We start from the raw sequence: 72,089 nt of genomic DNA on the forward strand, positions 1-72,089 counted from the left end.
CTAGATGGAGCGTTCTTAAATGAGAACTGGGAGTAGGAACTACAAACGAAAACTCTGACCGACCTATACACAGGTCACACCTATCACGTGGGTTGGTTAGATGTTCTATAATCCACAATGGGGGCTACTAGTGTGGAGGATCAACAACAAAGAGTTTGTGAGGTCATCCATAGGGTCATTGAGTTAGAGAGACAGAACAAGGGGATCAACATGCCTTCAACGGGTCTCATGAGATTCTTGGATAGAGGGAAGGCTAAACAACCGACCTTATCACAAATGGAAACTCCCTCGGTACGTCCGATGGATCCTCCATATGTTGTTTCTCTAGGAGTCTCAGTGCAATCTGAGTCCACAAGTGATAGCTTTACCTTTCCAAGTCTAGCTCATCTTTCTCTTGATGACACCACGGCTACCATGCCTACCCCAATGATGGGCATGCCGAGAAACACGCCATGGACCTCATTTGTTAGTAAGGCACTGCTACATGGTAGCTCAATGCATGCAACAGTACCTACAAGCGTGTACCAATCGTATGCACCTATGGGTCATCGCACTCATGTAGTCCCTACCCCTCCCATTGTTTCAACTACCTATGCTCCACAATCACAACACCCAAGTTCTTATTTCCATGGGACTATACCGGCTAGCATTAGCATGTCACATCCGACGTCTGCTATGCCTAGGGCCACACATATGAACTTTGGGCCACCACATGGCACAACATCGTACCCAACGTGGAACCCAAGGGCTTCCTATGCGCCAAGCCCAATGCCAATACCTACTCCACATGTAGTCTGTGGAGCACCTTGACCCACGGTGCCTGCTCACTTAGGTGACTTGGCAACATTTGCTCAAGCTATTAGTCGATCTATTGCTGAGAATATGCGTAAGACGCCTGATAGAGAGCCTAGAAGTAAGGCAATACAAATAGCCAAGCTCACACAAAATGTTAGTGGAGATGGGGATGTGAGAAAGCATATCGAAGTGTTTGAACAAATATGTGATTCTCTAGGAGAACACAATGACCTACATAAGAGCAATGCTTTAAACCTAACCTTAAGTGGGAAGGCAGGGGATTGGTATAGAACCCTAAGGGTGGAAGAAAAAACGATTTACCCTACTCTTAGGAGACTGTTCTTGAAAGAATACATACGAGAGGGAGTGCTTTGGGGTGTAGCCTCTCAGCTCCAGAAAGCCCAATGAAGGGAAGGAGAGTCGGTGAGAGACTTTATAAATCGCTTGAAGCATTTGAATTCCCGTTGTAATCCAAATGAGCAGTTCAACAATAACCAATTGCTTGATAGATTCATTAGGGGGTTACGACATGAGGATATCTACAATGGCCTAGTCATTAGAGGTATCACCACTTGGGAAGCAGTCACCACCAATGCGATCCAATTGGAGGATAATTTAATGATTCAAGGAGAAAGAGTGTATGTTGAGCCTAAATCTATTAGCTCGCAAGCATCAAGGCATCAACCAATGACCCTAAAGCCTATTGCTAAGGAGCCAAAGATATCTGAGATGACTTTAGCAGATCTCACCAAGGCTATTCAAGAGAGTCTTAGGGATAATCGTGCTCCACAAAACAATCATATGTATCCAAGAAGGGAGCAACAATGGTGTTCAGTATGCTATGGACCGCATAGTACCAGTGAATGTCCTACTTTTAGAGAAAAATTCAATGGGAACTGCAATGCCTGTGGGAGGTATGGTCATCAAGCTAAGAATTGCATAGTATTTAAGCACGCGATGGCCAATAGACCAACCTTAGCATGGACAGACACACCTCGAGTGCCTGCATTGATGCCGGCCCCACCTCTTGAACAAACAACACAACACATGGTCCCTAGGGCCCAAAATGTTGTTCAAACAACACCCTTACCACCTCCAGTGCTAGGACTGCAACCACCACATCCGAGAACCAAGTGGATTGTGAGTCATCTATTGCTTGTTTGGAAGGCTGTGAGGAAGATCTAGATCCTAATATTTTCTATGGGATGGATGTGCTTGAAGAAAGTCCACAATACTACATGGAGGACTATTGGGGACAAGTCAAACCTGTATATCAAGTAGCTGCTCTTGCGGCAAGAGGCCAAAATATCAATTACACTGCTAAGAGACCACCTCTTCAATGCTATGAGTGTGGAGGTCCACATCGTGTAGCCGAGTGTCCTATTAGGCTACAAAAGAATGCCACACTAATGCAAACAGTCAAGCGAGCACGTCTACAATGCCAATACTCATGTGTAATCGATGTGGCATAGATCATTTGATTGCCCAATGTCCAAGTAATCCAAATGCACCGAAGATCACGCCATTAAACTTGATTGAAGTTATTGAGGAGCCATCACAAAGTACACGTGGTACCAGTAAACGTACTCACATGATTGATGCTCCAAAAACATAATTATATTCTTGAGGAAAGAGACACGGCATCAATTGCCCAGTCTCAGAAAAAGAAGAAAACACGAAGGAAGAGATCGCAAAAAACCAGTGAAGTCAGACCCCAGTTCAAAGACCAACATAGGGACTGGTGACGACCCCGTATATATGAATGACGCTGAAGAGGATTCTGATTCAGGAGAAACCATGGAGACCAAAACAACCACTAAGATAGAAACCAACAAGGAAGACCTTCATGAGCCACAATGGCCAGGATCTAAGAAGAAGATAGGAACTTATCCAAACCCTACAGAGGAGATCGAGCGAGTCAAACAATTAAGGAGTTTGGTAGAAGACACCCAACGGGATCTAGAACCAGCACCTAGGCAGATCCAGATTACAGACACCGTGTTCCCTACACAACAACAACCTCACCAAGTCCATAGACCCTTAGCCATACCTAGTGTCATCCAAGAAGAAAGTGACTTAAAGTCATGGGAAAGTGGGCGTACTCACTTCTTGATGGAAAGAATGTTTACAGAGGGACTACATGATCCCATCAAAGAAATGGAGATCCCATCTTCCCTATGTCAAGGGACTCAAGGCCAAAAGGTTCCGTTAAACATTGCCAAATTGATGGATTTCATGTCTTCAGAAGTTAGAACCACCATCATGTCCAAACTATATAAAGACCCTGAGCTAGTCTCGGCTCTTCGAGCCTTCCTCAATGGAGAACTGAAGTTTGGGCTACCACAATTTGCACAGATGGATGGAGCTGGGGAGAGAACCTTGTTATAGAAGTATTTGTTAACAAGTTGGGACAATAGTTTGAGGGTGATGAATCCAATGCGATCATACCAATCACTACTAAGGGATTAATTGTGAAGGGAATCCTTGATGGTGGCGTTGGGGTTAGCATTGTGACTAAAAATTGCTGGGAAACTATGGGAAGACCTCACCTTGCGACCACAACCATAGTAGTGAAGAGGGCCAATGGGTCTATTGTTAAACCTATTGGGATGCTAGAAGATCTCAAGATCAAGGTCTTTGGACATAAAATAAGGATTACCTTCATTGTTATGGATTTCTCCAAACACACTATGGCATCGAAGATGATCTTAGAACGTCCTTTCATGAGGGAAGCAAAAATGGTGCATGACTGGTCTAAAAACCATGTCTACTTGCAGTTCCAAGATTCTATCATTCGACTGGATCTTGTTACTGGTCAAGCGCATCCTCTAGGAAACAGGTTTATAATTGATCATAGATCTGACACAACAGTTCACTCGGCCCCATTGTAGTATTGTTACACGTGTAAAGCGGACACAAATGTTGGGGAAGATTCTCCTTATATGGATGTACTACCTGGGATGACTGAGTCGGACAATGTGGATTGGGTCCATCTAGCAGCAACCATGGACACTTGGGGGAATAGGGAGACGACCTGGGTAACACCTGAGGGGGATGAAATGCCACCACTCGTACCCTTAAATATGCTAGAAGCAATGCATATAGCTTTTGATGAAAGTTTGATTGGCATTGGAACCAGTAGCGCCTCACAAGACTATAGCCCACACGATTTGGGGTCAGAATCATCAATTGAAATTGACTCTGAGGACGAAGAATCTGAGTTAAATCTTAGTGCAAATGTGGGGATAAACCATTCAGGGCCCAATGGCACCCTAGATGACAATCTATCCAAGGGAGCAGAAGACACAAGTAGTGATTCATCTAGTGACTCTTCACTAGAGATCTGTTGTAATCAAAAATTAAACAAGAAGAGTAAGAAATATAAGAGGCGACGATATCGAGCAAATGTGCGTGCTAAAATAAATGAAAAGAAATCTATCGTAGAATGGCTTAATTATATAGGGGCATGTGATGCTCATCAAAAGTTGGTAGATAACTAGGGTGAATACCTTCAAAGAGTTATGTGGTGTATTCCACAACCCATTGACATCGCACAACTAGAGGCTACAGAGAAGCCAAAGTTGAGCCGTACCGTAAGGAGACGACAAAATCGAGAGCTAGCTCAACAACAAAAGGAATCGAAAGTGAAATCACAGTCCACAGAACAACAAGAACCAACAAACTTACACCCTGCACCTGAACATTTCAAATCCTATACCACAAAGAAACGTAAGGTTGTGTATACAAAGGCTCAAAGAAAACCTATCGATGGGAGCAATGGAGTCTATGACGGTCGAGCGATAGTTAAGAAAATAGAGTTAGCAGACCCAGGAGAAGAGTCTAAACCTGTTTTCATTGCCCAAGATCTGAACAAGACTGAGGAGTGTGTACTTAAAGAACTTCTCAAGGAATTCAGGGATATATTTCTTGGACTTATCATGATATGAAAGGTTTTCCACCTTCCGTGGTGCAACACACAATCCCCATGAATAGCATGGCTAAACCAGTTCAGCAACGACCCTACCCAATGAATCCTAAATATGCAAAAAAATTTCAAGAAGAGATTGAAAAGCTTGTGGAATGCCGATTCATATACCCTATTGAGCACTCAGAATGGGTGTCTCCAATAGTGATTGTGCCAAAAAAGAATGGGAAACTCAGAGTGTGCGTGGATCTCAAGAAGGTCAATGCTGCCACTAGGAGGGACCATTACCCCTTGCCATATTCAGAACATGTGCTTGAAAGAGTTGCAGAGAAGGAAGCTTATAGCTTTTTAGATGGGTACTCTGGCTACAATCACATCACAATTGCGCTGGAGGACCAAGCTAAAACAGCCTTTATAACCGAATTTGGAGTGTTTGCATTTCGTGTTATGGCTTTTGGCTTAACATATGCCCCTGCTACCTTTCAAAGATTAATAAACACTGCTTTTAGAGAATATTTGAGGGAGTTTTGTGAAGCTTTCTTAGATGACCTTTGTGTTTATTCCTCTTGGAAAGAACATCTGTCATGCTTACGAAAAGTGTTTGAGAAGTGTAGATTGTATCGCATCTCCTTAAACCCTTTAAAATGTCAATTTTGGGTTAAACATGGAGTCATTTTAGGGCATATAGTGTCCAAAAATGGGATTTCCACAGATGAGAGAAAAATTAAAGCTATTGCTGAATTGCCATCACCTACAAACTATAAAGGAGTTCAAAGGTTCATGGGCCATGTTGGTTATTACCGACGGTTTATTTTAAACTTTGCCGAGATAGCTCGTCCTTTGTACAAGCTTCTTATTGAGTTCCAATGGACTGTGGAGTGTGACCATGCTTATGAGTCATTGAAAAAGACCTTGACTAGCGCTCCTATTCTACGAGTGCCCGATTGGAATGTAATTTTCCATGTGCATATTGATGCATTGAACTTTGCTATTGGGTGTGTTCTAGCTCAACCAGGAGAGCATAAACTAGACTACCCCATTAGCTTTGCAAGTCATCAATTGAATGATGCCGAGAGAAACTACACCACTACAGAGCGAGAAGGTTTAGGTATGATTTACGCAGTGAAGAAATTTCGCTACTAGCTTCTGGCCAACAAGTTTGTGTTCTATGTTGATCATCAAGCCTTGTTGTATCTAGTAAATAAACCTTGTTCCACGGGAAGAATTACATGATGGTTGTTAATTCTCCTTGAGTTTGATTTTACCATTGTGGTGAGACCTGGTAAAAGACATGTAATGGCGGATCATTTGTCTCGCATACCCAATGGTGAAGCCCCTACTGGAGTCGATGATGATTTATCCGATACTTCTCTGTTCCTAGTCGAAACCATACCTGAATGGAGTGAGAAGATTATGAACTTTCTAGTTAATGGTTTTCCACCCAAAGAGCTTCGTAAAGACATAGCTCGAAAACTATTAAAAGAATGTGAACCTTACTCTCTCATTGCAGGAACTCTCTATAGGCTAGGGAAGGATAATATTCTTAGAAGTTGTGCCCGTGAGGATGAGTATTTATACATACTGCAAGAAGCCCACATGGGTATAGCCGGAGGACATTTCTCGGGGGAACTAATAGCTAGAAAGGTGTTGCAATCAGGTTATAGGTGGCCAACCTTATTTAAGGATGCGTCACTTTTTGCAAAAGGATGTGATGAATGACAACGTTACAAGATCACACAACGAAAGGATAGGATGCCCTTACACCCTATTAAAGTGACTCAACCATTTGAAAAATGGGGTTTGGACTTTGTAGGCCCAATTAGTCCGGCAGCTCGTAGCACTCAATCTAGATATATTATCGTTGCCACTCACTATGTGACAAAGTGGGCGGAAGCCAAGGCAACACGTAAAGCCAAGTTTCTCTTTGAGAACATTATTACAAGATTTGGTTGTCCATAAGTCCACACCTTATTATCCACAAGCAAATGGCCAAGCTAAGAGCACCAATAAGACCTTAATCTCTATCTTAACCAAAACAGTGGAAGCTCATCGCACAGATTGGGATTTAAAGCTTACATTAGCCTATGGGCTTATCGTACTGCGTACAAAGTTGCCATTAACTGCACACCATTCAAGACGGTGTATGGCCAAGAAGCGGTTATGCCATGGGAGTTTGTCGTTCCTAGTCTTCGAGTAGCTTCTCAAGAAGGTTGGGATGGTAACCCCTTAGTTGAGCGATTATATATCCTTGAAAGGCTAGATGACGAGAGGCAATTAGCTGTGCAAAATGCACTTGTGGAGAAAGATAGGAGGAAGAAATGGTTTGACCGTCATCTAAAGAACAAAGATATCAATGTTGGTGATAAAGTCCTTATGTATGTAGTGCGTAACGAAAAGAAAAAGTTGAAATATGCGGGAAAAGGACCATATAGAGTATGTGAGATCACCCACAAGAAACCATTCGTGTGGAGACTCTTGATGGAGTTGAAACCATTGGATTCCTCAATGGGAGCAATTTAAAAGATACTATGATCCTTTCAGCCAAGAGGAGCTACGTGCCATCCATATGAAAAAGGCAGCCAAGGCACAAACAAAATTGAAGAAGATACAAGCTCAAGCTAAGGCTAAGGAGCGACAACAACGCATAAGACGAAAACAAGAGGCTAACCTTGGAGTCACACATGCATTCCACGTTGAAACCGATGAGGATTGGTTGGACTCTGACACACCTCTACGATACCCTATTGAGCTAAGCAGCACCTATGGAAAAGTTCTATATAACGCCTTATTGGACACGGGTGCTAAATATAATCTGCTATTATATGGGGTGTGGTGTCAGTTAGGGAAGCCACCTCTATCTGAGAGTATTATCCAAGTCAAGGGTGTCAACAAGGAAAAAACTTCAGTTTTTGGAATCTGACACACTTTTGTCAGTTATGACAATGGGGTTGTAGCTCAAGACTTTTTGGTCATGCCTGTTGGAACTATGGAGGGTAATATAAATCTAGGATGCACATGGATGATAGCCACCAAATGCACTATTGATTGGGGGACAGGGGGTGTCACAACACAAAAGCCAACTCTTAGTCCTGCCACGCAAGCCATAGTCCCTGAGATATTGCCTCTTAAGGAAATAAAACCCAAAACATTGCATGTCCAAGAGGTTGAACCATATGTCCCCATAGCCCAACTCTCCAGAGCTTGAACTGATGTAATTGAAATAAAGCTTGAGACACACAAGACCCATCCCAATATAACAAAGAAAACATACAAGTGGGTCCCTAAAGCTTCTTTAGCAACCATAGCCAGTGCTAAAAGAGAGGAGCCTGGTAAGAGACGTCCCATTCACCCCAAGAAATATAAAGAAATGTTGCATTGGATTCCTAAAAAACTATTGGAATCCCAAGGCTACTATGAAGGAAATGATCAAATTTGGGTGCCAAAACGTAAATTGTGCTCTTACTTGTCACCGGGCCCATGTGAGCTCAATCCTGTGCTCCAAAACGAATCAACGATCGCGGAAAGAAAAAAATCACAAAATGCTACACACCCGCTCCAGAGCTAGTTTGGGTACCGAAGAAAGAACAATTTGTTCCACCTAGCTCAAGAAGGGGGGAGTTTCATGAAGCTTCTAGCTCCTCATGTAATGCATCCATAGAGGTAAAAGCTTCTCCACAGCCTCCACCTACAATAGTGGACCTCCCAGTATTCAAGAATCACCTGATGAACCACTTCAAATTCGATCCTGGGAGAGTACCTTACCACCCTTACAACTCGACGAGGCACCTAAGGTAATAGAAAAATACTGGCAAAAATCCTCACCTATCACCAACTGGAACAATTGGTTTCAAAGGGTGACGAGCACATTTCAAATGGTATGATCTACCCAAGGAAGGGGGGAGTGTTTGTTGACAGTAATCATTCACTCACTTCCCTCTCAACCTTCCTCCGTGACCTCTCAATCTCCCAATCTTAGGGCATGCACATAAAAAGCCTTATACTCACAAAAAACAAAAAAATAAAGAGCAAGAGCAATTAGGAAACAAGTATGCACAATAAAATTCAAAACATTGACTAAGACCTACACATTCGCATCCGGTACACGTAAACAAAAACCTATGCCATAAAACACCTTTGATCCTCATCACTTGAGTGATGAAGGGCATGTAGAATTAGTACGATAGGAGTGTTTCTGTTTTAGAGTTGAGTGATTAGCAAAGTTTCTTTTTTCCCACTGATGTGCCTCCTAGAGGTATTCTTTGTGTTTCCTAGTGTGTACAGGAACGTGTTGCTGTGGTTAGGATTTGGACCTTCATGGAATCTTTCTCTCGTTCACACTTCAAATCAACCGCGACCATCAACACAAACAGGTGTTTCTTATCCATTAGCATTGCCCCTTATCTTTTTGCATCCATGTTTGTCTGCTTTAATTGTGATTGGTAGCATAATATTCAACACATTTGCTTAGTATCAAACATTAAATTCAATGTAATTTTTTGTCATAATCACTTGTTTAGGTTTAAAAATCAAGCAGTCCAACTAAGCTAGTTTGACCAAGCCAGAAGTTATGGATTTTCTCTTAATACCATGGGGAATTCCTTCCTAATAATCAATGGTTACTTAGGTTCTTAATCCGATTTAGGCAGCATTGTGAGAAATTTACTAGGGCTTTCTAGTGGGCTTAGTCCCTATTGACCTTTAGCTTAAGTATCATAAAGGGAGTTTACTAGTGTGATGAGCCTGAGGAGGGTAACAATGTTATATGACCCCCCAAAGTTACAAAATTAAAATTTTGAAAACGAACAAACAAAAAATCAAAGTGCCACAATGTAAAATCTTAAGCTAGAAGAGAAATCTCAGCTTGATTTGGTACTTCACTCACATGTATCGCCTATGGTACTAGAGCCCTAGAGGTTCCCTGTGTGGGCGCTTTTCCTTGAAAAGCAAAAAACCCAAGGCATACAAAATAAGCACACACATCAAATTGAATCACTGTGAAAAGACTTTGGGGGGTCAAAGAAAAGGTAATCAGTCAGGCAATGATTTCATGAGAAATTCCTTTTATTGTAGCTTAACTACAAGGTCTTCTAGGTATAGCCTCTAGTCAGCCCTTGAACATGAAATACTTGGCTCTCACGATTAAAGAACTTAATTGACCAGAGAAAATTAAGAAGCTTACCCATGGTATTAATAGTCGATCTCTAGTGCCTTTCAACCGTTAAATTAGCGACCCCAGACTTTTTTAATTTTTTATCTTTACAACTATTTATGCGTTTGATTATATTGCAATTTAATGTTTATTGCTGACAAATGGTTTAAAATTCTGTTACCAATCAAATTGTCTGCCTACAACTGCATATGCTTTTTAATTGCTTATGAGAATGCAATTACTGTGCCAATGTTGTTTGATTTTGCAGTAACTGAAGGAGGCTAAGGACATTCATCTCAAAAGCTCTTCCACCTCGACGAACGAGCTTCAACTCAATAGCTTCCGAGGACGGAATCTACATCAGGAAGGGGGGCATGTTAACCATCATGCACATTCCTATCACCTACGACGGACATTGTAATATTTATTTGGTAGAGTCAGGTACCGGGCTTGTCGATCCAATAGGAAAAGGGTAAGAGTGATTGCCGATGAGAGGCGCACTCTAACTGGAACATTCAAGGGATTAGTTGACTAAGCATGGGCGCCCAAGTGTGAATGGGGCGAGCTCATATAAAAGTCAACTAAACCTAAAATTCACTCATTCTCTCATTTGTGCAATTGAAGAGTGGTCTTGCTCCATCTCCATCTTCTTCTTCTTCATCTCCTTGTGTGTGTGTGTGTGTGTGTGTGTGTGTGTGTGTGTGTGTGTGTGTGTGTGTATACGTGAGAGAGAGAGAGAGAGAGTGGGTGTGATCGAGCATTGCGGCGGCACGACGACGGCCAGGCGGCTGAGCGCGGCATAGCGGCGTCTCCCTCTTCCTCGCGGCGAGGAATCCTCCACGACAAGAAGCATAGAGCGGTGAGTGACACACCAACGCCATCTTTGAGCTTACTAGTTTAGGCTTGTTGTGTTCTTGGAGCCATTTGTGGCTTGCACACAGTGTATCGGCAAGTTCCTTGCATTGACACGTGCAACACACGCGCACAGCAACGTACTCCGCGTAGTCAGTCATATCCTCCTGCCGTGTGCTCTCGCTCACCAACTCATGTCACTCCACCACCGACTCCGGTAAGCAATCCCTGGGTTACCCCACCATCATCTCTGCCTCGTATTGTTTGGCAACTCTTTCCCGAAGGGGACACAGTTGGGCAAGGGGCTATGGCGCAACCAGTGACGGGTGGTCATATTAAGTATAGTCGCTTTTGAGGTTGATCAAAGGAAGATCATGATGCACATTTGCGGCAATTTAATAAGGTGTATGGATTGAATCATCTTGGTGCAGTGGTTCCTCTCCAGCAACAATCTGTGTTTGAGTCCACAGTTTCAGGGAAAGCTATAAATGGTTGTCAAAGTATCCTGATGATCACTTTGAAACTTATATCAAAGGTTCCAGAGTGTTCTTGCATCGATTCAGAACAAAAAAGACAGTCCCTCAACATTTGGAAAAGCTTCGGTTGCGTCAAAAGTTGTTACTAATGGAGGATTATGCTACGAAGTTTTGGATGCTCTTGCAGCGGGTACCTCAGGCACACCAGCCAGTAACCGAGGTGTTGAATGATTATTTTCTACGAGAGCTGAATAAAGATCTCATAACTGATATGCCAACAGCGGATAAGGTAACCACTCCACTGGATAATGTGATTGCACGAGCTGTTGTGGCAGGAGAAGCATTAGAAGATACTGAGTCGCCACGCAAATCAAAGAAAAGAATCGCAAGAAATCTCAACGTAAATCTCAGGGCAGTGGCAGTGGTAGTTCGGAGTCAGAGAGTACAGGCTCAGAACCTTCAAATTTAGGCAACAGTGGTTTGGTGTAAGAATCGAAGGACGCACCTCGGAAAAAATCCCAGCGTCAAGGGAAAGGTGTTTCATCTGGATCTGCAGAATCTTCTACAATGGTAAAGAGTCTGAAGGAGCTATGGTGTACTCAGTGCCGGAATCCTAGACATGCCGCTCAAGATTGCGCTATGAATAAGAAATGGTGTGAGATTTGCACTGCAAATACCCATAATACAGTGGAATGTTATTACAATGGTCGTGGCCATAGGAGTCGGGACTCTTCTACATGGCCAATAGTTAGTACAAGAGCCTGCGGTGGCACTGGCTCACCTCATGCATTGGAGGCACCTTTTCTAGGACCAGCTGGGGGACGAGGTCAGGAGGGGTCGCGACCGCGGACGAGTTGGCCGAGATCCGAATCGACCCAAGACGTGCCTTTTCTGTTTGGGAGAGCGGCATTGCCAATCGGAGTGTTCAGAATCCTTGGAATATGATCGGAAGAAACACAAACGTGCTGCCAAAAAGTAGCCTAGTGTAGCTATGGTTCAGATTGAGGGATTGGAGGAGTCTGTCCCGGTGGTTTTGTTGATTACCCGTTCTGGAAAAAATGTGGTACCATTAGCAAGTGTCAAGCTTCCGAATTAGTCAACTCAAGAGGATGTACAAAAAAAGACTATAATATGGATGCCACAGTCAGTGCCACTGTTGCAATCACTAGGATCTTTGGCGAGCTCTTTGGAGAAGAAAGAGGAAAAAGCCAAAAACAGGGCAAGTACCATGGAAGAGGATAATTGGGATTCTGTTTGGAAGGAGGCACTAGAATCACCATTACAGGTTCGATTGCGATCTTTATTGAAACTAGTTCCAATTTTTCATAAATCTTTGTTGAGTTAGGATTTTAAAAAAATAAAAGAGATGGAAGTCGATGTTGCGACGGCGATTGAGGAAGTGCGGGATGATTCAGTCTCGTTGCCTGCTACTAGGATTAGGGATACACGCATCTCGGAGCTTTCAGTACGATATGATGAAACGTATATCGACAAAGTCTTATTAGATGGAGGTGTGGGGTTAATATTATTACTCAAGCAGCTTGTGAGTGCTTTGGTCTTGGTGATTAGGAACCTACTCCCTTTGTAGTTTGCATGGCGGATCAGAGAAGAGTACAGCCAATAGGATTGCTAAGAGGAATTGTGATGGATGAGCCTAGTCTGTCCTTTGCTATTTCGTTAGTGGCGTTAAATATTGAAGATTACAATCAGAATTATCATATTATATTGGGGAGACCATGGCTATGCCAAGCCAAGGTAAAGCATAATTGGGAGGCAAATATGCTGACAGTAAAAAAGGGTCGCAGGAAAGTTCGGGTGATGTTGGGAACCTGCAGGCAACCAGTTCAAGCAGCATAGCCTCTAATAGCGAAAATAGTGAATATGGTGGAAGGATTAGAAGAGGATGAAGAGGAGCGATTCTTGAAGGCTAATCCGTATTTAGTTTCTCTTTATCTTGTAGATATTTCTATGATTTTGGAGGGGAATTCATGTTATATCCTTGAAAGGTGGAATGGAGCGTGTGACGTCATGTTTAGGATACATTCTACAATTCACTGAAAGGTCCTCATTTTTCATGCCCTTTGACCTAACGTTCTCCTTCGAAGCTTCAAAAATGGTGTTTTGTTTGTTTTTTTATGGAGGGGCTCATACTCTCACAAGACCTCTACGTGCATATGATACACATCTCTTAGATTCCTCGTAAAGGCTCATTGCGGAGAAGCTTTGAGCCTCACCTGAGACATGACTACTCGAAACTGCCAACAGCTTGAGGTGAGGGCAATGGACAAAAGAACTTTTAAGATTTGTGCTCGACATTACGCATAAGGAAATGTGGGAAAAAATGAGTTCAGAGAGTTTTCAAAAACTCAAAAGATCAAGATATTCAATATTGAATTCTTAGCCGATGTCGTAGATCTGAATGGTGCTCTCATTATTGGATTACATTTTGGGTTCTTTTTATAGAGATACTATGTAATGAAGGAGATATTCAATTTTATAAAAAAAACCATATTAAAAAGCAAAAAATAAATTTCCCATTATCTCTTTTTACACGACAAAGCATTTCTTACAAAGCCCAAATTTGAGTCTGGATGTTTTAGCTAAAAGCAAAGGGAATGCCTTTCTCTAAATGCATCCACATATGTTTGCACCTTGAAGGCCTATAGTGTTGCATACCCAGGGGTTGTTAGAGAAATATTTTGTTACAACAATTAAATTGAAGAGTGTGTGTGTGTGTGTGGATGCGTGCATGCATGATGCGATGTGCATGCGAGAAGGGAAGAGGGAGAGAGTAGACACTATGTGGGTGGAGTAGGGCTTTGGTGAGCTACTCCTTATTGTTGTGTATATGTGCATCAAATAAGGTGGTCACTGGGCGGGCGCCCATGGCTTGGGCGGTCGGGCAAGGCACAGACGCTTATACCACAAAGCCTCCCACTTAAAGGCAAATGTGTCGATAAGTGGGTCCTACTAGCTAAACTACTAGTATGTATAAGAAAACAGGTGAGAGACTCTCTCAACCTACACCCACTGGCTCGCTCATTTGATCTACATGCAACCGTATATCGGCTCTCATGGTAGGCGAGCATGTGTACCCATGCTAGAGCCTGCATGTAAATCCCGCAGACTACTCTGTATGGTCTGCAAAACTCCACTATGCATCATGCTAGTGTCAGTCATTGCACGACTGACAATATCTGCTGCAAATGCTCCCACTGCAGCTGCTAGGTTGGGCCTCGACACTAACAAGTCAAACATGAGACACCCAAACGCTGATGAAATCTGCGCAAACCTGGGTGTACTCGCCTCCCCTGTGTTATGTGTATACTCTCCATCATCAGGACTAGCTATCACAAATGGATGTGTCGACTCTGACTCCTAGAGGACCATCTCCTCCTCATCCATAAGGACTCGATCTGTCCTAATATCACCTCATCAGCCTCTAGCATGAGCATATAAAAAAACTCCATATCTGTCATCTTGGCATGTGTCTCTAGGGAGCAGACCCGCTCTACCTTTATCTCCACACACTCAAACAACGCTTGTTGCATCTCACTGGAGAAATCCCACGGTTGCATGGTCGTCCAACAGTGCCACACACACACACACACACACACACACACACACACACACACACACACACACACACACACACAGAGTCATGATATGGGTGGTGTGGTGGGTTAGTGGCCATTCAAATTGTGGATTTCTGCCACTATTCGTGATTGGGAGCTTGTTAAAGTCCTCTGCATGCAAGGGAATGGTGGGCTCTACATGACAAGGGGTTGGCAGGCGTTGCAGTGCGAGTTGGAGTGGGTAGTCATCCCTGCATGTAGTACACCTACATATTATTGACATTGTCGCATACTAGGCCATTGTACTGGTGTCGTAGGCCTAAGATTGAAGTGGTTACTGGCAACTATCGCTCGGCTTGCACTCATGTCCTCAATTAATTACTCTAATAGACCAAGCCTTTGGTAGCATGCTTGTGAAGATGAGGAGGATATTCGACATGCTGATTTGTGCTGCCCGTTTAGTACGTGGCTAGCCCCAAGTATATGAAAGCACATCCGTCAATCATTTTGTGACTTGTGAAGGTTAGATGCGGTTGGTTCCCATGACAAGCTACTCTTCTTTCAAGTTTAGTCTCATATTCAAGCTCCCTCTACAATCCTTGATTTTCCCTTTGTCATAAGGACATGATCGAGATTCTTCAAGATCTCTTTGAGTTTCTCCTATGATGCTAAAATTCTTGTCTGCCTCTTTTTTCCTTTTTCCTCAAATTCTTCTTGTCTACTTATCTTGTGTTGCTTCTTCTTCTTATTATTTTCTTAGGCATCTTTCCCATGTTATGTTCCTTGGCTTGGTGCTAGGTTAACGAGACTCAGCTATGGGTTGGCATCCACCAAAATTTTTCTTTTTTCCTCTCGATCCTCTTCATCACAATGTTTCATGGGTTCGTCTCCTATGTTGGGCAAAAACATGAGGAATGTGTGTGTGTGTGTGTGTGTGTGTGTGTGTGTGTGTGTGTGTGTGTGTGTGTGTGTGTGTGTGTGTGTGTGTGTGTGTGTGTGTGTAAAGTTAGGATTCGTGATCAAGCTTCCTTTTTATATCTCTGATTCATCCTATGATGCTAAACGTCGTATTCGTCTTCTATTTCATTGTTATATGCATATTAAAAATCTATCACTTACCATGCCATGATCATCTCAAGCTCTCCGACACTCACATTCTCTTCACATCCCTAAAGAATTCATCTCGGTTAGTATAAACTAAAATACTTTTCAAAAATTGTAAAGATTTGCAAGAAATTTGCAAATCAAGGAGGAACAAAACAATAAAATTAAATAAAACTAAATGGAGTTGTATAATTGTACTTATCTTTGGTACTTGATTGCAAAGATCCACATTTTCAAAAAGTGAATCATGCACCTGACTGGGATATCGAGTTTAGGACTTCTATGATTGCCTGCTAGCAAGAACATAGCCAAGGCTCTGATACCATTGCTACAAAGGGGGACGCGATGTCCCTCCAAAATATACAAATAGTGCACAATCAACAACATGATCCACAAATCCACGTACGTGGATAATTGAATATGCATAGAATCCATAGCAAGTTTAATACGAGCGAGGTAGAGTGCAAGAGAAAGAGAGAAAGCACGTGCAGGTGCACCTCCTAGAGCGGAGTGCTACATCGACACGGCGAGAGAGTAGAGAGAAGAGGAGAAGAATAAACACAAGCACTGAGTGCAATCTCCCCCCCCCCCCCCCCCCGTGCAAGAGTGACCATTTTCCTCTTGCACGTATTTACTTTATAGATTTCTTGAATGGTAAAAGTGAGTACAAACTGGCCGGCGGTCATAAATGGCCAAAGCTCATAAGAGCACTTGAATAGTAAATTCTACATATAATATATATCCATTCAGATAGGCCTAGCTCAGTCAAGCCTTTTCCATGTGTCAGTTGTAGTAAATACCAAAATATCAATTCCATTACAGAAACACTCGAGCTTACTTGCCCGTCTCTCACACGCCGTTTGTGTGTGTGTGTGTGTGTGTGTGTGTGTGTGTGTGTGTGTGTGTGTGTGTGTGTGTGTGTGTGTGTGTGTGTGTGTGTGTGTGTGTGTGTGTGTGTGTGTGTGTGTGCCCACACTGAGAGCATACACGTCCACTCTTGTTGCCATGACCAAGAGAGTTCTCAAGCTCGCTCTCTTTCTCGTGCAAATCATGTTGTTTGTATCTTCTCTCTCTCTCTCTCTCTCTCTCTCTCTCTCTCTCTCTCTCTCTCTCTCTCTCTCTCTCTCTCTCTCTCTCTCGTGTGTGTGTGTGTATGCGAACACGTCCTTACACACACTCCAAAAAAAAAAGGCTCTTCTATGCTCCCTCTATGGAAAATATGTGTGTGTGTGTGAGTGTACACACATATGCACACCATTCACTTCCACTTTTCTTTACCTTGCAGAAGCCTTGCTTCAATCCAATGACAGAACACACACAATGATGCCCCTTGTTCAATTGCCTTGGAGAAGCTTCAAAACCCCCATGCTTTGCTTTCTTTTGGAAAACTCTAGCGCTATCAAATTGCCTTGCCTTTGCCTCATCAAGGTTTGATTTGCTTCAAAGCTTCAACTCCTCCAATCTGCTAAGCTCTCCAAGGCTCACCTTCATGTAAAGCCCGTAGTGGGACTGCCAGGAATGATCCTCCAAACCTCCCTTTATATAGCTCCCTGGGCCTCATTCCCTATCCACACTCCCCGCCGGCCCCTTGGGCCTGGTCCTTCAACCACCGGGCTATGCCTTTGGCATGACATTACTCCACCCTTGGAGAAGCGTTTTTGTCCTCGAAAACAAGAGTGGTGATACACTAATATGTGCCACAGTGGCATCCTTCATAGATCCATCTGTTCTATGAGAGGTTCAATGAAATCATGAATAACATCCGAATTTTCGACATTGTTGTCCCTGTGAAACCATCTTGGTGTAGCTGTCTCATATACAACATAGCGTATAATTTTAGAACTCACTTGAGTATGCTAAATGAGTTATCACAACTAAGATGTACCCAAAAGAGTACCCCTTTCACTATCCATGAAAGTAACTTGCTGATGTAACTCACCAGCCAAGTTTAAGTCCTTGACTTGTTATCTTATCGTATCAATAAACAACCCCACCATTAGTGGTCAAAGTTGAGAATCTTAATTATAGTTGAAGAGACTAAACCTAGTCGCAAACTTACTATAACATACAGTAGGCAAATTCCAACTAGAGTAACAAATGCATACTAATTGGATCGTGTGGTGCTAAGGTACGCACTTTGCATATCCTTTAGCACAAGATTACGCTTTGTAATCTACCTAATCTGCCTATTTCTGTGGACACCGACAGTAGCAATTGCTAAGAAAATGACAATGTCATGAATAACCATCTTGGTTAACTTGAAAGATCTACAAGCACCCAACCGAGCCATGACCTCTTTTGATAATTGGTAGACACAAAGTAATCTCATAGAGATACTGCACATAGAGTGCAAAATGCTTCATAAGCAACTAATGTGATGAATATGCATGCCGCTCCAAATCAGCCTTTGCTAAACACTAGGGCCCATAACACTAGTGTGCATGCATTTAGTAAAAAACAGATCCGAACCTGTATATCCATGATCATCCTTGCCAAAACTGATGGCAGATGTGATGCTCCTAGTACACATTAAAGAGGAATGTAAATAGTTCTAAAAGGAAACCAAATACTTTCTGTTGCAATCATTTGCAAGCCTTGCTGAAATGTTTGAACCATAATAGAAGGTGAAACATTAATCACTTCTAGGTACAAACAATGAAACCTTTTCATTAACAACTCATAGCTTTGCTATATGCATAAACAGTAGCACTTGTACGTTTAACAACTCATTCTAAGTATCCTTTAATGTTGTCTTGTACGTTTAACAAGTCAATCTAAGTATCTAACAATTGTTGGCCACTAAAATTGCTCCTGATACGTCGTGCTGAAAATGGTCTAGCAAACACATTTGACCAGCACCTAGGGACATCGTCGCGACACATAATTGAAGTAGTGGTGCCAGAAACTCATATTCTCCACATGTGGAATATGTCTTAGGTAAGGATGTCTGGAAAAAACATCCTTCAAGTACGAGATGTACTTGGGTGTGGAGGTAACTGTAAACACGCATGCGATGTGCGTGAGAGAGACCCTCATTATCCATGCTCCACACTGGCTAAACCGAACTCCTTGAGTTCCTAGACCATGTTATATCCCATGTGACAATGTGCCATATCAAACCCTACAAGTGGGTCCATAACTGTGGAATGTAGAAATTTATTGTGGACACTAAAGCCCAAATTTATTAGCTCTTATGTGACCTTGTCATCTCGTTGAAGAGCAAAAATGGAGGAAAACATAGAAGTTTATTCATCCAACTGGAAAAAGTCAAGCAAAACATATGCAAAAATGGAAAGAAACCAAATCATATGCATATTGGAGGTTGAACATAGTGTTCACTTACCTGTAGTCAAAGACACTTGCCTAAATTTCCCGCCTGCAAAGGCCTGGGAGTACTAATTTGAAAATTAGTAAAATGCAAGTAATATTACACATGTAACCTTGGGTGTTGCCGTTGCAATCCAAACCCCTCGGTTAAAATTGACATTGCCAAACTGCTTGGTTAGAATTTTGTATGGAAACTGCTCAACTAGCAGAGCCAACAGTATCTTAATTCAACTTTGGAGGTTGAAATTATCCACAAGCCCTTGGCAACTTATGGACTTCTTTCCTTGAAAGTGCAAGTGTGAAGATTCCAAGAATTGACCATCACACTTAATAAGTGATTTAGTAATCACGAGCTGGGTCTTACCCCAAAATTGGACTCATATAGACACTCTTAGTGCTATATATAAAATAGGAGATCCATTGAAGTTGGAATTGAGGAAACCCCTTATTCTAATGTGTCGTATGTCCCTTGCAGATACTCCAATGCAGTCTATATGTGTGTCATAGCTTATCCTATAAACGTACAACAGTGTACGTGTACCACATCCTCATAGAGAGAGGTACCATAAGTCACATCTTGATCCACTTACCTTGTATGTGATCGTGACTGTACCAGGGTGACTTTAAATACGGCACTTTGCTTGTGAATAAATATACACAATATTTTAATATATCAATCACTTACCTTGTCCTTGACATAGTAGTTAGTGTTATAGCGGAAGTGTATGCAATGATGGGTGTCGTACATCCATCATACTAGTATGTCATCCATCATCGATGATAGTCTCAACCATGTGAGCCACTAGTATGCGTGCCTTGCACGATTACACTGACAGGATACATCACAGTGCGCCTTTGCGTAAACTATGAGCTTATATCCACATAGTGCCAAAAATGTGTGCCATGATCATTGATCTAAAGTCAATCGATAATACCTTGGCACAAAAGAGAAGCCGTGCTTCACAGGAAGACATGCAAAGCACTTTGCTTTGTACAGTGGCTACTTATGGAGTCTACCCAAGCACTTTGCCTTGCAGAGCAGAGATATTGGTTGCAAAGTGAAAAGTAAAAAATAGACAATTTAACAAACATAACTTGTGGCCAGGTTTCTGGTAGTGCGCTCGAATCCGGCTCATAGCCATATATACGAGCAATGTGAGAGCTGTCGGATGTCCTACACATGCCTTGGCTTGGTTTAATCCGATCTCTAATGAGAAAACATGCAGATAAGTTGTAAAGACTTCCAACTTTGTATGCTGATAGCATCTTTCGAACGTCGAAAACTCCTATGCAGTATATCTTCGAGTGAAGCCTTGCTTCCTAGAAGTCAATCAGTAAGATGAGACATAACTGATATTGAATGCTCATAGCAAATAGGTACGTTTTTTGATACACATGTGTCCAAGTAGAGAAGAATCGATCTTGTCAAAATTTTATTAGAGAATCGGCCTTGCCGAATCATGCAGCGTATTGAGAATCATGAGATTGCCCAATACTGATAGAGATAGCATCTGTAGCTTGACTATCAAGAGTCAACTACTGCCAAACACTACCGAGTGCCCTTGGTATCAAAAGTCATAGCATCTCGTATGTGTGGTGGTCGCATTGGGTTCAGCTCATAGCGGTGGATGTCAATGTGTTTACCACTACTTCATATAGTTATGTTGCATGCTCACTGGCAAGCTACAACACCTAGAAGGGATTATGCATCCAATGCATGGAGGCGTGCTCCCAAAAACCTTTTTTCTTGGAAGCCTAAAATTTTTCCCCCTCTGCTTGATATCTATAAGAGGACATACTAAAAGAGACATTAAGCAATGAGAGCTATGGCCCAATTGATTTACAGCCTTGCTGCAGCTCCTCGTAAGCGCTGATTTCCTCAAAGGCAATGCATCATAGCATGTAGAAACCCAATTTCACAAACCTCCATCATACTCAGATGTATAATTCATATCAGGTTCTCAAGTATCCCTGCATGGAGCCTTGCTCCTTAATCTATACTAATGACATGCCCTACATGTATCCAAACCGGGTTAAAGGGACATTACCAAACTTGGAAATCTAAAAAATGTATTGCAGATATAGCCGTGCTATCTTCATTAAGTTCCTCTAGTGTTTGCATATGAATAAAACAAACCATTCCTAAACTTGTTCTAGTCTTGTTGTCTACACGAGCCGTGCTTGTTGGCAACTTCATACAAGTTCATACTCTATAGACATCGTGGATAGCTTCATACCGAATTATATTCCATAATCTAAACATGATTGATTTACCTTGCTTATGCGGAGTTGTACTTCGAGCTGATGACTCGTGCAATATCGATGCATCCATATATTGTGGATTTGTCTTGCCAATATTTGTGGATTTGTCTTGCCAATATTTGTGCATGTTGAACTAGGCCGGAGCCGACGACCCCTGTTGAATCTGTGGACTCATGCTTTTTATGGAAACTCACATCCAATCTTGCATGTCATCGATGATATGGCGAATCTCCCAAGCTGATGGTTGAATGTGCCAACTCAGTTGCAAATCACGTGGGCTACCGCCCTTGTTCGAGGATGAAGTCAAGAAGCCCGTGGGCATTGGCCCTTATTGGAAAAAGGTCCTTTGCCCTAAGGCCAAAGGTCTTTGGGCGCTTAAATGTGAAAAAAAACGCCTTCAAGAGATGGCGATGGTGCAGCAGAACAGTGCGAGGGCGAGGGAGAGATTATCCATCGATGTGAAGCGGCCCAACATTTGTAGTGACGTGAATCCCCTGGCTCAGCGGCGTGCACCCTTCAAGCCCGCCCTTGCGGCAATTGATGCAGGTCAAAAATCGTCCCCCTCCCACCACAAGCGGTCTTGCACGCGAGCTTTCCCCGTCCTCCTTCTCTATCGCCTGTCAAGGACTACTGCACACGGACTTGCTTCCTTAGTGCATAAGCATGCAAAAGTGGTTGGCTCCACGCCCCCCTTGCCCAAAATAGACCTTCTCTGATACAAATGTAAAGCCTCTAGTGGGACTGCCTGGAATGATCCTCCCAACCTCCCTTTATATACACCCCTGGGCCTCATTCCCTATCCACACTCGCAGCCGGTCCCTTGGGCCTGGTCCTTGACCACCGAGCTATGTCCTTGGCATGACACTTCAAGCTTTTTCAGAACTTCTCTTCCTACATATCCACACCCATTTCCTGCAGAGATTCCTTGAAGCCTCTCAAGATGCTCTCTTCTTTGAGAGAGGCTGCACACGTAGGTACGTCGAGATCCGAGATCTCGTCCGATCTGCTCCGATCAAGCCTCAATCCATGTTGAATATGTTGCCGCCAAGCTCAAGCTGCCATAGCTGAGCTCCTGGCTTCTGTGTCTAACCGAGAAGCCGTCGCGCACACCGATCACTACCATCATGCTCTGATACTAGTTGAAGAGTGCGTGTGCGCAGTGCGGTGTGCATGCGACAAAGGAAGAGGGAGAGAGTAGACAATGTGTGGGTGAAGTAGGGCTCTGGTGAGCTACTACTTATTGTTGTGTATACGTACAACAAATAAAGTGGTCAGTGGGCGGGGGCCCATGGCCTGGGCGATCAGGCAAGGCACAGACGCCTGTATCCCAACACAAAAAATGAAATATCGAAATAGAAAGGTATTTCCACATTGTCGTGGGAATGGCACATTCTCATATAGTATAAAAAGGTATCCTTAGTACTGACAATGCAGTGACAGAACGCACACAAAATTCCATATTGATGTGAAAATGACACGTTCTCATATATCTACTGACATAATATGGTGGAGTACATAACCCTTTACACGTGTCTCTCTCTGCGAGATGAAGGCTAAACGCCAAGTGAGATGAAGGGGAGCGGAAGAGAGAGAGAGAGAGGCCACCAAAGGCGGTCGGCAGTACTCGTATCATAAAAATTTGGGAGGACTATGCAAACTCTCTCATAGAAGGAAACTTGCAAGTTTTCAAAATTTTCGAACCATAAGTGGAGAATAATTTCACATAACAAATGGTTAGGATCATATAAATTCTAACCCTTTTTATAGCTCTTTTGTGAGTTTAACTTGCACGTTTTCAATTTTCTCCAAACATAATTGGAGAATAATTTCACAAAACAAATGATTAGGATCATATAAATTCTAACCCTTTTTATAGTTCTTTTGTGAGGTACATGAATCAAATTTAAGATATTCCGATTGCAACTAGTAGACCTAGTAACAATTAACAAGTGATAATATCACAAGGCCTAAGTGATAATATCACAAGGCCTGCCAATGAAAAGGGCACATTAGTTCTCCATCAATATTAGCTACCTTTATAAAAGAAAATTCCAAGCCAGTTTTCTCTCTCATCCTCGATGGACAATAAACTAGAGATGGACAATAAACTAGAGACTACTCAGATGATAAAGCAACACATCGGCTTGTGTTTGGATGAATCATTTTCCATGAGAAAAATCATATTTGTTTAATGTTCTCTATTGGGGTTTGTAGAGTTTCATATCAAGTATCATGTTGGGAGCATGTATAATTCAATGTGTTGCACTAGGATTCGTTAAAAAACCAAGTCTTTTGCAAAAGAATGGTGATGAGCTTTTTAGCTTTGTTTTGCAAGTTCGTGCATGGGTAGACCATATTAACCAATTGATGTCTCTCATTCACAGGTTGCCTTACTCAACCTACTAGATTTCCATCTTTAAAAAATTCCTTGTGTGTAGGTCACTTTCCAATGAGAAGCTCTAGCAAGATCACCCCAAATGAGGTGTCCCCTTTGAAAGTGCACTAAAGCTTTCGTAGTGATGTGGAGTGTGGAGGCACATAGTGACCTCCCGTGCCAATGTGCTCACATTCAAGTGAGTTTCCAATGCACTTATTGGTCCTGCCATGCCAAAATCAAGATTTTTGTCTCAAGGTTATCTTCCGACACATTGGCACAAGGGTTCACCGGGAGAGGTCCAAAAATCCTATGGTTCTAAGAGCCCCGTACCACCATACTGATGCCTTTGTATTGCAAACATCCTTGCTTAAAAGTGAGACCACATCTAGAAAGATTTGCCATTGCTCAGGGAAATGTATGTCTCGAGTTATAACTGAGACAGAAACAAATTATATCCCCCCTCCCCTCTCTCCCAAATGGAACAAGTAATGGTATAAAGTGGCTATGCTATTCCCTCTGAAAGACTCCTGAATCAGATTCAATTATTTCCCTTGTATTAAGGAAGGTATTGCCAACATCACCGGTTTTCATAACTTGTAAGCAACTCGAAAGGCAACATTGTTCACACTACAATTAATTGATCTCCCGAAGAACTTTGTCATATCATGTTCAAAGTAGCCAAAAGGCAAGTTGGAGACCGCAGGCACATGAGGTCACTTTTTACATTGTGGAAGTGTCAATGGCGAGGTGGGACCCAACACGAAGGATTCATTGGAAAGCAAAGAATTTTCAACACAGCAACTATCATTAAAATCAAGAAGATAATAAACTTATTCAAAAAAGAGCTTACAATTGCCTTGCACTGCCTTGAGTGTGCAAATTGAGTTAAGCATAAGCAACAAGCTCACATTGCTTCTAGAATATAGAAAAGAAAAGTTGTTCGTAGAAGAGATGTGATAGCTCGACGGGAAGGAAAAATATTCTTTTCAGTTTCACATCCTCCCCAACAAAATCATGAATAATGAGTGTTACATATGTAGATGGCAATTACATAATTTGCCCTTTGAAGGGCCATTTGAAGGCCTAATGCTATTTTGAAATAATAATAAAAACTGAGTAGCCCCTTCCTTTCTCTTCGAAGATCCCAATTAGTTGTGCATGAGTGTAGCCAAGTTGTAAGAATAACATCAGACAGACAAACAGGCGCTTTCAGGACACTAGATCAGATATGATTCCATGGGACCACAAGTATTCATAGGTTGCAGCAGTATCAACATCAAGTTGGAAAAGCGGATTGCCTATCTGCAAGCAAAACATCAAGAACAACTTAGGAACCAGCTAAAAGTAAGCATAATTCAACTCCTAAAAGAGCTCACTAAATGCATTTTTTTGGAGGTCCTCACCGCTATTCCCTTTAGGTTAAACTTGTACCCATCAAAGCCTTTGTATCCCAGCACGACCGATGCAAGTTGGGGAACATAATGACCTCCATTTCAACAGGAGCCTCAAAAAGTGAGTACAAAGAAATTGCTGCTTACAGAAAATTGGTTGGCCAGAATGTGATTCACCTACATAACTCTCGCCAGTGATATAAAAATCAGTGTTCTTGTACTGTGGGAAGAGCTCGAGCCACCCAAGAAGAAATGCTAATGAGTCTTGAGCTGCTTGCAGAAGTAATCAGCTTATAAGCGATTTAGATGGCTTGAATGAAAAGTTAAACATAATCGAGGCCCAAAATGATGGAAAAAACACCAGTTTCTTTATCTCCAAAAGATGAATAATATGTGCTTGTATTTGAGTAGGACCATCCAACTCCAGCAAGGGATTCCAAAAATATGATATTTGCAACTGTTAGAATAGCTCATGAGAGGTGGCCAATGATTATCACATACCAATTATTGACTTGTTCTTATTCTAATTGAAAGCCAATTACCTTTGTTCCAAGAATAGTAATTTATTCGCAGACCTCTTCCATCAGATGGAGGGAAGAAAGGTCCTAGTTCTGTGAATGCGCCCCCTCCAATGGAGGAACATCCTAGACCTGAAATGAACACGTTTCGTGAGCTGATGAAAATATTGTTAATGTCAGAGTTCCAAACATTAATCTTGTGAGATTTGGCGAAAGTGATGTACAGATTGGCACGAACGTGACTGTGGGAACTAACAGAGCAATAGGCATAGGGGCAACTTAGGGGAAATGTGCTTCAAAAACACAATTTGGCTTTGTTGGGTAGAGGAAAAGGCGCACTGCAGGGAGCTGAAGGTAGTGGGTGGAGCTCAGGCTAAGGGTACGCCGTTCTAGACTTATTTTCAAGAACGTCATGGAGTCTAGACCTGAGATAAGAGGGAAATTGCAAGAGCCTATTGCAAGGGGGCCTGTACAAGTCTGCAGCAGCTCTATGAGGCAGCACAAGGGCATCACAGTGGCGCAAACGACAAAGGAGAACGAAACATGAGGAAGGCAATAAAGGAGAATGGGCTGGAAGATTTGAATGCACATAGGGCTCGTGCTCGACATAGGAGATATTGGGCAGCGGACTATGGCATAGGGTTGCAAACCGAGTAGATGTCGTGGACCAGTACAACATGTGGGTGCAGAGGTGTGGGGAGGACAACGTGGAGCTCGAGGATGGCAGTACCAAGGGCAAGTTGCAACGCATGGCTAGACAAAGCATATGGACACCGGGCAAGATTTGGCACAGACAGTAGATTAGGCTGGACTGCCGAGGCGAAGTCATTGGCAATAGATTGTCTCCCTGGGACTCTCCAGCGCCATCATTTGGGTCGTTTTTGCCATCCCACACAGCTCCCCAAATTCACGGTGGCTCATGTATATCTCCTACCTTTGCTTGCCACAGGTGGAATCTCTCTCTCTCTCCGTGCGATTGTGCGACCTCTATTTCCCACAACATGAAGATGCGCATGCCCTCAGTACAGACCGCTAGCCAGCGTAGCACCTCTCTAGACATGCTCTTACACCCTCCCCTTATATGTGCAACCTACTCCCACTATTGCCTTCGAACCTGCCTTGAAAGCCGGTCATGCCCCTCTCTATGATTGCAACAATCTGCCTTGTTGAACCGCTGGAGACAAACGAGAGAGAGAGAGAGAGAGAGAGAGAGAGAGAGAGAGAGAGAGAGAGAGAGAGAGAGGAGAGAGAGAGAGAGAGAGAGAGAGAGAGAGAGAGAGAGAGAGACTGCGGATTACCTCTGAAATGATCCCCTAAAGAGAAAGTCAGAGAAGGGTATATCCTTGCACCAGTCCATCTCCTCTTCTGCTCCTTTCATCTCCTGTAGCTAAATGCCCCACCTGCGCCGCAAAAGAAACACTTTCCTCACTCTTGCGTGCTTCCATGCAGCTTCCAAAGCCACTTGCTCTGGAGTCTACACACCTGTACCTGCCAGGTACTGCCATAACCAAGTTGCTCTTGCCTGTCGTAACCAAGGTTGTCACGCCAACTACAAGCTAATGGGGGGTACCCCTATAATGAAGGCCCCCAAAAAGTTGTATCCCACGTACCTCCCTCCACGGAGTAATCACCCCACTTCCAATCTTTAACGCTTGCATTCAATGTACATCTGCTTACAAGCGGAGTCTCTGATTTTCAATAGTGTGTCATTGCTATCATTTCCATAACCACTGACCTCCTACTCTTAGAAATGAGTACCAGTCATGCAAATGAGTGCCCACTATCTTATTTCAACCAATTAGCATTTTAAGCCTAGCAAAAAATGTTTGAAAAATATAACTTAATTTTTTTTAAATTTTAGTCAGGAAAAAGAGAATGCATCTCTATAGCCTTTTCCCTTTGGGCAGGCCAAAAAAAAACTCTCTCTCTCTCTCTCTCTCTCTCTCTCTCTCTCTCGGAAGAAGGTGCAAATAAGTATGTGGAAATGTCACAAGGACTGTTCATTTGTGTGGATTTTCATACACCTACATGAGCATGCCCATCCCCCCATACATGTGCATCATACATTGTAACTCCTCCCTGTAAACCGTGGCAACTACTCCTAACCCTCTACTAGTATTCCCACGAGCTTCTTTCCTTGCCAATGACTCCTATCATTCATGAGTTTAAGAGTATAAAACAACAGCTTACCCTCTAAAAATCTTCTTACAAGCACCTATATCCGATCTGAATAAGACATTACAATTCCATACTACAAACCTTCGGAAGATCCCATCAGTGCTGCACCGACATGACCTCCCTCTACTGTTCGGGAAGAGTACCAGGTAGTTTTGCCGATGTCCTTGCGGCTCCGAGCAAAACAGATCGCATCGCACAATTACAAGCTGCCCTCAACATGGTCATGGATGAAAACCGCGACCTCAAAGCGCGCCTTAGCACGCTCGAGGCACGATTTGACTCCATGATCGGCCTCACAACAGACAAGGTGAAGGAAGTCGAAGAAAAAGTCACTCAAGTTCACACGACCGCACTCGCCAAAGTGCAAACCTGTGTGAAAACAGAAATGCGGGAACATCAGCTTCAAGAAGAGAATGCCCTCAAGCTTCGTATCGGAGGGTTGCCCCAAGCTTGGGATGAGTGCCATCAAGATTTCTGCAAGTTAATTGATCTCCTCAACGAAACTCTTACACCGGGCCATGTCGACTACGACGCAGTAGAATGTATCGTCAACAAGTTCAACACCAAGCGCACACCTAGTGGACATGCTATTCTTGAGTTCAAAGACAAAGAGGAGCAGCTCCGACTACTCCAGCAATCACGTCTCCTTCGAGACACCGGGTTTTGGATCGCCGAAGAACTCACCCCAACACAAGTCAAGCACAAAAGTAAAGAGCTGAAAAAAGTGCGTGAAGCACGAGCCAAAGGCAAGTGGGCAGTATACCGCGGGGGGAAGGCCATCATCCAGGAGTTTCGAACTCCTAAACCGGTCCTTACCCCATAGGAATCCCCTTAGGCTTTTCTTTTTCTTTTGATGGACCCTCTGTCCCTAACTGATATGTATCGATTTGCTCTCACTTAGAAGAAGCAGTTTGTAATGTTTTGATTTTGGTCCCATGGGTCATATCTAACCTCCGAGGACGATAATTGAATCTATCTATCTATCTATCTATCTCTCTCTCTCTCTCTCTCTCTCTCTCTCTCTCTCTCTCTCTCATCTTCTTCACACAACCACAAATTAGTAAACACAAATTACTAAACACAAGACAAAGAGAAGAAGATGAGAGAGAGAGAGAGAGAGAGAGAGAGAGAGAGAGAGAGAGAGAGAGAGAGAGAGAGAGAGAGTACGTGCAAATTACTAAACACAAGACAAAGAGAAGAAGATGAGAGACAGAGAGAGTATGTGCAATAAAGGGAGAGAGAGAGGCCGCTGAAGGTTGGACACACTAGTTCTTAGGTTGGATTCACACTAAAGCGGCGGCAATCACTCTCCAAAAGAGGCATTTCCAGGCGGAGGAGCTTTGGAATGCACTCTTCCACCGCCCATCCATTCACACAAGGGTGGAAAAAAAACAGTAGTTTCCCTGCTACCACCTGTTGTAAACATTGGAGCCTGGCGGAATAAATAGTAAAAGATCGGGTTTTAAAAGGTTTGAAACTTATTAAAATAAAAAAGTGGAAGAGTGAAGTGCCAAATCGGGTAGCTATCAGATGACATGGAGTATGGAAGTCATATTGTCGGGGAAGGGCGGGGGGGGGGGTGTTCGGAAGGAATTGCTGGAGTTTTTTTCATGCATTGGCAAAAAAAAAAAAAGATTGCCACTGCTCACTGTGAACAGGGCATCCAACGTTCACGCTTTTGATTGGTTGACAGCACGCACGCAACTCCTGCCACTGCCCACTGTGAACCGAGCCTTATAAGAGTGAGTCAAATTAACAAGGCTGGATTCAGACGATGCAACGGCAATCTTGGCACAGGGGCGTGAAAACGCCGTGGCTTCCACTAGTTAGTTGTAAGCAACGTATCTCTTCCTCCGGGCCCACTGTAGCTCTTTCGACCCCCCCCCCCGGAAGACTGCACGCCTCTCTCAACATGTGCCTCTTTTTCACTTTGCCTCCTCCAAGGTCGTTTAGAAGCGGCGGCAAGCTTGGAGTTCAATTTTCTTCCTCCAAGCTCGTGTGAACCCAACCTAATGAAGCCAAGGACAGATTTAGACATGCTAGGCCTAGTTTCTTATCCTTTTGTAATTTTAAGGCTGTTTAAATAAAATGTATAGAGTTGTCTCGAACAGGCGCTGCTCGTCTCTGCTTCAGGTTTTCTCTGTATCGCAGCGTCGCGCCTAAAAAGGTCAGGATCTCAATATCTCTCTCTCTCTCTCTCTCTCTCTCTCTCTCTCTCTCACACACACACACACACACACACACACAGACGCACGCGCGCGCGCGCGCGACCTTGGGTCAATCTGTGCAGAGATGATTTTAAAGCCGCTACGAAAGGGCAGGAAATCAGGAGTTGAGAATTTTAAAAGAAGGGCGAGGAACAGCTAGCTTGCTATTGCCCTTTTGATGGTTTTCCTGGGACTTTGTTTTGTCAAAAATTCGCGAGAGATCTTCAAGCTCAAGTTTTTCAAGCTTTTGAATGACGCAGAGTCAACAAGTTATCGGAGATAACTGCTTATTTGCTAACTTCATTCCTCAATGTCACAGTAGTTGTAAGTTCATCATTTCGCTACATAAAACAGGAATTATTGGTAGCATACAAATCTGAGAGAGAGAGAGAGAGAGAGAGAGAGAGAGAGATCTTTTGTAGTGCATTGCAGGCGCTAAGTAAATTTTTCTCAGTTACCAACTTGATGTTGGCCGAATGGAACCTACGTTTGCTGACACTTTGCAAGAGGTAGGCGATCTGGTCCATTCCTTTGCCAAAGAGCTGTTTGGAAGATCGATGATACATAGGAAACGTACCTTCCACGTCCATTTGAGCCTTTTTGATGCTAGCAGTAGTGCTTACAAATGATGTTTTCTTGTCCAAGGATGAGCGTTCTCTGGGGATAATAGAGTCCAATGAGGTTACAAGAGATGCCACAAGACCGCCCAGAGTGCAATGGAAGAACACAAATGAGGGTACCCATCAAGCACTTAGCGGTAGTTCAAGCTCTTCCAATGGATCGACGAGTCATCAAGATGAGCTTGCATCAACAAGCACAGCATTGGATGATCTTTCTCGAGAGCCTCCAACAGGTTCAGTATTGTACAAGGATGGTGTGGGCAGTAAAGAAACAGATACTAGAGCACGCAAGCCCTTATCTCGGGCACGAATCTGCCTTGAGGACTCATTGTCAGAATTGAAGATTCTGGTGGGACATATTCAAGCTGCTTCTTATGTTTTTCATGACTTGCATCTCTTCACGTCTTCTTACCCTCGAGAAAAGAAGAAATTTCCATCACCTTTTATTTTACGATGGCCTAGCACTGGCAAAGAACGGTCATGGCCCCACATGAGCGATTGGCAACATCGCTATCTGTATGATAGCCCACATGAAGACCTTGTGATGTGGCCGGAATTCCCTCCAATCACTAAATCAGAACCTCCTGATAAATTTCATGATACGAGTAACATTATGAAGCAAACATATGAAACCACTTCCAGTGCAAGGCAGAATGAAACACGCATGGAGCCTCCTGATTTCCAGACTTTCAACCAGGACCAGCCCTCAGAGCAAGGCATAAACCAAGCAAGCAGAAAAAGCCATTCCAGCAAAGTGGAGCCAGCTACAGTTGCGACAGACGGTGTGCGGAAGAGTATTCGAAAGCAAATACGTGATGCAGATGCTCCAGAAGATGTATATGTTGAAAGAGATTCACAGCCAGCCAATGCCAGCTACTCTGAAATAGTGCAAGAAGATTGGCCCAGTGCTTCTCAGCGGCTATCAGCTGTGCCGGTTGTGGATTCAATGCAAGCTCCGATAGGTATGAGGAAGAGCACGATGATGACCAAGCCGAGCCTCTCTCGGCAAGCTTCAGCTCGAGCTTCACGAACCGTCGCATTTATGGCTCAGCCAGAGTATTCAAGCACTTCTGATGATGCCGCATCATCTCATTTACAGATACAGCCACAAGCACCCCCAGCCATGCAAAGTGTTCTTGTAAGGCCTTCTATGGCTTCTCAACCAAGATCATCCCAAACAGATCTCTCTTTGGCAAGCTCTCAACTCCCCACTGGACAGGACACACCACAACAATATCAGAACAGCCCTAGCTTCGCTAGAAGCCAGAGCCAGTCTGGGTACGATCAATCTGCCAACTTGGGTGAGTTCACTCCAGAAAACAGAGAGGGTGACTTTGAAATTGATAAAAGACCACTGCCCAATACTGGTGACTATGATAGTGTTAATCTTGGTCAGAACTATGATGAAGATGAGGACTTGAGCAATACCATTGTGAACGATCAAAGTCAGGACTATCAACAGGAAACCAACAACCTTAACCTCCGAAAGAGCGTTTCTAACCTAAAGGGTGTTGATGTTGATTCATCCCAAGGAGGGGATACTCGAAGGCAAACCTACCAGATCACAAGCCAAGACTCTTCTCTAGATGCAAGGAAAAGTGTTCCGAAGCAAGGATCCTACATGCAACCAGATATATCCAATTCCCAGAGTGATGCCCGGAAGAGCTTTGCAACCAGAGGGGGTCAATATGCAACACCTGTAGTGCTGGAAACTAGAAAGAGTGTTGCAGTGAATAGGCAAAGTCAGGATGCTAACATAGGCCAGCCTGACATCATTAGGAAAAGCGTTGCACCTGATGCTAGAAAGAGTGTGGCACCTGGCATTAGGAAGAGCGCAGCACCTGTAAACAGGCAAAGTGAACCCGAGTCTGAAGTTAATAGGGATAATCTATCAAACCAACAAAACCAAGTCATGACACTGAAGCTGGACATGAGGAGAAGTGTGGCAGGCAGGCCAAGCTCAATACAGCAGCCACCTGCTTCGGCCAGTTTTGCTGGGGCAGCAAGGCAGTCTATGAGAGCACTCAACCCATCTACGGGAGAACTAAGAAGATCTGTCTATCAAGGACCTAGCATTGAGGACCCAACTTCACAGGAGCAGACATCAGGTCAGCTATCTGAAGAAGTATATGACCCCGACCAAGAAGGTGATTCGTTTGAGGTTACTAGCTTGGAGTCCTCCAGTTCGCGAAGCTCTGTGGAATTGCCTGAAGCAGTGCTTGACGAGCCTGCAAGTACACCTGGCCCTGCTACCCGGCTGTCTAGGAGTAACTCAACAAACTCGCAAAACCAACCCGGCATGAGCTCGATGCCTGCCAGGCCAAGTTCTTTTGAAGGCTACCAACCAACAATTCGTGCTAGTGCCACAAGGGGCAAAAGTCTGTCCTCTGTTAGCTTTAATGGCAACTCTAGAGGTCCTGATGAGCGCATGTCTATAAGGAGGCAGAGCCGATGATAACGAAATATTCTTGGATCCAGGCAACGTTTGCAAGTACTTTTTAGAGTTGGGGACACTTAGACCTTTTTCAGGGCTAGTACATTGCAAGTTGATGTCACCTATTTATATTTCCATTTTGACAGACTTGACCGGTTATGGCTAGCACAAGATTTGTATCAGCTGAGAAGAGAAGGCAAAAGTAGAGATTGAGTCCATAGGAAGAGAGTGCAGTGCTTTATACTTGTCTTAACAAAGATAATGCAATATCCGCCAATAGTGTTGTGCGTGTGGTACACTGCGGAGGCCACATTAAGCAGCTTCCCTTCTGAATTCAATGTACAAAGTATAAGTAGCTCCATGATTGGGCTGAAAGCTCAAACAACTAAGTTACTTTTAAATTTTCCTCTCTCAAAATACATGAAAAGGATTGCTTCAGAAGTATTTCCTATGTTTGTCGCTATTCACTTGCATTTGAACCAAATGAAGTAGAAAATTGCAAGCTAAAATGACATCCTTACAGAGGAACAAAATACACGTGTAAAATCCACTGGTAAAATAAAAATACTCGTTTAATCTTCTCTTTGGTTTTTCAACTGGAGGCTGGGTCGTTTCAACTTTTGTTTCAAACAAGGTGATATAGAAAGATCACCTTGTGGCATATAAACCTCTCATAACAAATCTAGATTATAAATTCGCCCTTTAAAAGGCCCAAAATTTAAATCTAAAGTGAAGGGAGAAGGTAAAAAGTTGAGAGGCCTAAAAAAATATGATTATCATAAATTTGAATCTCATATATGTTATGTTGCATGTAAATTTTAGAAAATAGTATCAATTTGTTGAAAGAAGATCAAAAATTTGAATTTTCTTTTGGAAGGAGCTTGAAAGGGAAGTGTATATTTTAAGAATATAATTTTTCAAAGATAGATTAAAGAAAATTGATGACAAAACTCTAAAAGGTGTATGGAACTTTGGATTTTTTTTTACCATACAATTGTGAGTGGTAAAGTTGTATTATCATAGAAAAGAATGTGCATTAAGCCTCAAGCATAGTTTGTTCCCTGAGGAGCCATATGTCTTGCAAACATATGTCTTTTCTTAGCCACTACTAGAGAGCTATTCAAGTTGTGTTTCGGCTTGTCGTCAGAAGCCGACAGTTAGCACTTTCTCTAAAGTCTAGAAGTGCTTGTTTCCACTCTTTAAAGTCTTTGTGTTTTTCAACTTCTCTGCTTTCCTGCATGATCTCTTCAAACTTAGATGTTGGACTCTAAAAGAGATTTTAATTCAATATATTTTTACTCACTCTGATGTGATTGCTCATGGCGGTAATGTCTCAATGGTAAGAGAACAGAAAGGTCTAAATGGAAGAGAACAAATAGTTGCATCGTGGGGGATGTACATTTAGCTCTTACACTTACATATGTTTATCCTTCTTCATATAAGAAATGGGAGCTAGTGGGGTGCGTTATAGGCCTCATCTGTGTAACCCATGCTCACATTGGTATTTTACAGTATGCCGGAAGAACTAGCAAGAGCCTTACAGATGAAGGCATATTCTTCTAAGACTATTTCTACCAACTCAACCAAAGGAATAAAAAAGGAACATTGGTAAAGGTTCCTCTACCAACCATCTAGAACTCCGTGGATTGGCCAGTTCTGAATACAACATTGAGTGAGGCATTTCTTACTCAACCCCTCTCTCTGCATGCTCTTTCTCCTCAAACCTTCCCTCGGCATGGTGCATCTTTGTCTCCACAGCCTCTACAATGTCTTCCTTCTCCTCAACACCTCTCTTTGCATGATGCATCTCTTCTTGCTCAACCCCTCCCTCTGCATGGTCGCTCTTCTCCTCAGCCCTTCCCTGTGTCTGTTCTTTCTCCTCATCTTTCTCTTGTTCCTTCTCAGGGACCTGGTCTAGTGAAGAGGAATTGGAGAGGTCCAATGGCTTAAGTCCCTCACCTGTCATTGTCATCTCCATCGCATGGTCATCCAACAAGCTGTCTTTTGCATCCAAAATTATAGGATTTGAGAAAGAGAGTAGATGCTACATAAGTGTCTCGCGGTATCATTGCAAATACTGTAAAGTGTATATATTCAATGTACACTACAAAAAAAAAAAAAAGTTTTAGATCAGTCCTTATTGCTATACAACCACCAAGTTATTGTAATGCATTGCAAATGGATACCTTTGACATGCATGGCTTTAATCAAAGCGGCTTTGCTATATGTACTGGGCATGGAGGCGACATCTCCATCCACATGAGTTTGCATCTAAGAAAGTTTTAACATCGTAGGAAACTATCTCAAGAGACCTTAAAGATCTAGTCGACGAGGAGTTGAACTCAAGACCTGTTATTCAAGAGGGAAATGGCATAACCAATATAAAACACTTGGTGATAGAAAGGTTATACCATTTTTCTCTTTTTATCGTTTAAGATTACGTTAGATTTAGATTTACGTTAGATTAGATTTAGGTTTATTTAGGTTAGATTAGATTAGATTTAGGTTTATTTTGAGTTGGATTTACGTTAAATTATTTTAGGTTTATTTACGCGCGTTAGATTTAGATTTACGTCAGATTAAATTAAATTTAGGTTTATTTTGAGTTTAAGATTAAATTAGATATAGATTTATTTCCGATGGACCATGCGGACCAACAATTCCACGACAGTTTAGCGGTGATGGTTTTTGTGACGAGGAGCACGTCGTTCCTGGAGCTCATGTGTTGCAGAGTCCCTAGGACACACCAAGGAGTGTCCCTGCTTGTGAGACTGCTCAGACTACACCGAAGGATTATACTGCCTACGCGTTTGAGAGTGGTGTCTCGGCCACTGCGTCGGAGATGCTGAGGAGTGACCCGAACACTGCATCGAGGTCACCTAGAGGCCTAGACGATGAGCATTCACCGGACAGGGTTGCTATAGTTCACGGGAGGGACATGCCAAAGGGATACGCCTACCTCATCAATCGTATGTCCAATGAGATCATTATGACCCCTGAGGGGAAGCACGTGATGGGCCGCATATGACAGTTGTGTAGATAGGTTTTCTGACACACTGTAGTTTATCATGGTCTCTTGGAGGGCTCAGGATAAAGCCTCCAAGGATTATCTTATTGTTACGCTGCATCGGGAGTTTCCAGTTCCCTCTCTGGAGAATACATTTGACGATGCTTGGATGAGGAGACGCATGCGCGACTACATGAAGCATCGAAGGTCAGATGCACAGATGCCATACCTGACTGGCTTGAAAGAGAGGAGTGGATCATGGATCGACGGGGTGGAGAGGTGAGATTATTAAACTCTTGCATTGTTACCATATACATGTGGTAGTGATGTGTGTGAACACACTAGGACCGCCGAGGCATTTTTTCCCTCTTTAGGAGGTTTTTTCCCCCGAGCATTGTATATACATCCATCACTCTAGGGCTATCTATCTTACCATTGCACACTAAGTAACACACTCTCTATTGTGTGCCTTGAGCTTCCTTCATCTTCTCCAAGCTGTGTGCATTTCTCTACAACACTAATTCCAACAATTGGTATCAGAGCAGGTTGTGTCCTCCCGGGCTTAGTCGTAGCTGCTCCAGCACACGCCTGCTCACTTTCTCCGATTACAGTGAGTTTTGGCAAGCGTTTGCACGTCGACAAATATTCCGGGAAAGCTCGTAGAGCGCAGTCTGCTCAGATTTTTTATTCGGGCTCATTTCGGCCTCCGTTTCCACTACAGGCAGTGCTGCACAGGCTACTTTGTCATTTTGTGCAAAGTTTCTGTCAGTGCCATTTTCTGCATAACAGGTGCCTTATAGTCTTCTACGGTTTGTGCTATATATCACGTGTTGTTCCCGCTCCATTTCTCCTATTTTCGGACAGTTTTCACATCAGGTGCAACATTTACCATGGCTGACAACAACACAGATGTGTTCAAGATGTTTGCTGCTGAGGATAGGTTGGATGGGGACAATTACCCTATGTGGGCTTATATGATGTAACACGTTCTTGTGTCAAAGGGCGTCTGGAATATTGTGCAGGGCATTGATGTACGTTCTGGTTCTGAGGATGTAGGCGATGTTGAGGATGTTGCACGTCTTGCAAGGATTGCTGCTATTAGAGTTGGTTTGCCTACGGTAGAACAAGCTCATTGGGATGTAAAGGATGCGCAGGTTCATGCATTGATTGTGTTGTCTATGAAGCGCACCATTGTTCCTCACATCCGTTCAGCAAAATTTGCAAAACAGGCTTGGGACATTTTGTCTGGTCTTTATGCAAGCCGCAATGAGGCTAAAATTGCTTTGCTGCGTAAAGAGCTAAAGTCAAAGATTATGCATGAGGAAGATGATATGGACACTTTCCTTGCTAGTGTCAAGGATATCAACGAGCAACTTATTTCTACAGGTGAAGTCATTTTAGACAGTTCCCTTGTGCAGACTGTTCTTGATGCCTTACCAGATTCTACCAGACTTTTGCTAGTACTTGGAGACTTATGACCTAAGGAAATCCAGAAGTTGTCAAGTTTGATGCATTATGCACATTGCTGTTGCAAGAGTCACTTTCCAGAAAAAACAGGACTAGACAGCGTGCAGTTGAACAGGCTTTTATTGCTACTCAAAGAAAGGGTGGTAACAGCAATGCAGCCACTTCTTATGGTTCTGCTGCGAGTGGCAAAACTTTTGTTCCTAATGCTTCTGCTGGCAGCAATTCGTCTGGCAATTCTAGTGATAAGGGCAAAAAGAAGATGTGTTGCCATTATTGTAAAGCTAAGTTGAAGGCCAAAGAGTCTAAGAAGAAAGAGGGTGGTTCCACTGCAAATGCTGGTTCCACTAAAAATGCAGCCATTGTTGAGTCTTCTGTAAAAGGAGTCTGTAATGTTGATGTTGATGCAGAATGGGCTTTTAGCGCAAAGTGCACTTACAATCCTGTTGTCCATGATGCATGCTTGTCAGTTGCTGCAGATTCACATGTGTGGTATTTCGACAGTGGTGCTACAAAGCACATTACCTCACATCATGAATTGTTCACCTCTCTCGAGTCTGTCCCTCATGGGAATTCACTCACTTGTGCCAACAATGCCTCTTATCCGGTTTAAGGAGTCGAAAAGATTGTGCTTACTGCTGCTAATGGCAGTTCTTTCACACTTGTTGATGCACTTTATGTACCTGGGATCAAGAAGAATCTTTTGTCTATATCCGCACTTGCTAGACTTGGACTTATAGTCAAATTTGTGGATGACAGATGTACAGTTCATGATCTCAGTTTTGGTGATGAAATTGTTGCATCTGGCCTTTTGTGCCGTGGGCTGTAGAAGCTCACTTTGTATGACAAGTGTGGACAAAATTTTGCAAATGCAGTTGCGGATTCAAGGGCTATTTTAGATGTAAAACTTTGGCATGCACGTTTTGGTCATCTGAATTTTGCTAGTTTGCTGTGTTTGCAGTAATCTGATATGGTTGCTTCTTTGCCGCCTCTTGAAGCACATGTCAAACATGTTTGTGAAGGCTGTATTTTCGGTAAGATGCAGCGTTCTAAGTTTCCAATGGATGGTTCAGTTAGGGCCACATGCAGCTTGCAGCTTGTGCATAGTGATGTTTGTGGGCCCATGCAAACTCCGTTCTTGGGCAATTACCTGTACTTCGTGACTTTCATTGATGATTACTCCAGGCATGCATGGGTATTTCCCCTTAAAGCGAAGTCCGAAGTTTTTATGTGCTTCAAACAATTTCTGGCTATGGCTGAAAATGTCTCGAAATGTACTATGGGCACCCTCCGTTCCGATCGAGGGGGGGAGTATATGTCTCATGAATTCAATGCATTTCTGGCTAGTGGTGGGATAAAACATCAATGTACAGTGCCTTATACACCTCAGCAAAATGGTGTTGATGAGAAAAAAACAGGTCACTTACGGAAATGGCACGATGATGGTCAAAAGTCAAGCTTTGCCGCATTCTTTTTGGCTTGAGGCAAGCATGTGTGCCACTTATGTACTAAACAGGTGTCCTACAAAAGCTTTGCAGTCTATTACTCCATATGAAGCATGGCATGATAGAAAGCCTTCTATTGAGCACATGCGTGTTTTTGGTTGTTTGACATATGCTTTGGTGCCACAAACACAGCACAGAAAACTGGATAATAAGGTTCGACTTGTTGCAAAGGCTCAACTTTTTCTCCCACTTGTCGTATGACTACTGTGCGTTTTCTATGTGCATTGGCAGCTCATTTTGGTTGGGATGTACATCAATCAGACATTGTTACTGCTTTCTTGAATGGTGACATATTTGAGGAAGTTTATGTAACGCAGCCTCGCGGTTTTGTCATAAAAGGACAAGAGGACAAAGTGTGCAGATGTAAGAAGGCTTTGTATGGGTTGAAGCAATCTCCTCGTGCTTGGTATGAGAAAGCTGACACTCATTTGGTCAAACAAGGCTTTCGTAACAGTCCAACAGAAAGCACATTGTATGTAAACCATGAAGGTGATGTACTTCTCATTGTGGTTCTTTATGTCGATGATTTGTTGATCACTGGAGCAAATGAGAGACATATTGCTGAATTTAAGGCTGATTTGAATGCCACTTTCAAGATGAAAGATTTGGGGCTGTTGCATCATTACTTGGGTATACAGTTTAAGCAGTGTGATGGTGGTATTGCCTTGTGTCAGAAAAGTTACATAGAGACATTGCTATGTAAGTTTGGACTGGAGGATTGCAAACCTATTGCCACTCCCATGGAAATAGGTTTGAAGTTGAGTCTACATGATGCTGGCGATTCTGCTGATGTCACTCTTTACCAAACTGTTGTTGCCATTGCCTCATTTATGTATGCAACACGAGGCCAGATATTAAGTTTGCAGTCTTAGAGGTCACCAGATTTATGCATAGCGTAGGGTCTAAGCATTGGCAGGCTGTCAAGAGGATTTTCCGCTACCTAAGTGGTACTTTACATCTTGGCTTGTTTTATCCCAAGGGGGGATCATTGCCGCCAAACTTACGTGCTTTTTCGGACTTAGATTGGGCTGGTTGTTTTGACACGCGAGTGTCCACAAGTTGTTTTTTTGTTTCATGCTTGGCAGTTCATGTATATCATGGTTGAGCAAGAAGCAACCTACTGTGGCCACTTTGAGTTGTGAGGCTGAGTACCGGGCAATCTTCACAGCTACGATTGAGTGTGTATGGCTCAGACGCCTTAGACAGGAGACTGCCAACTATTTACATTGACAGTCTGAGCGCATTGGCAGTTGCGAGGAACCCAGTTTTTCATGCTCGCACAAAGCACATTGAGGTGCATTACCACTATGTCAGGGAGAGGCTCTCGGCAGGAGAGATCAGCTTGGCTTATGTGCCAACACAGGACAACCTCGCAAATCTTTTCACAAAGGCATTGTCTCGTGAGAAGCTTGAAGCTTTCCGCAAAGCTTTGGGCTTACTCCCCTTTGTGGATCGATCATGTCCTCAGGGCATGGCACTTCCCTTTACTCATGTGCCAGCTCTCATTCACCGCATCACTCCACGGGGGATTTTTTACCATATACATGTGGTAGTGATGTGTGTGAACACACTAGGACCGTCGGGGCATTTTTTCCCTCTTTAGGAGGTTTTTTCCCCCGAGCATTGTATATACGCCCATCACTCTAGGGTTATCTATCTTTCCATTGCACAATAAGTAACACACTCTCTATTGTGTGCCTTGAGCTTCCTTCGTCTTCTCCAAGCTGTGAGCATTTCTCTGCAACCCTAATTCCAACATGCATTGAAGTATTTGTATATGTGAAGCCCATTCACATCTACACAGCTAGTAGCCCCATTGGTATGTCTTTTACCCTTCAATGGAGTGAATCACCACAAGTTCAATTAGGGTTAGATTTAAGATTAGATTTTGGATTGAGTTTTTATATTAGAGTCTATATTCAAGATTACTGTATAAAAATTAGAGTTAGACGAACGGTGAAAAGATCTACTGTGAAAAGATGTTAAGATGATGTGAAATGCTACAGCTAGAGAAGAGGCAAAGGGGTTTTGTCCACTACATGCACTATCATGTAGACGTGGGTGTGTAGATTTCTTGTACCCACAAATATAGGCATTGACCAATAAAGACGAGATGATAACCCGTTGGTTCTGATCTCCATGCACCTCTAGACCGAGGTGTGCGGGGATTGGACATGACTAGAGAATGTGAGGTAGTTTACAGTGTGAACAAAGAGAGAGAGAGAGAGAGAGAGAGATAAAAGACGAAGAATGCCAATAGAAGATTAAATTTGTTGTGCAGGTTATAAGGTTTTTACCCTCATTATGAGTAGTGACGAGGATGTGGGGCCATCCAACCGAAACACCTATCTCTCAACGAGGATCTTATATCCTTGTAATCAATGCAAGCATGCTGTGTGACGGACAAGACACGTTTCTTTGCAGCACGTTCTCGAATTTGACGAGTTTGATCCATCTATTATAGATCGAGTTGTTGCCAATTATAGCTCGTCGGACTCTGACGCTGGCCAACAGGCAACAATCTTGCAACCCAATAGACGTGTTCGCGGGCGCTTTGGTCAAGCAGCATATGTGAGACCACAAGATGTAGCCTCTAACAGCTCGGGGGGTGATCATGCAGACCACATTCCCAACGAGGAAATGTTTGAGCCCGAGATCGATGAAATGATCGAAACAATCATGGATTCAGAAAGGCTTATCTATGATGATATGAAAAGTGAAGCCAATACGCCATTGTATGATGGAGCACGTGTGTCTAGATTGAAGGCGTTGGTGGTTCTTCTCAACATGCAGACAAAGTTTGGATGGAGTGACACTAGCGTCACAGCACTTTTCACGTGATCTATTACAATTAGTTTACTGTAATAAAAAACTCTAGATGTATAATGATCTGATAGATTTTTACACAATTGTATTGTATTTTTTTCGTTGTGTAGATTGCTCAGAGAGCACATACTGCCAGCTGATAATGTGATGCCAGATTCTAGAGAGGAAGCAAGAAAAATTTTGCAAAACTTGGGGATGGATTACAATTTGATCCACGCTTGTCCTAACGACCGCATTCTTTTCAGAGGTAGACATGGAGAAGTGTCTGAAATGTGATTCCGAGAGATATCGAGTAGATCTCCACCGAACAAAAATTCCGCAAAAGGTTTTGTGACATTTTTCTTTGCTTCCTCGCATCAAGCATTTCTTCGAATGTAAGTCCATGGCCGCCCTAGCATCATGGCATGGGGAGAATAAATCTTCGGATGGTGTGCTACGGATTCCTGCAGATTGCGCAGCCTGGAAACATATAGCTGAAACATGGTCGGATTTTGCCAGGGAAGCTCAAAATTTGCGCCTAGGCCTGGCTATGGATGGCGTAAATCCATTTGGCCAAAGAGCAACATCTTACAGTGTATGACCCGTTGTCATCGTCAACTACAACATTCCCCCGTGGTTGACTACGAAGAAGGGGCACCTATGGCTAAGATTGATTGTGTCAGGGCGGTATAAAGTGAAGAATATGGATGTGTATCTTTGTCCACTATTGGAAGACTACAACAATTGTGGATTGGCATAGAAGTGGTGGATATGAGCCGACACACAGGTCGACGGAATGCTTTGATCAGAGGCATTCTAATGTGGACCATGCATAACTATCCAGGACTAACAGAATGCTCAGGTGATTTACACTTAAACTCAAACACTGTAAATCTTGGTTTTTCTCAAGCTGATCTATTATCATGTGTATACATGCAGGGCTTCAAACAAGCGGTTACAGAGCATGTCACATGTGGACCTAGACCGAATGCGTGTCGGGCGCCCTCATTGAAGAAGCAAATCTACGAAGGTCAACAAGCGTATCTTCCAGAAAATCATGTTTCACGCGATGGCTTTTTGGGAAGAGAGCCACCGCGTAAGGCGCCCTCATTGAAGAAGCAAATCTACGAAGGTCATCGAGCGTATCTTCCACACAATCATGTTTCACGCGATGACTTTTTGGGAAGAGAGCCACCGAGGATGTATGCACAAGCATGGTTAGAGCAGAAGGAGATGTGTGATGATGGTTTGCCCCCAGGGATGAAGAGACTCTCTATGGTACGAGTTACCATATTGGCCTCGAGTCATGATCAATCACTTGCTCGATCCAATGTACATATTCAAGAATGTTGGTTATCTACTATGGGACCTTCTAATCGGCAAGAAAGATACTTTGGGAGCCAGGGTTTACCTTAGAAATGTGGATCGTATGGAGCAATATTGGCCGCAGACAGCGTCCGATGGATCGATAAAACTCCCTAAAGCGCCATGGATTTTCACAGGAGCCCAAGAACGCAAAGTAAAAGAGACCATTCGATCTTTGCGGACCCCCACTGGCGTAATGCACTCGCTTCGAATGTGTTTTACTAAAGAAGGAAAGCTTACCTGTTTGAAGTCACACGACTGGCATAAAATGTGTCAGGTATGTTCATAGTGGAATATATCATAGTGGAAATTGTGTAACAAATTCATGTGTGGACTTTAATATCATTGATGCACGTGTTTTGCAGTTTATTTTACCGGTGGCCATTGAGGGATGTTTGTCTCTTGACGTCTGTAACACAATCTACAAACTTGCAAAGTTGGTGCAATGGATCTCACAAAAGGAGATCAACGTAGACTCCATACCATTCACCAAACTAAACGTTGTGGAGGTTGTGTGCATGTTTGATAAATACTTTCCTACTACCATGCTAACCATTCAGGTGCATCTTCTTGTTCACATAGTTGATGAGGTGGAAATAGTTGGCACAGTACATTCCAGATGGATGTTCCTTTTAGAACGTTTCATGAAAACGCTTAAGGGATATGTGCATCAGAAGGCACGTCCAGAGGGTAGCATGGCAAAAGGTTGGCTGGTATCCGAGTCCCTAGTGTACATTGGAGAGTGGCTACACGGATTTGATAAAGCCCGGGACACGCTATGGCGAACCATAGATGATGAGCACATATATGGGATTGTCATGTGTAATCTCGGTGTTGAGAAGAAGATGATGGAAGATCTAGAGACTAAAATCAACCGATTTTGCATGCTTCACAATCTAGTGATGCAAAAGTGGATTTCACAATATGAGGATGCAAAGCAAGAGCGACAAAGGGCACGAATCAAGTGGAGACGGGGAAGACAACCATTGATGCACTATCCGACGGGTCTGGAGAGCCTACCAACATTCATGAGCTTAAGATGGTTGCACAACCAATTGAAAAGCGCACAATAGTGCAGTGAAGAAGTGACTGAGGAGGAGTGGGAGTACTCTCGGGGTTGCGCGACCAAGGTAAGTTTGCAATGTACGACTAGTGACTTTCTAGATGTTTGAACGGCCACTCATAATCTTTGTTGGTTGTAGTATAAGTCATACACAGCAGCATGGTGTAAAGGTCGACATTTTAGGGTGGAACGGATCGACAACAAGCGTTTTACTCAAGATTGTGGAATCATGGCAAAATTTGAACAGTCTAGTCGACGACGGTCCTCTGATGCAGATCCTGTGGTGGCGGAACTTGCTTACTTCGACACGCTACAAGAGATTTTGAGGATCGATTATAGAGGATTTTTTGTCGACTTGTTTGACGTGCAATGGTTCAAGATAATCATGGAGGGTTGCAATTCTATTGTGCGTAGAGGAGGGTTTTCTTGAGGTGGATTCAACTAAGAAATGGACTGACCTAAGAGACACTTTCGTACTACCCGAGCATTGTGAACAAGTATGTAAATAGTTAACATCCAGTTTTAGAAGTTATGTGCTTGGAATCTCTTATGTAAGTTATGTGGCTCTGGCAGGTGATATTTCATCCTACAAAGTCTGCATCAAACTGGTGGTACGTCATAGATTTAGCCCCTCATAGTGCACGCACGTATTAGGGCTACCATGTGCCAATCACAGCGGCATCAATAGAGGATATCGGAGAAGATGTTCAGTCAGAAGCCGTTGAGGTGGTGCTACTCTCTATGGGGTGCATGCGGAGGATCTACAAAATGAAACGGAGGACATCTGTTTAAACGGAGAGCTCTATATAGATATAGGAAGTTATGCTAAGCTTTGTGAGGATGAGAGAGAGACCTCTTAAAGCCATAAATATTGTATTTGAACAATTAGCTCCATTTTATAATGTATATTGTATTCACGTGGCTTTTTGTCCATTCTGTCTATATGCGTCATTGCGTCATTGTCTACACAAGAATCCCTCCCTCCCTCTCTCTCTCTCTCTCTCTCTCTCTCTCTCTCTCTCTCTCTCTCTCTCTCTCTACTTGTCCATGTTTTCTTCTCCATTCATTCAATATTAAGTTTAAATGTTTGTGTGTTCAATGTAGGTATGGATGATGAGGAGTTTCTTTCTTCCTTGTCACCCCAATAGAGAGAGTGGTACGTGGAGCGTCATCGCTCTGGCACACCATCGCGCATTCCTACTCCGTCCGCGTCCCCCTCTGTTTCGGAGCATTCAGCACGCTCTGAAGCTTCGATGTCGACGAGATGATCTTCACACTCGTCTCGTCGCCGGCGCTCTAGTGGTGGCGGCAGCGGTTGTTGTGGGGATGCCGCCACCAATGCCTCGACACCGCCTCGTGTTCGATGAGGCTCTTTACCCTCTCCTTCTTTGCCCGCCTCGACACTAGCCACAGCATCGCCATCGACACCAGGTTTTGCACGGCTGAGGACCGTTCCTAGCGGCTACACACCACTAGCTACTCCTCCAAGAGTCACTCCAGTCGACACTCCTCGCTTTGGGGCCCAGACTCCAGTGGAGACACTTGACGTCCATACCCCCGTCGACACACCGCTAGAGACCCCTGTCGGGACACCCTGGTTCACGCGTCACCGGCGAGAGGGCTTGCCTTACTCCGTCGACTTCAGCAGCGGCATCATCTTGGATGATGAAGGCAAGAAGGTGATCTCGCGCATGCGCGGTCTTTGCTCTCAGGTGTTTAGACACTACATACTAAACACCTGGAGTGAAGTACCAAGTGATTTAAAAGACAGAGTCATCAGCATGCTTCATGACGAGTTTCCCGTTTCAACATGGGATGACCGCTTTAATGAAGACCTGATGAAGGTTCGAATGCGCGAATACTGCAAGCACAAGCGTTCCGAAGTGCAAAAAGCAATTAAGAATGGGTGGAGCATACCAGATTGGCTGGCCAAAGAAGATTGGAAGAATGCGAAGAAAGCAGCGCGCCAGAATCTCGACAAGTGGAAGCAACAAAAAGAGGCAGCCAGAGAGCGAGTAAAGGCAGGGAGCTCGCACCACTTGGGGAGCGGCGGGTGGGCATCATTTGAGGCCGATTTTGTAAGTGTTTTCGCATTGCTCTTTAGGTTTGATAGTTTAGGGTTTAGGGGTTTTTAAATTCTAACATAATGGATTCTTTGTAAGTTTTGACAGTGGTCGATGACAGGACGTGATCCCACTCTGTACGAGCACGAGTACACAGGCAGGAAGGGCTTAAACGCCCTGATAGACATTCTGAGTTTTCACGGCGGCATGATTAGTTTAGGGTTTACTCTTTTCTATTTGTTGTATTGTTTTGTAAACGTCGCTATATGTTTATACTTACAGAAAGCTGTCTTATTGTTTTTTTTTGCAAAATCCGACAGATACGCCGCTTGGACGCGATGAGACGTCTGATTAGACGACGTCAGTTTAGCCGTAGCTAGATAGCACTAGTTTCCTTTTGTCATAGCATATGTATCATGAGGTGATGTTTATACGTCTTTTTGAAAACCATGTATATTTTTTCATTAATGACAATGGTGTTGTAACTATTACATTTGCAAAGTTTAACAATCGAGTGATTTTGCCTATGATGTGTACAATTGTCAGTGATTTACTTTCATCAATTTACTTTTGTCTGTATCTTTATTCTGCAAACAATATTATGGATGATGGAGTTAATGGTTATATTGTCTTGTGGGTGACTACTTGGGTTCTATATCTAAGATCGCACTTTCTTTCAAAAGTGAATCAATTAATGAAACATTCAATATGGTTCCAAAAAAAATTCTCTCGGGCGTCGCTATGACCGTCGCTATATAAGGTTCTGCAGTGTCACTATAAACGTCGCTATGATCGTCGCTATATAGCGACAGCTATAGCGATGCATATTGGGACGATGATAGGGACGCTCATAGTGACGTTCCCGTATCGACGCTCGTAGTGACGCCGGGGAGTATAAAAGCCCAATATATTTCCATTGCTAACACCATCACAAGTGCACACAACCTCTTGTAGTGATGTTGAGGACTTGGTCTCCTACACAGTTGAGTGCCACATGGTTATAGACCTAAATACCTTGAAATGCATGTACAATGTTTTTTTTCCAAAGGAGCAACAAGCAAAAGTCCTTGCTTGTATTGCATGGGAGGGGTTCATAGCCTAGACAAGCCATATAAGAAGAGCTTTGAATAGGTTATGACCCTAACTTTTGACCTATTTTGTATATCCCACTATCCAGGATGGACATATGCACAATGAATGCACTTTGTAGGATAATAGAAAACCTAATAGTTCTCTATATCTTTTTTGCATGGACCACTTGACCTGCCCATAAAGCAAAGGAAAATCTCAATTTTAGAGATAGTGTTCTCATAAATGGGCTAGCAAAGCCTCTTGGAAATTTGCATGTCGACATCGGTCCATATGTTCACTTCAAAAAACTTAAATATTTCATCCAAGTTTCTCCACATGTTCACCTCGCAAGTCCTGACTACACCATTGTATGCCTGATCAACTACTACATTGTACAAAACCTTCCACATGTTGTGTCTCAATGTGTGTCTTTCTTGTCCACTATGGCTTTTACGTTTTCTTCTAATTGTAGGAATTGATAAAAAGAGTCGATCTTTCACATCGCCAATGGACAACTTCTTTCAACATCCCAACCATTCTTAGACCTCTTTTTTCACCAGACTTTCAGCATTGCATGGACAAATTGCCATATCTCTCATTACATGATAATGTAATTGGTTTGTGGATATGATAACATATTGATTTTTAATTGTGTTTCCTTGTAATTTTTGTGCTTTCTTTTTGTGCAACACATCATATGTTTGCAAGGAAATATGGAAGCATGGGTATCTCATTAACACATGGCATGGAGAAAACCCACTACCAAGCTCGTACTGGTTATTTTAACCATACCCCAATGGAGGTGGTGCAAACAATGACAATAGCTTTCCCTGTTCTTTGGTTTCATTTCTCCATTGAGCTATATTCTCGGGGGGATTTCTACATGTAAAATCTACATATCACTTGCGTTCAAGGAATTTTTATAAAACCCCTTACTTGTGAATTTTTCACCAATAAAAGGGACCCTTTTCCTGTTCAATGTGAAATTTTTTTTAGGGTTTTTTTTTCAAAACCCTTCTGTATGTGAAAATGTGAGAATATATAAATTAAAATAATCCCTTCTGTTGAACCCATGTGATAGGAATTTTTTATTGTAGTGACCTCTCCCCCCCCCCCCCGCGTCCCCGAGGCTATATATCAGATTATGTCTCCTCACTGTTAGACTTATTTCTCCTAGAGCTTTGTTTAGTTGCTTTCTTAGGTGGTGGCACCATTGAGGGTCATGCCACTGATCTCATTGCATGCTTTGATCTATGTACTAAATCCAATTTTGTTTCCACGGGGAGTAGCTCATCTATCATGCCCAATGCGTGGTATGCAATTCTTGTTAACACCGGTCCCCCATTCATATATGTCTTGTTTTGGGCATTGTTCTTGAGGTTTTCTTCTGCCAGGTTTTCTAGTATGTAAGTGCCGAGACATTAGGAGAAAGTTGGACTCACTTTCGGCCCTATAAGAAGTTCCACATCGGCTGAGAGAGAGAATGAAAATTTTAAATTGTGCATTTTATGTAATACTTTTTTGCACCAACAAAAAGCCAAAATGACATTTTTTCGTAGGTAGCCGCCGTCTTTATCATTCTTATCCTTCGTTCTCTTGTCAGGAATCCAACTAACCATATGACTAATGATTTGAATGCCAACTTACAAGAGTTCCCTCCAGAAACATAAGCCACAAAAACTCTATCAACTTTAAACATGAGAATATGGCCTTCCCTCCCAAAACATGAGATATTTCATGAGTTTCGAGTGTCTGTCTGTTTCTCTATCAACTCTAGGAATGGAGAATGCTTCTTTTTTTAATGAAAACACCAATTTGAACTTGCAATCCTCAACCCCTTCATCTTCAACACTTACCCAGAGAAAGAACACACATCATCTTCATGTTGATGTATTGCAACAGTACGCACCGTTGCAGAAACGTAGGAGGGAGTCTTTCTTATCTCAATGGGAGAAAGAACTTAGAAGGACAAGAAAGGAACATCATTTGGATTTGTGGACCGATGGGTCTATTTATCCAAAGGATCCTATGACAAATGCGCCACCTCCCTTTGCTAATATCACTAACCTGTTACATTTCACAGGCGATGGAAAGGATGGGCTATTGGGATACACCGAACATTTGAAAATGAAAGGATTAAATGCAGAAAAGCAAAGAAACCTCCTGGCGATGGAGAACATGCAGCTGAAGAAACTTAATGAAGCATGCTCTCAGAAGATTTCATCAAACAAAGAGACAATCCAAAGCCTTGAGAAGAAGATCACAAGTTTGTGAGAGAAAGACACCATGCTTGGTTGTCCGAAAAGAAAACGAGATCTGTGCAACATAGAGAACATGAAGATTGGTAGTGGTGGTCTGAAAAAACGAATACGAGCTTTATGGTAACTCAAAGTTTGTTTCTGCTTTTGTATCTTCAATGTGCTTCACTAAGAAACGGATACACTTTCCTATACATGATTCAACCCATGGTGTTTTTTTTGCAGGTCTTTGCTGCATCAAAACTTGAACAGTGTAGGCTTCAATGCCGGAGTGCATTACAGCCGTCTAGTTCCAAAAGAAGTAATTGAAGAGATGATAACTCAGAAAAGAAAAATTCATAAGTTGAAAGGGAGGCTCCTTACCTCCTTCATGAACGAGAATCAGCTGGAACCAATGGAAGTGTAAGCAATACTTGATGACAGTGGCATCTCGCAGATGGAATATAGGGCACTCTTCAAAACATTAGCTAAAAAGTCTCAAAATAAACTCAGAGAGGATCATTGCTACCAAAGCCATCACATGTAAAGGCTGCTCGGCCGCACGTAAACGATGAGCTTCTTGAGAAACTTGGGTCACCAATCACCAATCCATATTGAAGCAACGTTCTTAGGCAAGGGTGGCAAAGAGGTACAGTTTAACAAGCACAACAAGCTCTTCGTTGATCTTGAAGCATTGCAAAGGTATGCGATTCACTTCTTTGACATCAGTCGAGAGGAGTGTGGTGGGGTTCTCAAGTTTGTTTTGAAGATCGACAAGTGCGATGTGTTGAAGAACAAGAAGCTGGAGAGAGTCACCATTACCCTCATGAATAGAGCTCTAAATCCATCAATAATGAAAGAGGATCCACGATACTTTAGTGTGCAATCCAAAAACAACATTCTAACTCTAGGATCATTTCAAGTATAGTTAGTTCACTCTATAATAACAAAAATATTGATTATTTGGTTGTTGATTTTCTGTTTTCATTTTTCATTGCAGGTTGATAAGGAAGATTTTGAAATCCTTGATTGGGCTTTTAGTCAAACCCAAATTCCTTCTATCATCAGTGAACAAAGATTTGGTGACTATACAGTGGAAGGATTTGGTGACTATACAATGGAATGGCACATGGCAGGTGACTTAAAGACTCTTAAGTGTTTGTACAACATAACACACGGTGCAGCTGTGACAAATCCATGCTTATATTGCATGGCTTATGCACAATCTCTTGAGAGTGTGCAATGGAATAGAGCTCCCAACAAACAGCTTCAAGATAAAACTTTTAGAACAGTGCTTGATATTCCTCTGAGTAGAGTTCACCTCTATACACTTCATGTACTCTGTCAAATCATTGAAAAGGTGGTTCATTTGTACATATGTTTTGCATGGACATTAAAGCCAGAGAGTGGGTCGAAAAGAGTGATCAAAGCATTAGAGGGAGTTCTCTCAGACATTGGTTTTCATGGAGGCGATGTCAAAATTGAAGAGGACCCTAAGATGTCTCAAAGTCGTTACAAGGTACCTAGGAAAGCATCGATAGGTGGTGTGAAGGCCAAAAGGTTTCTTGGGTTTAGCCTCAAAGATTCAGATAGAGAGGAGAGGAGAAACGTGTTTAACAAATGGAAACAGTTACACAAAGTGGTTATAGACAATGTTGGTGGCGGGGCAATCCAAAATCACAAGGCGAACGTGTGGAAATCACTAGATAAAATTTTCCACTATGTTGAGCAGCATTCTTGGGACCAAAGTAAGCTCACATCATTTCAAGGAGCCTTGCTGGATTGGAAGAAGGCTTACCTTACAGGGTGGGGTGGGCAACATATCACACATTACATGGTGGGTTAGCATGCTACGTATACAAATAAAATTTAAAATTGTACTCTACTCACCATTTTGTTTTATTTCAATGCAGCACATACTATTCAACCATGGTCCATATTTTGCCAAGACATACGGCTCACTATCAATATGATCCACACAAGGCATGGAAAAAACCCACTACATGGCAAGAACAGGTTACTTTAAGCACACTAAACATGAGGGAGGAAAGGATAAGGCCGATAGCCTATTAGAGTTACACCAATGGACTTATAGACGACTTATTCAAAGAGCAAGGCAGAAGGAGCTTCTTAAGAGTTCAAAAATTACACGGTCTTTACAACACATCCGCAAAGAGAAGAAACAAATGGCTTGGGGAAATTTAAATGTGGGGGAGCATCATGCAAGGTGGCGACAGTCACGAGTCAGAAGAGGGAATAGATGGACCTGAGCCCGTCGTTTTTATCCTCTTCGATGCACCTCCTTCTTCCTCACTCTGTACCTCTTCGATGTGCAAGCTCCGTAGACGAGCTCGTTCCGCTGTTGATGGCAGCATCCCCATGAGCATCATGCATCTTCTTTCCCTCATAAATAGCCGCTTGTTGTATTGATCTAAACTCTCTGGGTCTTCAACCATTGCAGCCAGAGCCTGAGCTGTGTAGGACATGAAATAGGGACTCTGAGTGCTTGGCACCCATACCCAATGCCAAAGACACGTAGAGCAAATCGTTTCTCAATCAGAATTAGTATTTCTGCATTTAGTGGGAGGGGGTGTCCACCACACAATCTTGTAATCACTTTCATTGCAAACAGTGGGAACTTTGCATTGTCCTCGGAGTCTTCCTTGTGGTATATATGATCTACAAAAAAATATTAAAACATTTATGGGCCGTAAGTGAGATGAGTACAATTGCCAAGTACTTGAATTGTTTCTACAAACCTTTTTGTGGTTGAAACGCCCGATGTAGTGAGACAACACCGCATCCTTGCCTTGTACTCCAGTGACAAGCCCTTGCCGTGAGTCTCCTGCTCTTCTAAGGAAACTATCGTCATACATTAGCACCTGTCAACAAAAATATTGATCATGATATTTCATCATTGGGCTATCTCCAATAGCATTTGAATGCCGTTAAAATTTACCATTTGATTCTCGTCCATTTCCAGCATCGACCTTCCCCATAAGTGAATAGACTGACTATTCAGTACCTGGGCTCTGGGTACCACAGGCCTACCCATGTTTTCCAAGCTGAGTTGTTTTGTTGTCGTTGGAACCGCTCATCTATTGGAAAATTGGCCTCTCTGGACTTCATTTCATTGAATGTATCTTTGATCAGTTGCCACCCTGAAGTGAACTGTGAGTCGTGCACAGCTGTGTCAGCAAGAAGATGTTGGTCCACTCCATCATCATCCACAAATCCATGTCTTCCTCACAAAAATTTGCAATTGCAGCTAGGCAATAGTCCTCCCGTATATTCAGCTCATGCATGATATCTGGAAGCAGAATATAGTGGGTGTCGCCCGCCATAGCAAAGCTGGGAGTACAATTCAGAGGCAAAGTCACTTTCTTATTTGGGCTTTCTTGCTTGCATCCTAATGTTGCATTTGTAAGAGAAGCAAGAGTCAAGCCCGCATCAAATGTTTCCTTTAATACCTCTACGCGCTCTTCTTTTGGGTCAAACTGCACTTCCACATCCTCTACCTCTTCCTCCGGTGCCAATGGGCAACTACCAAAAGTTGATGACTGGGAAGTCTTTGACTCACCATCCGTCTGCAAGTACAATGTAAGGTCCCCAACCACCGACACCAAAAACGGGATGGGACCCTTGACAGGTCTCTAGCCCTACTAAAGTCAGAGTCCTTAAACAAGAAAAACCTAAGGAATTCACCCTTACCATTGACAATGGCTTGGGTTTATAGCCCTAGAAAGAGACCTAGTCATGTCTCGCAGCGGAAACAGGACAACATATTAAAGTAAAAAAAAAACTATTTCAACCCTATAACTGCCACAATTGGACTAAGATATCCTCAACCAACGCTTTTTCCCCCCTAACAGATGTGAGGGCACAGCCACTGGTGGACTCCTCTTCCCAGTGAAGAAGTTTTCTAAACATTTTAGATTGCACGGTAGGATAGTTACCTGACTAATCAGGTCCACCCGTCCATGATTGACAACCTTAGTCAATCCCCACTTACCACCCCGCACTCACACATGATTCTTTTGTTATTTAATTACTACCACGTTCTTATCATAATTAAAATAATGATTCCTTTTATCCTTCAGTAACAGGATTTTATTAAAACAATCCTTGAAAACAGTATTGAAAATATTCTTTTAGCAAACAAACATCTTTAAACTTAAAACAGGGTACTGTCAATCAAAACATTGTCCATAATAACCATGACTAGTACTTTTCTTGTCTCAAGATCACCTAAGGGTGAAAAAACGGCACCCATTCCTTATTCACAATCCGGAGTGGATAAACTCCCACCCAAGGTTTCGGGTGCCCATACACCAAACCAGTTGCCCATACAACCGGGCGGCTCCCCCAGAATAAAAAACGGTATCATAACTTATGTAGAAACATCAAAACATGACACAGAGTAGAAACTCAACGTTCATGGGGTAACCAACTTATCCGTGGCTGGAAAGCTATCATTATTCATCAAAATATACCAAGGAGTCGGAGGTGTCTTGAGACAAGCTATCTTAAAGATGATCGATCATCTCTTTCCTAATTCAACCAATTTTAACCCAAACAATTCTTTCCTACATTATAAACAATGCACGTGGAAAGTTACACTCCGTTTTTGGTCAATTATTCCTTTTCTTATTCTTACTCACTCCTTACGTATGCAATGCTAACTTAAAAATGAACTTTAAAAGATTTAATTGAACAAAATAGAAATTCACCTAGGACTGCTCGGCCATCTGCTACTGCACTGGAGCCTGCAGACTTTCCTCTGTCGACCTATAGCTAGGCCCAGCCTCATGGTCATTAGTGACTTTATTTCTTTTGTTGCTAATATCCTCTTCCTTGGTAAGAGGATTTCCTCGAGTTCTCTTTGGAGCCATTTCGGCAGCCTTGTAAAAAGACTTAATCAATTAGAGGTTTAATTGAATAATTTCTTTTCTTCCTTTTTACCCAAAAATAAAGATTTTTGGAGTAAGTAGGTATCCTTGATATTCCTCCTATAACTTCCTTATACTATAAGTGATTTTCCATAATTATCATTTAATTAGGAAGCTATTTAACTAGGTTTCTCCTTAGTCTATATTCCATGAATATTTTATATTTAACCTTAGTAAATTATAATTCCTATCGGCTAATGGATTACTCACTCTAATTGTAATTTGATATGTTCTATCTTTAGGAATTTTCATAAATTTAATTTATAACCTTTTCCTTCTATAGTTATGGTCTAATTTAGGTAAAAAATTTACTAATAGTAATTTGTTATACTAACCATTTATACTGAGGTAATTTTTCCAACCTTCAATGGTGATTTTGAATCTCTGGTATTTATTTGGTAATTAGATAAATTCATTTACTAATTTCTTTTCTCTATTTTATACGCAAAATCAATTACTTTTAATGAAGATAGGATTTAAACTATTTATCTCAGGTTGGGGTATTTATCACGGATTCCTCAAGGTGTGTTCTACCTTGGATATTTATATCAAAGGTTTTAGGATGAATTTACTATTTTTCCCCTTTCATTTTTTCCTAAAAATAATGTAACTTTATTGAGATAATTAGATAAATTAATTATCTAAGGTCAACATAATTATCATGGATTTTTTAATATATAATAACCTCTGATAAATAACTCAAAGCATTTTGAATCAATTTGCTAATTTTCTCCTTTTTATTTGTCCTAAAAACAGAGTAATTTTGCGAAAATAATTAGGTAAAATAATTATCTAAACTTAACATAATTATCAGGGGTTTCCTAACATGTAATTAATCTCTGAAAAATAACTCAAAGCATTTTGAATCAATTTGTTAATTTGCCCCTTTTAATTTGTCCTAAAAGTAAAATATTTTTGTTAAAATAATTAGGTAAATTAATTATCTAAAGCTATCATAATTATCATGGGTTTTCTAGCCTATAATTAACCTCTGATAAATTTGTCTTAAAAATAGAGATTTATTCTAAAATAACTACGTAAATTAATTATCTGAGATTAATATAACTATCAAGGGTTTCCTAACCTATAATTAACCTCTGATAAATAACTCAAAGCATTTTGAATCAATTTGCTAATTTTCCTTGTTTAATTTGTCTTAAAAACAAAGTAAGTCTGCTAAAATAATTAGGTACATTAATTATCTGAGATTAACATAATTACCACAGGTTTTCTAACATGTAGTTAACCTTTGATAAATAACTCAAATCATTTAGAATCAATCTACTAATTTTTCTCTTTTAATTTGTCCTAAAAACAGAGTAATTATGCTAAAATAATTAAATTAATTAATTATCTAAAGTTAACATTATAATCACGGGTTTCCTAACATGTAATTAACCTTTGATAAATAACTCATAGTATTTTGAATCAATTTGATAATTTTTCCCTTTTAATTTGTCTTAAAAATATAGTAATTCTGCTAAAATAATTAGGTAAATTATTTATCTGAGGTTAACATAATTATCATGGGTTTCCCAACATGTAATTAACCTCTGATAAATAACTCAAAGCATTTTGAATCAATTTGCTAATTTCCCCGTTTTCATTTGTTTTAAAGATAGAGTAATTCTGATAAAGTAATTAGGTTAATTATTTATCTGCGCTTAATATAATTATCACGGGTTCCCTAACATTTAATTAACCTCTGATAAATAACTCAAAGCATTTTGAATCAATTTGCTAATTTCCCCCTTTTAATTTATCCTAAAAATAGCGTAATTTTGCTAAAATAATTAGGTAAATTCTTAATCTAAGCTTAACATAATTATCACATGTTCCTTAGCATGTAATTAATTTCTGATAAATAATTCAAAGCATTTTGAATCAATTTGATTATTTTCTCCTTTATTTTTTTTTTAAAAGAGTGTAATTCTACTTAATTAATTATGCAAATTACTCAAAAATTATAAGATAATTTTCTTAGCTTAATGATTTTCTAATGCAGCTTTGATAATTATCTCAACTTAATCTAAACTTAATTAATATATTTCCCACTAGTTTATGATTAATTTGGATAATTTCAGTCCTAATATGATATAATAATTAATTAGCTTAATATCCCAAGCTTAATTACAACGATTTGCATAGAATATTTAATTAAGAGAGTATTTTGAGTATACATAGGATTAATCTTTAATTTATTAAGAAAATAGGCTAATCTAGCTTTGCTAATTAAGAAGGATTAGGCTAATTAGCGTTTAATTTAATCAACTAGAGCTTGTTTTCTAGTGATTTTAGCGTAGCGGTCTCTCTAGATGAGAGTGAGTGTGTCAAGGCTCCGAGTCTGTTCGAAATTGTGAAGCATGGGGTCCTATTTATAGTTTTCTGGCACTCATAAGCTCTCACAGGCTGGGAAAAGTAGTTGCTTGCAGCTCAAGCAGCCCTACAGCTCCATATGGAACCTCTTGCTGCTAAATGAGTCCCTGGCAGGTCAGTGATGACCCTCCCATTACCTGCCAGCTTTTAAAATATCAATTCTGCTATATTTTGACATATTTTTGCTTAATTGATAAATATCTTGTAAATATATGGGAGGCCTTTAATAAAGTCTATGCTTAAATGATTACTGCAACCCTTCAATTTTTCTTAATAATTTAATTTACATTGAATCTTCCGGAAGGACTAGAAGTGTCGATTTTTGTCCGAATTTAGATCTGAAATTTTGTAGCCTGGGATTTGTTGTGCTTAAGATTCCAAAAATACCAATATTTGCCATGGTTGGATAATTCTACATTGCTTTTTTCATAATCATATCAGTTTGATTAAGCTTTATACAATCTTTAAGGTTTCAGAAACTGGAAACCTTACAATCACCCCAACTTAAGAATTTGAGATCCCCTCATCTCAACCGATATTGGGAAAATCTTTGAGAAGAGAAATTCATCCTCCCAAGTGGCATCTTCGATGGGATAACCTTTCCACTTTACCAAATGTTATTGATTACTCTAAGAGTTCTTTCTAATTTCTGGTTGGAGTTGCTTGCTAGTCAATTTTTCCTCAAGAAACTCTTAGTGTTGAGCCCATCTTAAAAACCTTTACAAAACATTGGTATCATCTAAAAAACCAGGTTAAATCAATTCCATAAAAGATCTATATATCCATATTGTCAACTTGAACGCGCTCGGCCTACCTGAACATTCAGAGCAATCAGCATTTGACAAGTATCATGTATTTCAGCTTTGCCAATCTGAACGCGCTCGGCGTGTTCTTGCCATTCTGAGTAATCTGCGTTCGGCACAAGCTCCCACCATTTGCACCAGAGGTACCCCCTCTGTGCTCTAACCTGGTTGACCAACAATATGTAAAGGGTTTTAAGAAGTATCATACCAAGAGTTCTTTTCGGCTTCCTATTAGTTTCGTACCTCAATACTTTCATATCTATGTCATTTTCCAAGGAAGGTTATCGTGTGCACAAGAATGTGGGTTGGTTTCTTGATAACTACCTCATTTCTAAGATTCGAATTTTTCCTTCCTAATGAGAACCTCTTAATCATTTGCTAGATCTACCCTTAATTTCTTGATTGAATACTAACTTAACTTTAGATTCATTAAGTAATTTTTGGTGAAGAAAATCATGTATACCCTTATAATATATAAATAACTCAAGTTTTTACATTATTGATTTATAGTGGTTTACAAAGCTCTAAGATTGCTAACTATGACAAAGCGAGTGGCTCTTTTATTTTTCTTGCTCATAAGGTTGGTTCTCCTATGATTGCATAAGATCTGACTCCTCTTGCTCTTCCTCTACCTCGTCCTCCATTTCTACCTCCTCTTAAATTATCTCCTTGATTTTGAGGAATGGCTCTAGCAGTAATTCGAGGGTTTTTTTCTTCTAGATAGTTATTTTTATAGTGCCCCATTTGATTGCATCCATAGCACCTAACGTTTGGGAAGGTCTGCTCTAAGTTCACTGCTGCAGTTATTCCACGTTGTTGATATCCCTGGTTGGAATTTTCCCTGGCTCTTCCCCTAAAGTTACTAAATCCATTATAGTTCTTTGTAGAGTTGGTTCCTTCAGCTGCAAGAGGCTTAGCCCTGCGAAGGGCATCCTGTATTGATGTGTGCCTCATGGCTTTGATCGATACCTCTGCATCTCATTCCACGTTGACCCCTTTACCTTTGAAGTTGGGGGGTTGCGCTTGTTTGAGAAGAAACAAGCACGGTATAAAGAACAGAAACAGGTATCTACATGATTTCGTAAGATCGATAGACTGACAATTTAAAGACTTATGACACGGCTAAGATTTAACTTCAGAATAGACACAAGATCAAGATTTTCAATTCAAAAGACTTGATTCTTTATTTATAAGGTGAATATTTACAAGGATATCCTTACAAAGGAGCTTTAGGTATCTCATCCTAACTTGTTGTAAATTTTTGCGGCCTTTAAAGGATCCGCATAGCTGGCTGATTTGGAATATGGTGATACAAACGACGGGTGTTTGTAGTCAGATTTCTACAATCTTCTAACTGATTGGTATAATAGTTCTTATACTTATTGGAAATCGGAAAGTAAATTACAAGGTCCAAATTCCTAGGGGTATGCTGAGAAAAAGTTATGATTCTTTGATATGGAATTATCTCCACCACTTTATCCCATACCCATTCATTCAGGGGGTTTCCCGTGCCTCCTGGGTAAGTGGGAAAAGTGATACTCGAGTTTGTACCCAAGAAGTAGTACAATTGAACCACTCTCAGTTCCTCATCCCAGCGTGGTTTCTTTAAATCCGTGGTAAGACATCCTAGCTTCCAAGCATTGATGTAATAGGTCCCACCTTCATTGCTCCATTCGAGCTCCCAGCCTTTATCTATCTGAGTCGAATGAGGAGTGTGAACCTTCATCAGTAGCTCCATCACGCTCCGTCGGAAAAAATAGTTTGGAGAACGACAAGCACTCTCATAAAGAAGCTCAAAGACTTGGAACTTGCCATATTTAACCACAGGATCTTCTTCAATTATCAAAGCATAAGCCTTAGATTAGCTAACCAATTTTTTATTTTTATTTTTTATTTATATATTTTTTTTCTCTTTTTAAATTTTCAAATAGTACGAAATTTTTCCAAACTAACCCAGGCTCTGAAACCTAGGCTCTGATACCACTTGTAAGGTCCCCAAACCGCCGACACCAAAAACAGGATGGGACCCTTGACAGGTCTCTAGGTCTACTAAAGTCAGAGTCCTTAAACAAGAAAAAATTAACAAATTCACCCTTACCATTGACAATGGCTGTTGGGGTTAAGGCCTATGTGCCTTGACCGGTCGCCCAGGTCATGGGCGCCCGCCCACTATTACCCTATACTTATAGTGAGTATACTGTATAGGGGGAGTTGCCACTTCACAATCTCCCCACCCATATTTGTGTTGTGTGTCTCCTTCTCTCTCTCACTCTCCGTCTGTGGTGCTGCCCGATCCCCTTCAATTGGTATCAGAGCGTAGGTGCGGAGGGAGCACGTGTGTGCACAGTCACGACGACAACGGAAGCCAGTTTCATTCCCGACATCGCGTCCATGCGCACTTTCAAGAGTGCAAACAGGGTTTCGACTTCGGCATCGGCAAATTCAGCTTTCCGAGAGCGTTTTCACCAAGCGTCCTGGTGTTTTATCCCCCTTTCGAAGCCATTCGAGCCATCAAATACTTCATTCGAGCTACGGTTGAGGAGCTGCATTTTTCAGCCCTCTTTTGGCAGTTTATGTTGCGTTTTTGGGCCGAAACGGAGGTTTTTGACATAGCTTTCACACCCGAACTCGGATACATGTGATCCAGGAGTCTACCTTGGGGTTTTGGCACGCTCCGGACGCACTCGTCATATCAGAATTTTAAAGTTATGAACGCTGAATTTTTTGCAGCAGCAGTTGTTTATTGTGTGTCGAGGATTCCACACATGGTTTGCTCTCAGATGTGAGAGTGATATTTGCTGCAAGTTTCCTAACAGGTGGGAGGATACGATGTATGCCTTATGTGGTTTGATGCTCAGGGAGACTAATGTGATTGCATTTTGAGCTCGGCAATGTATGCCTCGAGCATGTTTTTTGGCAGTCACAGGTACAGCAGATATTTGTGTACTAGATTTGCAGGTGTTTGCAATGATGTATGGAAAGTGTGGAGATTGGTGCATGCATTTGGAGTGTGGTTTGATGCGCTTTGGTTGCTCATGGTTTTGAGCGTGCAGTCAGTTTGGTTATTGGTTTTGTGGCCGTTTTACTGACGAAACTCTGGCGAAATTTTCCCAGGAGTTTTATGCGCATCATTTATGCGATCTAGGTAGAGATTGCGGATTGCACTCAGCATTTGCGTGCGGTGTTCTCTGCAGGTGGGAGATTTGTGCGTGTGTATGCATCGATACCGCACATTGTGGGCGTGGTGATTAGCTCACGGGTTTGACAGGCGTACAGTTATCTTGGCACACTCACAGGAGTGAGTATTGTGATGTATGCTTGTGTGGCTACGAGCTAGGTAGCCGGATTCGAGCACTAATGGCTTGAGGTTTTTCAGCAGGTTTCAGCTAGAGGTTTACAAGTTTACAGGCAGGTTTGAGGGCTTATTTGGGCGCTGAATTTTCAGCCATTGTTTCCTCTTTGTAGGTGTCCATGTATGACTCAGTTGTAGGCTGATCTGGGACACGTTTGTGACTTGTTTATGCAGCTGTTTAAGAGCTGAATTTTGGGGCTGTTTTGGGACTGATTTACAGCCATATTTGCAGACTTTTGTTGATGCGATTCGAGCCAGTTTAGGGCTGATTTGGTTGACATTTGCTACTCATTGTTGGTTGCTCTTTTGTGAGCATTATGGCTGATTTTTCATTTGACTTCCAGCGTTATGGTCTGACACAGTTGGATGGTGCAGATTTTGTTGCTTGGAAGGAGCATACGCTTGTTACATTGGCGGATTTGGGGCAGGATAAACCCTTGCGTGGTTTATCGGCGAAGCCCAAGTCTATGTGTGATGATGATTGGCAGGATCTTGATGAGTTAGCCATGTCTACAATTCATTTGCATCTGGCTGAGTCTGTTGACTGGCAGGTCTCGAGGGAGACTACAACTCATGCTTTATGGCAGAGTTTACATGCTATGTACGCGACATCCATGTCTACAGGGGAGTCTAGTCCCACTTCTATGTCCATGGGAGAGATTGGTCCCACACGCAAGTCTCGACGGCATAGAGACTTGACATGTTGGCATTGTGGACATAGAGGGCACATTAGGCGTCGATGTTTCAGGCGTTTGAGACAACGGAGGCGACAGATGCGTGATGCAGATTTGGGCACGACAGATGCTAGTGAATCAGTACGGTGGTTACTGAGTATGCTTGTGACGGCGATGTCACATTTACATCTAGCTTGTCTTCAGACAATCTTATGTCTACGGATTGCATATCGGATTGCACATTGTCTTCACATTGGTTACTAGATTCAGATGCTACTTTCCATGTCACGTCACATCGTGAGTGGTTTAGCACGTTTTCTAGTGGGAGACTTGGTTGTGTGCACATGGCTGATGGTGTTGTGTATGACATTGAGGGTGCAGGAGACGTATGTTTGTCCTTGCCCGGTGGTATGAGATTTACCCTGCGTCATGTGCGTTATGTGCCAGATTTGAGACGGGATTTGATCTCAGTCAGACAGTTACGGGATAGTGGATGTCGGGTATCACTGCTTGAGCGATCTTTTGCGTTGCATTTGGGTTCGCTAGTGATTGCGAGAGGTGCCAGGAGTGGTACAGGTCCCCCATTGCATGTGGATCACGGGAGAGATGGTGTTGTCTCTGTGATCATGCAGCCAGGTAGACAGCGAGAGAGCAAGCGAGTCTCTTTTGCTTATGGGTTGCAGGATTCTTTGCATGGAGTGCAAAGCAGTGACCTTGTTGTGCAAGTTGCGTCTACAAATGCACAGGTAGAGCGGGACAGCTCTAGTGAGTCACAGCAGGATGAGTCATCAGAGGTGATGATAGAGATGACTCACATGGATGCTGAGATGTCGGATATTGTGGAGTCATTTCTTGATATGCTTATGCCAGAGCTTGATGCAAATTCAGGACAGATGGATACTCTTGGTACACATGTGATATGTGGTGGGCACGAGGAGTCACTCCAGAGCTCAGAGTCAAAGTGCCATGGTCTCTATGATAGGGGACAGGATTACCATGAGTTGAGTTCTGAGTTGGAGGTGGCAGAGGTTGCCATGGTTGCATCAACGTTCGGTGTCCTCATGTACGAGATGCTGATCTCGAGGCCCGACATAGCAGCTGCAGTGGGAGCATTTGCAGCAGGGTTGATTAGTTGTTCGATGACTGATCTCGGCATAGAGAATAAGGGAGGTTTGCAGGTATTGGACCGATACTTGCAGGAGTGCATGAGCTCTTGTAGACTCTTTGCAGAGCTTGGAGCTAGCTCTGTGTGGCTTCCGCGGCGAGATGTTTGTCTATCAGTAGAGCCGGATGCACTAGCTCATCGAGAGTCAATGGGCATAGGTTGAGAGAATCTCTCACCTTCTATTAGTTGTACACTAGTAGATCTTGCTTACAGGCACATTGGCCTTTAAGTGGGAGGTTGTTGGGGTTAAGGCCTATGTGCCTTGACCGGTCGCCCAGGTCATGGGCGCCCGCCCACTGTTACCCTATACTTATAGTGAGTATACTGTATAGGGGGAGCTGCCACTTCACAGTCTCCCCACCCATATCTGTGTTGTGTGTCTCCTTCTCTCTCTCACTCTCCGTCTGTGGTGCTCCCCGATCCCCTTCAATGGCTTGGGTTTATAGACCTCTAGAGAGACCTAGTCTTGTCTCGTAGCAGAAACGGGACAACGTATTAAAGTTAAAAAAAACTATTTCGGCCGTATAACTACCACAATTGGACTAAGGTATCCTCAACCAACGCTTTTTTATCTCTAACAGATGTGAGGGCACAACTCTCCTCTTCCAAGTGAAGAAGTTTTCTAAACATTTTAGTGCGCAGGGATGGATATTTACCTGACTAATCAGGTCCACCCGTCCATGATTGACAACTTTAGTCAATCCCCACTTACCACCCCGCACTCACACATGATTCTTTAGTTATTTAACTACTATCACATTCTTATTATAATTAAAATAATGATTCCTTTTATCCTTCAGTAATAACAAGATTTTATTAAAACAGCCCTTGAAAACATTATTGAAAACATTCTTTTAGCAAACAGACATCTTTAAACTTAAGACAGGGTACTGTCAATCAAAACATTGTCCATAATAGCCATGACCAGTACTTTTCTTGTCTCAAGATGACCTAGGGGTGAAAAAACGGCATCCATTCCTTATTCACAATCTGGAGTGGATAAACCCCCACCCAAGGTTCCGGGTGCCCATACACCAAACCAGTTGCCCATACAACCGGGCAGCTCCCCTAGGATAAAAAACGGTATCCTAACTTATGTAGAAACATCAAAACATGACACGGAGTAGAAACTCAACGTTCATGGGGTAACCGACTTATCCATGGCTGGAAAGCCATCATTATTCATCAAACTATACCAAGGAGTCGGAGGTGTATTGAGACAAGCTATCTTAAGGATGATCAATCATATCTTTCCTAATTCAATCAATTTTAACCCAAACAATTCTTTCCTACATTATAAACAATGCACGTGGGAAGTTACACTTTGTTTTTGGTCAATTACTCCTTTTCTTATTCTTACTCACTCCTTACGTATGCAATGCTAACTTAAAAATGAACTTTAAAAGATTTAATTGAACAAAATAGAAATCCACATGAGACTGCTCGGCCATCTGCTGCTGCGCTGGAGCCTGCAGACTTTCCTCCGCCGGCCTATGGCTAGGCCCAGCCTCATGGTCATTAGTGGCTTTATTTCTTTTGTTGCTAATATCCTCTTCCTTGGTAAGAGGATTTCCTCGAGTTCTCTTTGGAGCCATTTCGGCAGCCTTATAAAAAAACTTAATCATTTAGAGGTTTAATTGAATAATTTCTTTTCTTCCTTTTTACCCAAAAATAAGGATTTTTGGAGTAAGTAGGTATCCTTGATATTCCTCCTATACTTCCTTATACTATAAATGATTTCCCATAATTACCATTTAATTAGGGAAGCTATTTAACTAGGTTTCTCCTTAGTCTATATTCCATGAATATTTTATATTTAACCTTAGTAAATTATAATTCCTATCGTCTAATGGATTACTCACTCTAATTGTAATTTGATATGTTTTATCTTTATGAATTTTCATAAATTTAATTTATAACCTTTCCCTTCTATACTTATGGTCTAATTTAGGCAAACATTTTACTGATAGTAATTTGTTATACTAACCATTTATGCTGAGGTAATTTTTCCAACCTTCAATGGTAATTTTGAACCTTTGGTATTTATTTGGTAATTAGATAAATTCATTTACTAATTTCCTTTCTCTATTTTATATGCAAAATCAATTACTTTTAATGAACTATTTATCTGAGGTCAAGGTATTTATCACGAATTTCTCAAGGTGTGTTCTACCTCGGATATTTATATCAAAGGTTTTTAGATGAATTTACTATTTTCTCCCTTTTATTTTTTCCTAAAAATAATGTAACTTAATTGAGATAATTATGTAAACTAATTATCTGAGTTTAACATAATTATCACAAGTTCCCTAACATGTAATTAACCTTTGAAAAATAACTCAAAGCATTTTGAATCAATTTACTAATTTTTCCCTTTTTATTTGTCCTAAAAACAAAGTAATTCTACTAAAATAATTAAGTAAATTAATTAACTGAAGTTAACATAATTATCAAGGATTCCCTAACATGTAATTAACGTTTGATAGAAAACTAAAAGCATTTTGAATCAATTTACTAATTTCTTCCTTTTAATTTGTCCTAAAAATAGAGTATTTCTTCTAAAATAGTTAAGTAAATTAATTATCTGAAGTTAACATAATTTTTACGGGTTTCCTAATCTATAATTAACCTTTGATAAATAACTCAAAGCATTTTAAATCAATTTGCTAATTGCCTCCTTTTAATTTGTCCTAAAAACATAGTAATTCTACTAAAATAATTAGGTAAATTAATTATGTACAGTTAACAAATTATCAAGGGTTTCCTAACCTGTAATTAACTTGTAAGGAATAACTCAAAGCATTCTGAATCAATTTGCTAATTTCTCCGGTTTAATTTATCCTAAAAACAGAGTAATTTTACTAAAATAATTAGGTGAATTAATTATCTTAAGTTACCATAATAATCATGGTTTCTCTAACATGTAATTAACCTCTGATAAGTAACTCATAGTATTTTGAATCAATTTGCTAATTTCTCCCTTTTAATTTCTCCTAAGAACATAGTAATTCTGCTAAAATAATTAGGTAAATTATTTATATGAGGTTAACATAATTATCACGGGTTCCCTAATATGTAATCAACTTCTAAAAAATAACTCAAAGCATTTTGAATCCATTTGCTAATTTTTCCGTTTTAATTTGTCCTAAAAATAGAGTAATTCTAATAAAGTAATTAGGTAAATTAATTATCTGAGATTAACATAATTATCACTGGTTTCCTAACATGTAATTAACCTCTGATAAATAACTCAAATCATTTTGAATGAATTTGCTAATTTCCCCCTTTTAATTTGTCCTAAAAACAGAGTAATTCTGCTAAGATAAATTAGGTAAATTAATTATCTGAGCTTAACATAATTATCACCTATTCCCTAACATGTTATTAACTTTTGATAAATAAATTAAATCATTTTGAATCAATTTGATTATTTTTCCCTTTATTGTTCTCTAAAAAATAGTGTAGTTCTGCTTAATTAATTATGCAAATTACTCAAAAAATTATAGGATAATTTTCCTAGCTTAATGATTGTCTAATGCAGCTCTGATAATTATCTTAACTTAATCTAAACTTAATTTTTCTAGCTTAATGATTGTCTAATGCAGCTCTGATAATTGTCTTAACTTAATCTAAACTTAATTAATATATTTATCATTAATTTATGGTTAATTTGGATAATTTCAGCCCTAATATGATATAATAATTAATTAACTTAATATCCCAAGCTTAATTACAACAAGCAACAGAGAATATTTAATTAAGAGAGAATTTTTTAGTATACATAGGATTAATCTTTAATTTATAAAGAAAATAGGCTAATCTAGCTTTGCTAATTAAGAAGTATTAGGCTAATTAGCGTTTAATTTAATCAACTAGAGCTTGATCTCTAGTGATTTCTGCGCAGCGGTCTCTCTAGATGAGAGAGAGTGTGTCAAGGCTCCGAGTCTGTTCGAAATTGTGAAGCATGGGGTCCTATTTATAGTTTTCTGGCACTCATAAGCTCTCACAGGCTGGAAAAAGCAGTTGCTTGCACCTCAAGCAGCCCTACAGCTCCAGATGGCTCCCCTTGCTGCTAAATGAGTCCCTGGCAGGTCATTGATGACCCTCCCATTACTTGCCAGCTTTTAAAATATCAATTCTGCTATATTTTGACCTATTTTTTCTTAATTGGTAAATATCTTGTAAATATCTGGGAGGCCTTTAATAAAGTCTATGCTTAAATGATTACTGCAACCCTTCAAATTTTTTTAATAATTTAATTTACATTGAATCTTCCGAAAGGACTAGAGGTGTCAGTTTTTGTCCGAATTTAAATCTGAAAATTTCTAGCCCCGGGTTTGTTGTGCTTAAGATTCCAAAAATACCAATATTTGCCATGGTCAGACAATTCTACATTGCTTTTTCAATAATCATATCAGTTTGATTAAGCTTTATACAATCTTTAAGGTTTCAGAAACTGGAAACCTTACATACAAGTAATAGACAAACCCGTGGTTAAATTCCACTAAGCGACACTTTTTAAAGTGCTTCATACACCTAGCTTGTACAAGCAGTGCATTGGAGGAGGGACACTTCTCTAGACAGTGATTCAGTCTCCTTGCCACTCTTGTCAGGGTCAAGGTCGGCTGGGTGCACCTATCTCATGCCATCAATTTTCATGGAATTGTCACAAATGACTGCCTCATATTGTTGCAAATGGATTTGTAGGTACTCAAATGAGCAAACAATGATCCTCTGTATAGAAAACTCTGCATTAAACATTTGTGATAGTTCTGGTGCATTGTGATGATCATGGGCATTGTATAAGAATGTGTATAGTTTTTCTTCAAATGTATCCTCGTCCACATCGTCTATCTTTAGGACTATGATCCCCATGTCTGAAAGAAAAATCAAGCCAAAACTACTATTAAAAATTGGTATGTATTTGGTGTCATAACCAAGCGAATATTGGGCCTGGAGTATACCTCAAGGTCTCTATTCACTTGGTTCTGTCCCGTGCGCCAATGTCATAATAGTGATGTGACTAGAGTCAGAACCAGGCGAATAGGGGCCCCAAGAATCTCCGAAGGGCCCTATTCACTTGGTTCTGACCCAAGTTGAATTCACGATGTACCCACGTCCATTCGGAACAGGTGGATTGGAACAAAGCATTTAATGTTATCAATAGAAGATATGTAGGCCTACTCACTCACTATGCATGAACATAGCATTGAAAAACAACTCAAGCACAGTCACATAAGGAGTCATTATTCCAACCATGCCTTAAACCTCACAAGGATTGAATGGAGAATCTCAACTAATACGTACGATTTGTAACTATGCCAATCTTGAGGTTGCGAGAATTCTAATCTTACCCTAACGACCACTCTCGGACCTTGGAGCGTTGTTCCCCTTGTGCCCTAACCCCGTGACGTAGTGGCTTCGGTGTGCACATAGTTAACAACACACAGGCAGAGAAGAGCGACCCAAGGGGGGGGGGGGGGGGGGGGGGGGGGAGAGAGAGAGAGATAGAGAGAGAGAGAGAGAGAGACTGTCTTTGCAATATCCAATGGTGCCGAGGTGGATGATGATGTCGCAAGTCGCTGAGAGCAAGAACCAAAAGGTGGCTAGGGGGAAGAGGACAAAAAGGCAAAGGCAAGGGTGATGGCAACGCGGCAGCAAAGGACTCAAACCAGTGGAGGTTGATCAACACAGGATCGCAAGAGGTGGCCAAGGGGAAGAGCGTAGAAAAGGCGAAGGCAAGGGTGGTCTGTTTGTTCTACTTGGAGATGGAGATGGCGACTACATCGACGATCGGCGTTTGACTCTAAATAGTCACTCGAAAAAGGCATGTGGGTTGTGCTCACAAGGACAACCAGTTTGGGAGCGATAAACGGACTCAGATTCCCATGGAGTACGACCTACCAACCGCAATCTCGGGTGTAATCATGCACATAAGTGAGATTGTCACCCTTGCCGAGGTGAGCATTCTATGTTTAGAGACAGTACTCTCACCAAACATTTTAACTATATCCTCACCCCAGATGAGCACTCATGTAGTGAGCAAACAGTAAAAGTTGCAGTGCTCTTCTCTCTTTTCGTATCCTCTACTGCCCAGCATTTTAACTCTAACCCCGTCGACGCTACGCAGTGAGGAAACCCTCTCTTTTCCTCTCTTTTGTGCTCCCAACCCTTTTTGTGCATCCTCTTCTTACTCTCTAGTTCTCCCATTTCTTTTTTGGACTCCTGTTCTGCAGCGTTTTAGTGATGCAGATCTCTACGCACAATGAAGAAGTATGCTACTACACTTTTGTGCACTTGTATTTTGTGAGGTCAGCACCAAGCAAATAAGGGAAGGAAAAATCTGTTCGTTGCACCTGTTTGCTTTGTACTGACCATCATCGCTTGGAGCACCTTCTGCTCAAGGGATATTTGATCACAGAATATGGCTCAAGTCTTTATGAATGATGTTTGTATAGAAAGCTCATGAAAGCACCAGACCTAGGAGAGAGTTTGCGAGCAAACCAAAAACACCACGACAACACAAATTTCAAAACACAATAGAGAGGTATGCTATTATACTTTTTTGAGGTCAGTACCAAGCGGGTAGAGGCAATACAACCGTATTTGGTGCACTTCCTTTGTGTTGACCTTAGAAAGCTTAAGTACCTTGTGCAACAAATGACATTCGCTAATGTCATTTTTTGTTATGCTATTTGTAGAGATGCCTCGTGCAAAGACCAGGCCTAGAAGGACAACAGGTGACTCTTTGCATGCTCAAGCAAGAAGATGCCGATACGAGGCACACAGAGGTGTCATGCAAGAGGTACGAAGGATCGAACGACACATGCAACCGGACATTCCACGTCTTCCTTTCCAGCGACTAGTGCGAAAGATTTACGAGCATTGGAGAGTGGGCATGCGATGGGCCAGCAGTGCACTTCTCTGCCTGTAAGAAATTGCAGAAGACTACCTCGTTGAATTCTTCAGCGATAGATATATCATGGCTGCCCATGTACACCGTGTTACTTAATGCCATGGGATTTTGACACTCTTTGAAGGCTACGCTTCCGCTAAAATGGGCTGCTTCAGTCAGTACCTATCGGGATAGTAGAACCATGGATATTCTTAACATCCCCCTCTCCATCCTTGTGCACGGTAAACAGAGCCTTCTAGGGCTCAAAACAGTAGAAGGACATGATCACGGGTCGAGAGAAATGACACGATGGGTAGGCTAAGCCAGCCACAGATGGGCATGAGCAGGCCAGGGTGGACCCTGAGGCAGTCATGGAATAAGAAACAGAGACAGTTATGGAGGAGCGTAAACCTGTTAGGGAGGAACCAGCTAGAAAGAAAAATGAGCAAGACATGGAGGATCCGGAGCCAGTTATGGGCGAGAATGAGCCAAGTTAGGGAGGAGCCTGTGCCAGTAAGGGAGGAAAATGTGCCTTCCAAGGAGGAGAATGAGCCAGCCAGGGAGAGAAATGAGCCCTCGAGGGAGGAGAATGATCTTGCCAGGGAGGACCTGAGCTTGTACTGGAGGAGATAGAGAAAGCTCAAGAAAGGCAAGGGGAAGCCTCTGCTTCACGAGGGCCATGCAACGAGGAGCCTTTACCAGAGGACTGGAGTATTTTAGAGCAAATCAATGAAGAAAATGAAGAGGAATTGCAAGTTATGATCAGCTCAGTGCCTTTGCATGCACAAATACTGCTGCCTGGAAGGTCAGAGGAGTCCTACATTTTGAACCTCGATCAACAAGACTTCATGTACATGTGTAGTTTCTCCAACTCCAACTCACTTCGGTAAGACATGGGTCAATACCAAGCGAGTCAGTGGTTTATGGAATTTGATAGGTATACAACTCACTCGGTATTGACCCATGTCTTTGCGGCAATCGTCAACATTGCTATGTGGTACGTCTCAAGCTCTTTATGAGTCAAGCTTGGTTCATTAGATGGCTCACTACCTTTAAGGCATGGGTCAATACCAATCGAGTCAGTGGCTTATGAAATTCAATAGGTGCCCCAATCACTCGGTATTGACCCATGTGTTTGTGGCAGTGTTAGCCCGCTGAAAAGTCTAATCTCTACCATTGATTCATGTTAGGCATGCTATCTCGCTTCTGCCCGCTCATGTTTAGAACAAAATATACGTAATAGATCCATTGATCTTGCCTATGCTTCAGAACAACGAAGCTTCCTTTTTGGCTTTGTTGGGCTAGTTTAGCATAGTCAATTGGGATCTAGCGTGTTTTCTGGTCACTGCATACAATCAACCGTGATTTTCTTCTTGTCTTGTAAAAACCATGTTGGATTTAGGATCTTCTTTCTCCTCATCTTGATGGTTTTGGTGTAGTGATCATTGAAGTCTGTTGTTATTTGACCTTGAAGATAAGATTGTCTACTACGCAAACTCCGGGCAAAGCAGAGGGTTTCATGGGCGTGTAAAAACGTAAGGCACATCTACATACATTTGGTAGTAGTATCTCTTTCTAATGTGTTACTGAATCAAGTGGTTACGTATGTGGTGCCGCCAAAAAATTTGTATACTATGTAGAGCATGTTTTGTTAGAACATGATCTAGGGACTACCAGCCGGCACCAACGGGTCAACGTGCCCACGCAGGTTGATGACTATAGTTGTGGCTAGCGAACATGTTTGAATGCCTTGTTGCTCCTCAAACGTAAGTAATCGTGTTGTTTCATTGTTTGTTTGCTGCAATGTTTGTATTAAAATAAGCAACATCTTTACTTACTTTCTTATTATCACACTTCTACAGGAACTTCAATTACATAACTACACCCCCAACAATGTGTAAAAATTTTGTGTAATGGTCATCCAGCATATCATAATCTTGGTAAATAGACGTTCAAGAGAGGAAAGCACGAGAGCTAAGGAGTTCGAACAGGCTCGCATTGTCGAAATGATGCAGCGCTACTAGCAGACTCAAGACGAGGTTCAAAATATGCAAGAAGTAATAAGTCAATATTATGCGGACGCCGTAGAAGTAGAGGAATGGGTT

General features: G+C 41.8%; 1 protein-coding gene and 1 pseudogene across 3 annotated transcripts; one reads left to right on the forward strand and one right to left on the reverse strand.

Moving 5' to 3' along the window:
• Positions 1 to 22,261: 22,261 nt before the first annotated feature.
• LOC147433863 (serine carboxypeptidase-like 41) lies at positions 22,262 to 27,409 on the reverse strand (annotated as a pseudogene).
• A 2,622-nt stretch (positions 27,410 to 30,031) lies between these two features.
• Positions 30,032 to 33,669, forward strand: LOC147433864 (uncharacterized). Of its 3 annotated transcripts, none has more exons than XM_086489822.1 (3): positions 30,036 to 30,096; positions 30,569 to 30,645; positions 30,782 to 33,669. In XM_086489822.1, the coding sequence occupies exons 2-3, from the start codon at positions 30,613 to 30,615 to the stop codon at positions 33,209 to 33,211; spliced, it is 2,463 nt and encodes an 820-aa protein (XP_086345948.1). In that variant the 5' UTR covers positions 30,036 to 30,096; positions 30,569 to 30,612; the 3' UTR covers positions 33,212 to 33,669. The 3 variants fall into 3 exon arrangements, with proteins under 3 accessions (XP_086345945.1, XP_086345948.1, XP_086345946.1); XM_086489820.1 differs by having other exon boundaries at positions 30,038 to 30,460; XM_086489819.1 differs by having other exon boundaries at positions 30,032 to 30,096; positions 30,569 to 33,669.
• Positions 33,670 to 72,089: the final 38,420 nt, after the last annotated feature.

The sequence above is a fragment of the Adiantum capillus-veneris genome, chromosome 19, assembly GCF_014529385.1.
Source record: "Adiantum capillus-veneris isolate H3 chromosome 19, ASM1452938v2, whole genome shotgun sequence".
In the NCBI taxonomy this organism is placed as follows: Eukaryota; Viridiplantae; Streptophyta; class Polypodiopsida; order Polypodiales; family Pteridaceae; genus Adiantum; species Adiantum capillus-veneris.

Excerpts from the sequence above, each read along its gene's own strand:
- LOC147433864 (XM_086489819.1), top strand. The coding sequence starts at position 30,740 with ATGCTAGCAGTAGTGCTTACAAATGATGTTTTCTTGTCCAAGGATGAG.